Genomic DNA, 58,857 nt, shown 5'->3' with positions numbered 1-58,857 from the left:
CAGGCAGGCGGGCAGGCAAGCAAGCAACGTAAGCTTTTCGATTAGCATTCTTATAAACGTTTTTTTTTTTGCCCATATTTACTTATATTCGAAATTATTCGTTTACGTGTTTTCAGGAAAGAAAAAAGTTCTCACGATTCTTAAGGCTTGAGAGAGCATGCCTGCCGTATATCAAATGCGTTGTTTACACACGTTTCTAAGGCTTAATTTTAATACAAAAGTATTACAGCACACAACACAGAGAGATCTTCTGGTCTGTCTTTATCGTTGTCTTTGTCTTTGTCTTTTCTGTCTGTTTTTGTGCAATTGCAACAATTAAATGCTTAAGTTTTATAAACTTGCTAAGCCAAACGGCTTTATAACTAAGCTACTGAGTTTAGTTAGAGCAAATACAATATGAACAACAACAACAACAAAAACAACAATAATAATGCATTACAAGAGAGAGAAATACACACACACACAATTGCATGAATGTTCCTTCTGGCATGCATGCGTGCATGCATGAATGCAAGCATATATATAGAATATATACATAAGTTAATCATATGCTATAGATAGATAAACACTAAGCAAACACGCTTACTAACTATATTCGACAACATATATATAATGTATATATGTATACAATAAATATTATTTATTATGAGATTGTCTATTTCCTCTCATACACTAGTGCTTGGCACTTGGAAAACTTTTCGATTCAAGTGTTGTTGTTGTTGTTGTTATAGTTACTTTTGTTCCTGATGGCTGACAATTGTCGTTATAGGTGAGAAGTGATTGAAAATTTCGTTTATTTATTTATTTATTTATTTTTTTTTTTTCTTATTTAATTTTCAATATAAACACACACTTTATACTTCCAGTTAGAGAGTTATTTGTTTTTGCTTTTTTCTTCTACTTCTAGTAGTTAGGGTGTTTGTTGTTGCTTTTGATATATTATATGTATATATATATATATATATAGAGCAAATTGTATTGCATTTCTTCTTATCACTTGCACTGCCATAAAATTGGTAAACTTTGTTCGCAAAAACCCGGTTGTTAGCTGTTATTTATAATATTTGTACAATAATATGACTTTTATGGCTTTTTTATTGCCATACATTGTATACAAGAGACATACATTTTTATCGCTTATATTATTGCCACCGGCCAACATCATGCACTGTCAACAACACAGACACAGCAAGTATTGAAAGCAATTTTCTTTACCTTTTCATTTTGAATATGTTGTCGTTGTTGTTGCTTTTGTTACTTTTATTTACCTTTCTTGTTGTTGTCTTATAACATTCGTATTTACTTATTTAATATGACAATGACATTTTCGTATTTTTAAACTTCTTTTCTTTTTGTTTTTCTTCTTCTTCTTCTTTTTCTTCGATATTGACGATGATTTCTGTGCGGTGCTTTCTACGTTCTTTTCAATTTGGGAAATAGGTAAGGTGAAGTAAAGTTCCTGTTAAGATATTAAGATTTTTGAAAGGTTGTCTTTTTGTCTCACTAAAAAAACCGGCTTGTAAATATAAGTACGTATGTTTACATGCCCTGTGGATTAAAATAGAATTATCAATGGGAAGATTCAAGTTTGAGTCATAGTTTTCTGTAGTTTTAAAAAGGCTTAGCTTTACCGCTTCACCAACAGTTTCGGAACGCAACGCACGATAACGATTAATATATGCTAAGGCTAGTTGGCATCAAACTTCTTATCCCGAAATGATTTTTATGGAAGCGTCTTTGGCAAGACTATAAAACTTCAGTTTTCTAATCTACAAGATATATTAGAAAATTAAGGACTTTTGGGACTTCTTTTCCTAAATCACAGAAGGATGTATCGCGTCGTAGAGAGGTTTTAGAGGAGGATAGTGTCAAGGCTGCGGCACCAAAGTATGCAAAAGTAAAGGCGAATGTGGCACGCGATACTCTTATTCCTCTAGTTACTTTTTACGTCCTATACGTTGCTTGTTGAAGCAGCTGTTTCAGTCACTATCTTAAATGTGACTACTCCCGCAACTACATATAACAAAGCCTATGATAAAATAGTATATTCCCTCTGATAGAAATTTTTTTTGATAAATTCCTTACAAGGACTTTATCACAGGAAGGTATGAGTATGAAAAAATGTGGTCTGGGACGAAAATGGTCGAAAGGTTGCGAAAAACCCGAAACAAACTTGCGACATAGCTGTGATGTTACTTAGAACGCAGTCGGAAGGCTAATGGACTCTGTATATACTTCAAGATTATGCTTCATAGAGCAAAGGAATCAGCAACGTTAGTTGCTAATCTCGCAGAATAAGACTCGACTGACGATAGAGAATAGAAGGAATGCTAGATATTGTGCGTAAGTTATTCGTTGTGCGTAAGTTATTCCCTGCAGACGTTGTGCAAGAGACAGAATGGAGGCAAAACTAATATTAAATCAATTCTAATGAAAAAATAGTACAGAATCATACGCATACTTTCATACGCAGAGTAAAATAATTTCTTAAAATTTGCGAAAATACGATTTCTGTAAAGCAATCGCAAAAGTAAAATGGGTTCGTATATATGTACATATATATTTTAACCTACATTTTCGCTTTATACAGCTGTCGTAAATTATTTAATACGCGCTAAATAAACCAGCGCTCGGAAAAAGAAACAACAATTGTACACACACATAGGAATATTCATAACTAATAGTGATTACGTTTTGAAGGCAGTTTGCAAGTAGTAAAGCGGTGGTCTGGAAGCACCGAAACCTTACCCAGTTATTGCGGCAACGAATTGCAAGTTTGTGTAATAAAAAGTATCCCAAGCATATCTACACACGCTAACTGAGGTTAATTACTTAAAATTTAGAACAACTAAAGATAAATACGTAACGGTAGATAATAAAGCATAAAAAGAGGGGAAGCGCAGCATAATAAGATAAGAGATACCAAGAGAAATTGTGCAATGGAAAAACAGCTGAGAACACGGAATTTTAGGAAAATAAACCAATGAAAAAAATAATAATGATAATAATAAGAATAATAAAGAAATAAACAAACATACGCATATACAAGTGCTATTGTGAACGTAGCATACACATGCAATCGGAAGGGGAAGTTTATTATGTGATTGCGCGATCGTGCGCATTATCGATACCGATTGACTGGAATACATAGTTTAGGCCACACCTACCCGTTACAACCATTATGGCATGATTTATGGGAGGAGTTTGAAAGTAACGAGTAGCGAATACAATTTTTGTTTTTTTTTTTTTCGTTTTTTTCACCTCACTTTCTCGTATTCTTTGTTATCAAATATTCTGACACAAATGTGCGTACATGTGTGTGCTACAATTTCGTATGAATATGAAATGAAAAAAAAAAAATTGAAAGAACGGACGGTTGGATATATTAATTGACAGATAGAGTGTCAGTGATTCTATTTCGAATAAGGTTCGTATGCACGATGCAGCATGGCCCCCGTATGAATATTGAAAATTATAAACTACAGTCACAAACAAACGCATACACATGCAGACAATCACATACACGCGAACATTCAACTATTATATCCATTCAGAGCGCATTAATCGAAAGCAAGACTGAAATGAGGAAAAGCAAAGCAAAGAATTCTGTTAGACTCGGTCGGTTAGGCATGTAAACGTACATATATATGTGCGCTTAAGAACACACGCATATAACTTTATATTCATTTAAAAGCATTTCCTTCGTGTTTTTTTTTTGTTTTTTTTTTGTTTTTTTTTTTTTTAGTTTTTTTTTTGATTTATTTGTTTTTTATGTTTATTTTATTTTCTTGTTCGCCTGTACTTGAAGCCATTTTTAATTTGTTTACTTTATTACTACGTGTCGGTCGCTTGATATTTTTCAAATAACTTTCTCCTTCTCTTCTCTTTCGCGTATCTGGCAGCAAGTCTTTCTGCATTTTTCTTTTATTTTATTTTACTCACATTTTATGCGTAGTTCGTTTATATATATATATAGAGATATATATGTTTTTTTTTTTTATGAAATTTTAGTTTATGCTGTTCAGTCCTTTTTTTTCTTTTTTTTTTTTTTTTGTTGTTGCCATTCATTCATTCATCGGTTAAGAGTTGTCTGTCCTCTATCGTATAAACGTTCAGAGATATGTATGCATGTCCTTGCCGCATATGTATGCGACATCATGACACCGGGGACATTGTTATAAGTACTTTACGGTAATGGGGGATTTTCGCTTGAGCATCCTCTAACAAAAATTAATTTAAATCGATATTGTGTAGCTTTTTGCATTTTTTCCTCTTTTTTGCGTTTTCTTGCTTTATTCCTTTTTGCCACATTTCTTCCATTACTCTGGTCCATGGAAACTTTTTCAGCGATTTTTTTCTTCTTCCTCTTCTTCTTCTTCGTGTTCTTGTTCGTCACATTGTACATCGTACATAAGCATTAATTTTTTATTGAAGGATGCATGTTTGGTCGGTTGATTGGCTAAGTAGCGTAGGGGTTCATGCGTTCGTATATTTGTATCGATTGATATTGTTTAAATTTACGACTCATATGTTTCCTTTTTATTCGTAATTCATTAATTAGTCTACGCTCCTCTTACGTACTTTAACTAACTTTTAGCATAAAGTGAAAAAAGAAAATTCAATGCCAACGCAGACGCTAATGTTTGGATGGTCGGTCATCGTTGATCTTAATGTATTCTTAGAATGTTCAAGTATCTAATCTATAAGAGATTTTTACTCCTAAGAAACTTTAATTCAAATATGTTTATTTTACAAGATTTACGCCCCCTGCACCAGTCCACCTCTATTTCAAGTTATAAAATTCAAGAAAAAGAGGAAATTTCAAGCATTTGTAATTAAAACAATTCGGACGACCAAGATGAAGAATTGAAGATGACCATTCAACTCTAGGACACAACAACAACAACAAACTCTGAAAACTGACAACCGTCTCGAGGAAAATCTAAATATTCTGTCGTCAATCATTGCATACATTATTCGCGAGCTTACAATATCGTTTCGAAAGAGAATGTTTCGTAGCTTTGCAAGCATATCGTCGAACAAGGCGTTTTGGCTTTGGCTACACAATTTCAGTGAGAGTCGAGTGTTGCTTGTGCCTTTCATATTGCTAGGTGTTTCACGGGATTTTGAGACGTAGTTTTTTAAAAAATTGTTAGAAGATAAAGAAAAGTTCTTGAGTATCATAGGGGAAATATGTAGTCAATACGTTGGCTGATAGCGTCATCAGATGTTGGAGAGATGGGTACTAATATAGGGAGAGAAAACGTTCAAAAATCGTATGTACGTAGCCGATGAAATTTGGAAAATCACCATTTCTCGATTTATTCGCTTTAAAGAAATCTTTCCTGTGCGATTTGTTTTCCTATTTAACTGGAGTTAAAGATGATTAACGTACTTTTTGCGCAACTTTGTTTTTAATAACTGGATTATTCGAAGGTGCGTTCCCATCTTATTCGTCAGAAAACGCGTGCAAAAGTTAGGATCGTGCCATTGAACAGCGTTTGACGCTAGGCCGAATAACACTCCCTCGTTACGATTTGTTCTTAAATAGAAATTAAGCTTTGCTTCGTAAAGTGTTTCGCTGCGCGACGTAGAAAAGGATGTGATAATGATTACATGATAGGCTATGATAGGTAAGACGAACATTCAAAAGTAGACAAAAAAACCATTCAAGATGAAACGAAGCCTTTGAAATGCCTAAAGACGCCAACGATAAATTAAAGACCTCAGTACAACAACTTCAAAGATAACTAAGTAAATTGAAAGAGCCTCGAAATATGACGAAAATTGGAAAATATCGCGTGATGATCTATAAGAGAAGACGATAACAATAACTTATGTGGATATAGTCTTTAGCAATGTAATTCACGGAGCTATCTCAGATCTGCTATAGATTGCGGTGAATATGAATGTATTGGATATTTGAAAGCAGTCCCCCCCTCCCCCTGCGCATTTCCTTTGAAAAAATCCCTTTATAAATTACGTTTTTTTATTTTTATTTACTTTATTTTCCAATTTCCTTTATGTGTGAATGTAGTTTGAGTGGCCATTTTAAAACCCACAAAAGGATTCGGTAAATCCACTCACAAGGCAAACATAAACATAAACACATACATGACTAAATATGCATTTTTTTTTTATATTCCTTTTTAATAGCAATGGATGGGTTATATTAACTTCTTTGTTGCGCTTGCAGCGTCTCAAGGAATACGAAATTTATTATAAATTTTCTATTTCGAAAGTTTAGATGCATTTGGTTTTGTACTACATTTTCTGGAAATGCGTCGATAAAAATACCTCAAAAAAAGGGTTTTGTTTATTACGAAATTATTTCGAAGACAAATGCCTCGAAACGCTACCCAATTGTCGTTTGTAAAATAAGACCAACATCGAAATTCGAGAACATGTTGACATCATTCTGAAAAGATTAATCGCGCGGCATTTGTTAAGTATACGGAAGACGTGAGGCTTGCTGAAGCTTCTGCAGTCAGTGCCACGACAAAGCCAAGAAAGTAAAGAATACTTTGAAAAAAAAAAGTGAAGAAAATAGCCGTAGCACCTCGTTAAGCAATTAACAACTCGTAGTACCTTTCGTCGGAAGCTATCTTGATCAGAATGGCTTGGTACGTTAGCCAGTGTCTAGTACATTCCCTGAGAAAAAAGAGAAGAAAAAAGAAGGAGAAAAAATGATCATACAAATCGATTTCTAATCGACAGAACTCTAAAAGAAAAAAATGAAAAAAGAGGCCATAAGTAGTAAGAAGAGCTTCTGATGATTGATAAGTCACTCAATAAAGTCCTAGTTTAATATATAACCACAATGACTTTTAAAATAATGGCCGGAGCGTTGTGGAATTTGAACACATTACGTTTGAATAGTGGTACTAAGAATCTAAGAATCAAGTGGATTTGGCAATAGTCAAGTCTTCTTCTCATTAGAAGTTAAACGATCACCAATCATTTAGGCCATTCCTATTAGGCGTACCACTTTGGTGGCCAAAAAAACATGGGTAAAAGGAAAGAGAGATTGAGTGGCCGCAACCTAGTATGTGCGCGTCCAACTGGTAAGTTGGACTAAGCACTCACTGTAACTACGGTCAAGTATGGTCAAACCGCAGCAAAACAAAAACAACAACATACATAGTAAGTAGAAATAAGAATAAAAATGTGAAACATTCCGATAAATCGCAAAAAACTACGTCACTTATTTATATTTATATTTAGCAGATGTTTTCTTGTTTCTATAGGCATCGCCGCGTAATCACATTAATCATTCTATGATAGCAATGCCTAAAATTAATCACTTATCTGGGATGTTCTACAAATATTTCCATATTTCTAATATGCTCCGCATGTTTACCAGTGACATGGATGGATGGACTGCGCTGTTTATACGATTCATTGTCAATTAATGCTGTATTGAGAGATACTTCTAATCATTAGTCATAAAAATAATGAAAAAACGAAGACCTAAAAAAAAAAACAAAAGAAAAAAATGTAAGATCATCGTAAAGCAACTTTAACTGGGCATCGACTCTTTCCAGTTTACAGCTTAAAGGATCTAAGCTTTTCTAGGGTATTGAAGATTCGTGTAACGTAAGTCAAGTATGTGGCTTTCCTATTTCATATAACTGAAGATTATTTGAAAAGACATTTATTTTGAAATTGGCGTTTGATTTCGTTTGTTTGTGTATTTCTTCCTTCTGCTTACGCTCACTTGTTTGAATGTATATACGTATGCATGCATGTTTGTCTAAAGAGCTAAGTGCGGTATTTTCTTCATTTTGGCAACGAATTTATTTTCGCATTTTGACTTTTAAATCCAAATATCCGAACACACATATAAACATATCTATATATATATATATATATAAAGAATATATATACTTTTAGTGGTAAAATGGTTGCGTCTCTGTGTACAAAGAATTGCAAAAAATTAAATTAAAATTTTTATAAACATTTATTCACTTTTGAATTATTATAATGTGAAATGAAATGAATGCAACGTTAGACTGCGATAAAAGCTCAGATATAGGGGTGGCTTCGTATGCTTGTTTTTTTAAATAATCCGTAACAGGACTAGAAGCAAGCAATTGCTTAAGAGATGGAGTTGGTCCGTCCCGTTCTCTTTTCTTATTTCACGCCTGCAGTGACCTTCGGGCGAATAACGTAATTCTTTGATTCGGTCCCATTAAGTGACGCCGAAGGGGACGCCATGAAGTTTGATGTTCTTTCTGCGGATCGCAAAGGGTTGAGAGGCTTTATTTTACGATATAACTTCTTTGCAGAGGACAAACATTTATCCACTTTTTTAAAGACAAAGTGCTCCCGAGAGAAATTCAGGTCAAGAGGCATATTTGCAAAGCCTGCATGAAATGAAGAATTTTGAGATGAATGCAAGGTTACAAACACGCATCTGAAAAATTTTATTTCCATTTTATGCATGGAATTACTAAACGAGATAAGCATAGCAATCTGGAGATCGATCGAAGATGACGTTTTCAGTTGCATTTAATCTCCTGAACATAGATATGAGATCTTACTCCTTGACGGGAAAAATATTCGATAGCTTAGACGTTTAACACAAAAATTCGATTATATATTAGTACTGGAATCAGTTCCTGAAAGATTTTCGTAGATATATTTAATCCTTAGACGAAAGGATGCTATTTATGTACATGTTCCTGTTCTGATACTTTGAATGGTGCTGAGGCAAATGATGTCATTGTCTCATGTCTTGTGAAGCGTTAGCGGAAAGGCTGTTTCCTCAAAAATTAGCAAATTAATGTTCAGACGCAATTTTCTATGCAATAATCAGAAGACGGGTTTGGGTATGGGTTTGGTTTTTTTTTGAAAACTTAATCTAAAATCACTTTCTCCCAATTTCTTCGTTTCTTGCACTAATTTCTCCTTCTAATTAAGGGAATGCTTTACTTTTGTAAGTGTTCTCTTCGAAATGTTAGACATTTTATACATAAGCAAAACAAAAAAAAGTTCAATATCTAATAAAACGCCATCAATTTTGGCGATAATTCGTAAATGAGAATAAAAGCAAAAACAATCAAAACCCATTACTGTTGCATCAAAACAAAAAAAAAAAACGAAGAAAACAAAGAAAAAAACACCAAATAATGCGCTTGAGTGGGTTTTAAATCAAATCCTAGCAAATACCTGGGACCAATTACAAGTAACGCTGTAAACTCTTTTTTATGCCCTATACGAACTCATATTTGTGATCCGCTCGCACACAGCAATCGCAGCAGAGGCAATAACATCAGCAAAAAGAAAAAAAAAGGAAGAGAAGTGAAAATACTAAATTTGAACACTAAATGGAGTCAAAGGGTTAACAACACGCAAAAAGCAAATAGAAAGGACTACATTCCACCCTCAAGCCATACGCGCTAGCAAATAAAATAAAGAAGATAATATTCGGCTTGCACTGAAGCTATAAAGCCCTAACCTATAGTGCGTGTAAGTAGCTTGAACAGTGGTAAAGGCATTTGGAAGGTATTTAAAAAAGTTTTCTACAGAATGCCGCAATAGACAAGAAAGAAAGCAGAATTCTTGCCTAACAAATGCATGGAAAAAGTCTACTACACAGTACAGCCTTGACAGATTCAAAACAATTACGGAAGAGTCTCTTAATTAAAGAATTTAATCTGGCAAGAGAACTCCAACATCAGCTCTTCCGTCGAATGGTTAATTATGGAGTTAATTGCAGAACACTGACTTAAACAGATAGACACCTGGACATGACTAAGCCGGCGCTGCTGTTGCAACTGATTTCGAATGAAAGTACTGCCAGCTGATTTCCAGCTGATTAGAAAACGTCATTCCTCTCACAAGAGTACCACGGAACTGATTGTAAGCCAATCGTATATGCAGGGCGAAGGTCACGTCGTAAAAATTTAACTGAGAGTCTGTCTGGCTGTCATTTTTGTTACAAGGCAATCGCCGAAACTAATATACCTATAAAAAAATGCATTTGGTGTTAGGTAACAGTAAGAAAACATACTAAACCATAGATTGAACACGAACAAGTATAATTTTTTTCGCTACAGGTTTAAAAGCTCGACACAAACAAGGAAAATGATATTACATGCATGCGGTTTATATTCATTTGTTGGACACAAACGTGGCTGTGTATATGCATCGGTATACGTGTACATGAAGGTCCTCGCGCTCACATACGCTAAACACGTTAAAATGTGCCGGAGCAATAGGAAACGTTGTGAGTTTAATGTTGTCTTGTTATTTTACTCTCGTAATTGGGTTGTTGTGCAATTTTATTGCACGGTTGGAATTCAAATAAAGTTTTCCATTTCGCTGATACTTGCTTTTAGAAATAAAATCGACTTTTGAAAGAAAATTCATCCTCCAGAGGAATAACTAAAATCACTTATAAATCTGCAATTAGTTTTCATTGGGGAGATCGTACACCACCACTCCTAAATTATCTGTTAAAGGCCATAAATCGTGTTGGAAAATGGTTTCTACGAATTTCAGCGAATATGAGACCTATTGCCATTTGAAAGCTATCTGAAATCCCAAGCAAAATAAATCTTGATTGCTTTGTCAATTTGCAAAACATATACATACGTTTAGATAAATAGGACGTTCGATGCCAAAGCAAACATGTTTTAGATATTAAGCATAACTTATTTGGGTCCGTTTATCTTTCTCTTAGGAACCAATAATCAAAGGAGAGAGAGAGAGAGAGAGTGAGAGACAGTATGAGAAGTGGCAGAGTGGGAGTGAGAGACAGTATGAGAAGTGGCAGAGTGGGAGTGAGAGACAGTATGAGAAGTGGCAGAGAGGGAGTCGAAGCTCATAGTACTTAAAAAAATCTTTATGCCTTTAACGAGCAGAAATACTCACTGAGTGTGGCTTACTTGGCCTACATGAGATAACGGTCGCTTTTCTTTCTAAAGATTTGATCTTAGAAAGAGCGAGAACATCTTAGACGCAAGAATAACTTTAAAACAATAGGAGAACTTTAAAATGTATCCATCAATAACTTGCACTTGACATACGAAAAACGTATTTGTCAAAGATGATGCCGGCATTGGCCTTCTTTCGCACAACCTATCAGCAGTGTCGGCCAACTGTTTTCCTCCACAGTTTCTCCTTATCTCTCTTCTGGTCACCACTATGCCCACACGTATAAGATATATACCCTATCTCCTGTGTAATGAGATCCAAATATTATTCTGAATAAACACACAAAACAAGTTGAGTCATGCGTTTAATATTAGAAAGGGAAAGAACGGGAAACAAAATGAAAGGGCGCCTAAATACAGTCCTTCTTCCCCACTCTCCTTAAATATTTTGCGGAATTTTTGAAAACATGATTAGTGACTATAGTATATAAGAGTTAAGCTCTATAAAAAAATTTCCTTCACTAGCTATTAGAAGATTTTAAACCTAATGAATATAAAACCAGGAGTGGGATACGGATCCCTTTTTCGAACTAACTGAACGTAATTTTCAAATTTGGCTTGATAAGCCTTCTTATCAAGCCACTATTAACCAGTAGGGAGTTGATGGTGGTCGATGGCGTATGAATTTTTCCGAATATCGAATGTAAAAGTTTATATTTCATATAAAACGATCGAATCATTTTTATATTTCATCTCGGAAGTTAGCGCGATACGGAGTATCATAAGCCGGCTCACGAGTAGCTTCATGCTCCTTCAGAGTATTGGTGAAATAAGGGAAACGTTCTTACATCATTCAATTGAATCAATCAATCTATGATTTTTACATAAGTTGTCGTTCTTTTTTTTTTGCTCTCCTTAATCCGGGTAACATAGAAAATTAAAAGCTACTCATTAAATTATGATTTAGAGAAAAAAAAAAATTCTTTTTACTAAAGCAGAGAATGAATTTTGTTGGAAAACATTTTAAAAATTTAAAGTAATAAAATTATTTGATATGAAGCAATATCGAGAAGATAAAAAAAAAATGTGTTATTTAAGAAAAGAAAATCCACTTTCAACTGGAAAATATGCAACCATCATTACACACACACACACACACGTATAAATGTCTTCGACTTGAAAGCAATAAAAACGGAAAGAGAAACCAGTAAAACAAAAGAAATATGAACTCCATCAAGTGATGTTGTGAATTTTAATAAATTTTATTTTTGCAAACAAACAGACAGACGGAGGGACAGACAGACAGACAGACAGACAGACAGACAGCATCGTACATAAGAACAACAATATAATGCAAAGAATTCGTTAAATGTAAACGGTGGGAGGGTGACTTCAACTGATGGTCGGAAAGTAGGGAGGAAAATAAATGATATATATATACGTATATGCATGTATTTACAGTTTATCTATAAAAGAAAACCAACAAAAAGAAAAAAAAAGGAAAAAAAATGAATATCAAAAATAAAAAGTTATTTATTTATTGGTGCGCATTCAAGCACAAACAATACGATAAACGAATAGAGTATAAGTAGACTTGGTGACTGCGGGGTTGCGCGAGGAGGGATGAAATAGAATAACATTTGTTTTGTTAAACAGAAAAGACAAATGAAAAACGCCTCAAGATAATGATGATGACGATAAACCAGCAGCAGTGTGGCAGCAGCACCATCATCATCATCATCATCATTATTATCGTCAGCATCGGAGTACCAGCTCTACCAACAGCAATAAAAATTTTTTTCCACAATAAATGTATAGAGTGTAGAGTACATAAAATACACAAATAAAGCCCATATGTTTATATATGTATTTATGTGCATTTTATAGATAGTTAGTTAGCTGCCTTTGCGTGTGCGTATGCGTGTGCGTGTGTGCACATATTATAGCCATAGTTATGTAGATGAATGTATATGCAACAACAATAGAGGACACAATATAAGGGAACAATGGAAGCAGCAGCGGTAGCAGCAACAACAGTAATAATAATAATAACAATAATGGGATAACAAAACGCCCTTGACACCCAGTAAAATAGCAACCAAAATGCCAAAAGAGATTAAAGTCACACAAATTTATACATACATAGCGAACACACGAAAGCACTCACAATTATTGCGTGCACACAATTGCAAACAAAGTCAGAGACACGAAGCAAATATCTAATGCATGAACAACCCTTTTTTCTTGCCCCTTGTAATGCATACGCACAAATATTTGTACGCAGACATAATGAAAGAAACAATTTTTATGAATTTAAAATATATATATATATATATATATATATATATATATATATATGTGTAATATATATTTGTACTAAAATAAAAACGTGATATTTTCTTTAAAACAACAAGAAAACAAGATATAATAAATGTTGTTCACTGTAAGCAAAAATTTTCTTAATACAAGAATGGCCGAATTGAAGTATATACGTAAGAATATACATTATAAACATATATATATATATATATATATATATGTGTGTATGTATATACATGCATACATATGTATTCATATGCATGCACTCTCAATCATGCTCACGTATAACCTGTTTTATACAAATAGAACAGAGATAACAGCAGAAGCAAAGAATTTGTGTAGCTTTTCTCTCCTTTGCCGCTAAAGCTAAGCACGTATATTTTTAGGGTTGTACTTGATGTGTGTGGCTGCTTTATGCTTCATTTCCCCGGAGAGAGAGAGAGATTGTGTAAAAATCTCTAAACGAGTGTTGTTTACAGTTGTTTATAAAAGCATATATATATATATATATATAAAATGAAATCTTTCTCTTTTCCTCTACCATGTATAATAGAAAAACTCGTTACTTTTTGGGTATTCTCTATATATCTTATTTACTCTTCATTCTTATCAGAAATATATTTTGGAAATTATTTTTCTTATCAGTAGGGGAAAATGATATATGCTCGCATTGGGAGCTAGAGAGAGAGAAAAAAGAGAAAGAATACAAAGAAATATGTATGCACACACAATATATATAAATGTATACATATTTATATATATATGTGCGTGTACGTATTTTTGTGCTTTAATATTCCGGTATCTCGAAGGAAAAATCTCATTTCTCCGTTTAGTTGTGATTTTTGTTACGTTAACATGTAACTCTCGTTGTATTCGTTGCGTTTGCTTATACAATAAATGCTTTCTATGATTCTATAGATACGGCGTATATCTACAGAATAATACGTAGTACGTATATCAAATACGAGTGTAGATGGTAAAGAAAATCTATATATCTGTAAATATTTCCATTCTAAACTTCCAAGTGACCTCTTTGCGTTGTGCTATAATATAAAGTGCTTTTGAACTCATATCGTTTCGTTTCGTTTGTGTTAGTGTAAGAGAGAACGACGTGTGAAGAGCGAAAGGATGGTATAGAGCCATAAACGCCCTAATTTCACTTTAAATGGCTGACTTCAACTCGTTGTTAATAGTAAGCAACTTTGAAGTCATCATTGCTCTTTATACGAGATACGTATCCGCTTTCCGCTGCTACTTTATTGGCATTCGTCTACCGATACTCGTCTAGCGTTGTCGTTGTATAAAATTTGTTTACCCACCATAGCCGTGTTCGCGCGCGCCAAACTCAATCATTTCGTTACAGAAATATCGCTCGTTTAACCTCCAATTGCCAGTCAATCTTCAACAGTTGATTATTTACCGTCATATCATTCACTGTACGAGCAAAGCAGTCACACTCTCTTCTGATAACCATTGGTAGTATACGTCTAATTATCCATCGGATTAATTCATTAAACCTTTTAAAGCCGTCGCGGATTTTAATTCAAATCGCAGCAACAACAAACAAATATTATAAAACCGCTACATGTGTACGCAAATGGGTAAAAATATATGCACGCATACACATGCATATAAACTGTTATGCAATATATAACAAATAAAAGTGTAAACATTTGAAAACGAAGAAGCAAAAAAAAAAAAAAAGGAAAAACACGTAAAAGTGAAATCACATTAAATCACTAAATCATTGAAAAAAAAAAAGGGAAAATTAAATAATGCACCAAATCCTATATAATCCCATTTAAATACTAATATCAATAGCGATTTGTTTTGTCAGAGTGTGATTAAAATAGATTCTCGTTTGTCCGCGCACACTAAAGAAATATATAAATATATATATATATATATATATATATATATAAAAAACAAAATTATAACCAAAAAAAAGAAATAAAAATAAAAAAAAATAAAATAGATTTCATTAAAAAGTTTAAATAGTTGACATTAACCTAATTTGTATTAAACTGAATGCATTTGATCAACAGCAACGAAAACAACAACAATAGGAAGAGCAACGGAAAAATAAAAACAAAAGTCTCTCGGTTATGTGATTAAGAAATCTCCGGCAGTGATTTATTGCTGTAATACGTGACCGACGGTTATTTTTTTTAAAAAAAAAAGTCCTTAACACAACAATTTGAAACAATAAAAAAAAAATTAAATTTCTAATGTGTATACAATAAAACTCGACGCATTTTGCCGTACTGAAGTGGATTAAAGTTCATATAAAAAAGTAGCACAGAAAGGTGAGGCATTAATAGAATGAGATTTTGAAAAAGATCAAAAAATAAAAATACATATATATGTTCAATCTGAAACTGAAACGCATAACAAGAAGATAGCAACAGACAAGAAGAAACGCAATACTGGATCGACCCAGCGGTATAATGCTAAAAATTGATAGATAATAGACTTGTATAGATCCTTGCTCCTATATATTTTCTTAAGTGACAATTTCAAAAAAATTGATCCCCTTTGCAGTCTTCTTTAGATGGCTTTCTTGAAAACTTGAACGCGAACACATTTAACTTTGCAGTTTCCACATGAGGTGACAAATCACATCCTGTAAGAATCTACAGAATTTGAGAATGACTTTAGAGAATTTGAAAAACTCCCGAGAAACACATAAGTAGAACTTACTAATAACTGCTACGCATAGTAGAGGTGTTATCACGAGATCATTGCTGTGTAGAAGCTCCGTTAAAATCGGCATCGAGCTTGCTTAGCTCAGCAAAGTGTTAGAAGGTGTTTTCGACTGGGCTTGTATAGGAATTATTTTTATTTTTTTAGGAGAAATCTCGTAAAAAAAGTCACTTTGCGTATTTACTCATATTCAAAGAAAAGCGACGGGAGCCAATTGGAATGAAGATCTTATGAAATATCAAATTTATTATATAGTGTGTGATGATGTGATGCAGATTAGGCAGAAAGCAAGGCTCCATTACAAATATATTCAATTTCGATGTTTTTTTTAAATGAATTCTAGTCTTGATCTGCTTAACCAAGAGATACTTAAAGATGTAGAGAACAGTAATAGCGTAAATGCAAAATTCTTTTTTTTTTTGAATAGAGGACGGTATTAGAATAATAACATTTGAGAAGAATGTTAAGCTTACCTTTAAGTATCATATAAGCGAATTATTTTGGACATGACGGCGCCGCAGCTATTCTCTGCAGACTTCTTTAGCTCAAAAACAAAATCGTTGACGACTGTTGGAGTGAAAGAGTGCAATTTCCGATCAAAAAAAAAAAAAAAAAAATATCATTCTTTTATTAATAAAAAATCTTTAAATTTACTTATCGAAAACATCCTACGGAAAATGTTGTTTTGAAGATATAGTAACAAATTCAAATGAAAGAAATGAGAGGCTTGTTTTAGCTGTGCTGCTCTCTTAGGATTTTAGAATATGCTATAGAAACCGTTTATCATAATAAATTTGTTATTATTTTTCTCTATTACTCGGCAACTCAGGGACGATAAAACTGACCTTCCAAATTCAAATATTCCGTCTCTTTCTCTCTTCTTGGAGATTTTATGCTACAACCTGCCCTTTTTCCGGCACGTGTCAAAAGCCTGCTCAACTTTTTTGAATCGGTTCGCGTCGGCTTCAATGCAAATATTGCCCGATTGGGTACCAATATCCTTTATCCTATCTTTAAAACCTAAGAGGTTTTAAAACAAAAGTCATATTGTCATTAAAATTGCGCTCAGCAATGCCAGTCTCTTGTTCAAGATATTTTTGAATTTGCGAGGAAATTCCGAAATATTCAAGGGACAAATTTTTTGCGGATAATAAAACTTTGCAAGCATTTATTAAAGAAATTTGCACTCGTCTACCCGCTTAAAGACAGTGCATAGCTAGCTGAATGCAATCAAAGCAAATTGCGCAGATACTTAAGGTTGGCAATGAATTTGGAAAGTTTATCAATCAAACATCAATATCAGTCCATATTTATGATGTCGTATACATTGACAGAATCAGATACAGAAGTCAATAAATGTTAATCCGGTAAGTAAGTAATCAGCGGAAAGTCTATTAATTAATAAATTTAAAGATTAGGTTGGCCCACAATCATAGTGAACTTTCAAAAAACGTAGAAAGCGATCTAGGGTAAAGTAATTTTTTTGGCAATAAAGCTCAGCATTTTTGAGGCTCAACTAGGGAGAAGTTTTCCGTTTACCCTTGCAATCCTTGTGTTGTTTGATCGTTTTGCTATTAGAACTTTTAAAATCGTTATAACAAAGATAATGGGCGGCTGCCTCCAACCACGTTTTGATTTCAAGAAATCGTGTTGTAATTGAAGTTAAACTAAGCGCTTTCAAAGCCGATCTTTCTGGAATATATTCGTGGCCATATATGTATATGTTCATGCATATATCGAATACGGGTATAAAGAAACATGAATATATTGCACCTATGAATCTGCTTAGCTTAACTCTATTTCTAACACGATGTTTATATACGTAATTATACGATAGGTATTGTATACGCTTTTTCGAATAAACTTTCTTAGCTTAGAATTCTTCTTTTCGTACGCCGCAGTTGTTATTATTAACTTATTAGGTGAAAATATTAATTACCTGCATAGAGTTCACTCACTCTTTCGCTCTCTCTCTCTTTCTTTCTCTTTTAGTCAGCATGGTCGGTAAGAGATATGAAAATCTTATTAGAATTGCGTCTCATTATTCACAACTTTTCTTACTAAAGTGAATCTACCCAAGAGATATATTTGCTTAGCATTTTATGTCCCATAACTATTAACCCTTATCGGCCAACAAATTGCGGATTATAGATTATCGCGACTGATAGCACATAGAGTTTGACTTCTTCAACTTATCCGCAAGGAGCAGATTTTAGGTAGCATATCTCAGACTAATTTAACATATTCGCTATGTCGCTTCACATGTTTTAAATGTGGCATAAGAAATGTAGATGAGATGTCGAAGTGAATTCACTGATATCACTGCTAATGAAGTTTTGCATTCAACTTGAGCTTTTGATTTTGTAGATAAGTTAAGTTAAAGAGATTGCTTGATACGGAATAAGAGCTCAAGATTTTGCAATGGTTTCGATAGTAAAGCGTCTTTTTAGTTTTTTCTCTTTATTTTAATCTTACGGGTGCCAAAATGAAGCAACGGATTAAGAGCAAAAACTAAAGCTCGTCTTTAGCACAAGCTTTTTAACTTCGGTTAACTACTTACTGCAATTGTACGGACCCTTCCTCCGAACGATCTTGGTTGAAGTGGTGTAATTCGATAATGAAAAAAGCTAAAAATCTTGCGCTCCCTTCTATTAACTTGATTAGCGGAAAGTCTAATGCTCTTTGTTAAAATACTTTGCAACCGACGAGAATATAACCGAGGTGAAAAACATCCCCTTAAAACCGTTCAGAACGATTAATTGGCTTATTGGCATAATTAGCTGCAAATTGTATGATTTTGATATGTACGAGTGCACGCTTAAGATTTCAGAGGATAACGAAGACTACTTTAGGTTTAAATAAGTCAACTTTATTATATGATCGACTTTAATATAGTTTCACATGTAGGGTTTCCGTTTTCCGAAAGCTTTCTGCTATTTTTAAGATTCTTTTTAAAATGACAAAGAAATAATAATAAATAAATATATCTTAGCCAAGAGAGTTTAGATTCCATCATTTATATTTCAAAATTTCTGCGCGATAATTTATTGGAATCTGCTGATACATATACTGAACGGTATATGGACCGCAAATGAATACATAAATCGTATAAAATAAATTAATGTTATAAACAGCCTCCTCGCTTGATGACAAGGTGATCACAACATTTGTGGTCTCATAATTTTTCATAAGACAGACGCGACGTTTGTTTTCCAAAATTGTATCATTAGTCGAACTAAAAACATTTCACTTTTCTTATGGATGGCAAAAATGCATTCGAATTTTATTGTTTGAATCTGCATAAACACTTAAAAATTTTATATTTGCATTAATATTTATTTTTCTACACGAAATATTTATTTAATTATTTATTTAATTTTTTTATTTTTTATTTAATTCGTGTTTCGTTAAGAGGCCATAAATAAATGCATTATGCTTGCACTCTCCTAGACAATTTTCGTTTATTAGACTATTCGATTGTGAAAGCACACACATACATAACGCAAACGGCATAAAAATCTCACATCGTCGATCATAAAAACGTTGCTAATAAAATTTTTAATATGCATTTTAATTAAATGGTCATAAAGTGCGATCATAATAAAGTTGTTAGCAGGTTTAAGTGTCTTTCTTCAGTGAGCGCATTATCCCGTTTCGTATGTAAAACGATGACAGGCAAAATGGATCAAGTCAGAAATTTTACAATTTATTGTAAATCATAGCATAGGAACGTGTCGCACTAGCGAGTGCGAATAACCGGAATAGTCCTAAATTGGTATTGTGAGCAATTCGGGATTTTGATGTGATCCAAAAGAGGGTATAAATAAAATTGCTTTAAGAATTTGGAACTTTTCTCAAATACTTACCGCAAGAAGTTTGGTATTGAGGGCTGAAAAAAAAGCAAAGAAAAAACAATTAAAACAAAAATAAACAATAAATATATATATACATAAGAGAAATAAGTAAGCGACTAAACCGACTAAAAAGAGGAAAAAAAAAGGGAATTTTTGCTGGGTGGGCGCAGGTTATTTTTATTTATTTTTTTTTTTTGTTAGAATAAAAGAGGAGATTTATGTGCTTATGTTGTATTTTATGAGTAACAACCAAAAAACCCGGAAAGCAGAGGTGTTCGCTGCTTTTCTTTCATAGGCGTGTCCTTTGACCGGTTTGGGTCATATTAAAATTCTCATCACATTTGCAAACGGGAGAATGTTCACCACAGATAGTGCACAATTGGGCTTACGGACAGATAAGCAAACGAATAGGCGGACATGCTTAGGTGCATACTAAATTTCAAATTTTTCAAGAATTTGTATATTTGACGGGGTTTTCGATACGTCAGGACACTATTTCAATCACTTCTCCCAATCAATACATCTACGTCCTTGTGCTTGGATCCTGTGACAGAATTTTTCCTTAACCCAACAACTGAAATGATTCTTGGCTATCAGCCAGTGTCAAGGTATCAACTGATGTCAGAAATTCTATTGAAATTTTTCGGTTTCTATTTAAACTTATATTTTAATGTAGGTTTGTTTCTGTCTGCCTTTCACTCGGTAGGTTGACAAGAACTAAGTGCGAATACTAACCGTTCATGTCTTGATTCAATGGATAAATCTGTAATCAAATTCCGACAGCTGTCGTTAGTTGCTGGAGTTTTCTACTCGTATATTGCCCTTACAAATATGGCGAGAATATAAAAAGATCATAGAGATGTAAGCGGACTTTATTACGAGCGTTGTAAAAAGCATTGCCAAAATAACTTACACTAGTAAAGACACCTACCTCCACAGTACTAATCGATTGCATTTTCACCAAACGTCCGTCCTCGTTTTGTTCTGCGCAAATTAATGGATAGTCAACACTTACACAGGAGAAGCCTTGCAAAAGTCATATTGTAAGCTTTGGTCCTTTGCACCCCTATTTCGATTATAAGCCGATTTTGTAGCCCTATTTAGTCCTATGTCGTGATAAAGCCGATGTTAGGTCGTGTGATTCCTACAGTTTCGAAGAAATGCATTTGTTTATGATAGAAAAGCATTATGTCGACGTAGCCCAAAGGTCGCCCAAAGAATTTGCGCCGTCGTAAGGCACCCATATAGTGCTATGAGTATAATAGGCTTCTCCTTAAGATTAAGCAACAGTAACATTCCACTTTTGTTACTTCCGTGCGTTTGTATGATTGTATTGTTTACAGATGATTTATATGAAAGTGAATTGAACAGTTAACGTCTCCGAGTTTAGGCACAAGCTTAAGCAGAAACCAAGAGTTTTCTTTGTCAGGAATTAAAAATGATTTTCATAATTTCGCAATGCAAGCCTCTTATGAAATTCCTTTTAGAAATATAATCCATTTGAGTGCTAATTCAATAAAATGTCAATTGTTTGGCGAAAAATACCAAAAAGGAAACGAACTTCAAAATTTATTAACAATTTTGTTAAATGAACAGTGGTTCTCTTATATTGTGATAAGCAATAACGGAATGCACGCATATGTGTGCATGTGTGTATTTGCATTTATATAGAGAAAAAGAGCCATAAAATATCACAGAAATGTAAATACTATTTCATACACATACATACATACACATGCAAACGCATAATCGCTTATACAAGTAGATAACATATGCGTCGTTATTCAGCTCCGGTTGCTGTTATCTGAATAAAAAAAAAAAAACTCAGCTCGTTTATCTTTGATATCATTGTAGAGACTTGTTGTGGTGTGTACAGACAGAGACTAAGAAGAGCCAAGAAACAAAAAAAACTCGCATTTTCAAGAACATTATTATGAATATTAAAATAAAAGTATGCTTTTTTTACATATCATACTACTCAACGCCGTAGGCATGCAGGCAGGCATTAAAGGCACTTTAGAAAATTCAAATATTTGTAAGATTGAAATATGGTGGATGTGTTGGTATTAGGTTTTGCGGTGTCGAGGTTAATCTTATTGTTATTGCATCAAAAGTAAATTTATTTAATAAAATGATATATATATGTATATGCATATAAGGGAAAGAAAAAACAAAGACATTTTATTTGAATCTCACAGAAAAGAAAAAAAAAAAAAAAAACACTGAAGAAAGAAATACGACCGTGATTTTATGTACGTTCATGAATGATTTCGTTATCTAATTTATTATCATTTCTTGTTTCTTTTTTCTTTTTCTATATTGCTATTTACAGCCCTTTGTGTATTTGCACGCACTCGTATACGTTATTAAGTACCAGTTCGTTCAATTGGTGCTGTTGACTTTGTAAACCCCTTAGTGTACGATACCGGCCTCATCACGACGACTACATTATTGCAACATTTCAAGGACGTCGTCACGACGAAGTTCTCCGGCAGAGACCATCATCTGCCGCCCCTCCATCCCCATCATCAACAAGCCACACTGCATCCCCATCATCAGCCGCATCAGGCTGTGGCCCAAGGATTTTCCACCATTTTTCCAACATACTTAGGCATGGATCGCGCCAGCGGCGGTAATGCTGCTGGCGGCGGTCTGGGTATAGTGTCAACATCGGCCACGCATGGCGGGGGCGGTGGAGGGGCTTTAAATGGCCTAGAAGCCATGTCGGCAGAGTCTACTGGATTATGCCTGCAGGATTTAGTCAGCGCCGGAACAGCAGCTGGCGCCGGTTCGGCCGGTTCAGCGGAAAGTGTAACCACTACGAGTACAGCCCTGAGTAGTGGTAGTACCGGCAGTTCGACGGTGAATAGCGGTAGTAATGCCTCGGTGGGGGGCAGTGATCATTTGCACAATCATCATAGTCTCCATGATACTAGTTCATCAGTTAGCATCTCTCCCGCCATATCGAGTCTGATGCCAATTGGCAGCTTAAGTCATTTGCATCATGGCACCGGTCAAGATTTGGTAACCGGTTATAGTCAACATCCTCATCATGGTGTAGTTCCGTCTCACACACCCAAACACGAACCGTTGGAAAAATTGCGCAGTAAGTATTAGCAACAATAATAAATTTCAATTACTTGTGACTTCAAAACAAAAAGAAACTCCCACTCCCACAGCATTATTGCATTACAACATCAAACAAACAAAAGAACTTCGGGACTGACTTTCACCTACATAACCTGCCGATGTAAATGTGACCACATAGGGAATTGGGGATCGCTTTCTTTTATCGCTTCCTAAATTGTTCCTGCAACTTATCCTATTACATAATCAATATTTAAATATATCCTAGAACTCCATTTACTTTGCTTAAGGGAACATACACTTAATCTTTCAGTTTGATCTCAATATATAAATTAATTGAATGAAAGATTGTTGGAATGTTAGGTGATCAAGGTCAATTGCGTTACTAACGTGAAATTCTTGAACTTCCCATGGCAAACTTTCAAGTCTTGAATTTATTGCAATTATTGCGAAATTCATATCGCATGGAAATTATGGTTAGAAGAGCAACACGAAGAACAACAGCAACAATAACAACAACAATCATAACGATAGTATAAACGTCAACAAATTTGAAGATATAAATTATTGTAACATAACAACAGCTGTCGCCATTTCCCATGAATATTTATTTGTCGTAGTAAAGGTTTTTACATAGTGAACGTGAAATTTGTGTAAAACAAACAAATCATGCACGGTGGCGTCGTCTTGCCACGATGAACATAAGTGTTGTTTCATAATTTGCAACCCAGAGTAAGAATTGATATAATATACAAAAAATTCAAATTCTCCGCCAACACACTACTAACGTTGGCAATTAGTCGCGCTAGACTTGCTTTCAAATAAATGTTAAAGACATGTCGTTTATGTAAACATTACCGGCTTTTTTCCCATTTCTCTCTCTCTCTCTCTCTCCACCCATCTCTGCAACGATTCAAACAATTTTGCATGCATCATATTTTTCAAAAATTGTAACAAAATTAAAGGCAGAGTCAGAGTCTCCGAAATTCCAACATAATCATTGTGTAATCATTAAGTAGAACAATTTCAAAAGCCGAGAATTACATACATACATATATACATACATACATAGATACAAATTTTCCTATTTCACTTCATTCATTTCTTTTGCTTTTGTTTTTGTTTTTGTTCCTTTGAATGAATGGAAACGTTCCAGCTAATTGAACATCCCTCTCGCATGAAATTTTTTGTTTGATCGAATCACTCACACAAACAAATATGCATGTGTACGCAAGAAAAACCTATTATGTAATAACTGGCTGTGCTATGTATATATCTTGTTCAATATGATATCATATGATGCTGGCTGCTCTGATGCCCTTGCGTCTACCGTAGCAGTCATGGAACACTAAAGTGTTCGGAAACGGTTTTCAGTAATTTCGCTGTTTGACACTTCAATTATGCAGCAAACAGGGAGTTTTTCCACTTACGCGTCTGTGTGTGTGTGCGTATGTACGTGTAAGTTAAGGAAATTCGATATGCTCTTCTCTTTGCCATCGAAACAACGGCATCAAGTGCAGTCTGTTTTTTTTTTTTTTGACTTGGCGTGTTGTGTTGTTTAACAAATTGTTTTGGGAATTGAAGTGACGCTTCTTTGTCTAAGGGTCACAGAAAGAAGTATACGCATACATACAAATACGATACAAATACACCCTTACACGCTTCTAAAATAATATGCATTGAAGCTTCGCTCTTTGATAGATTATAATCTGATTAAAACGGAAGGAAGCACTTTAACTCTACTTGCTGTTTCATATTGTTATTATTATTATTGTTGTTGTTTTGTGTTATTAATCTATAATCTGTTTTTATATCATCATCATACAATTACAATTAGTGACAAGCTCTTGAAATGTCATACTCTTGGCACAAGATCATAAAAACCAAGTTAACTGAACAGCTTACAACAAGTGGGGAAACTCAATCCGACTAACGCAACTTTTCTTTTCAACTTGGAACTATTTTTTGTAGTGTGGTCGGTCATCAGGCATAGAAGCAAACCAAATGTTTATAATTAATTTGCAAAATGATTTTCGTTTTAAAAGTTTCTGCATCCAAGCAATATATAGGGTAAGTAGTGTCGAATGTCACAACAATGCTTGACTTGGAATTATCTAAGCAATGCTGCTAAGGTTGTGATTGTAATCAAATTTTGTTTTTGGTTATTTTACTCCTTTTCCTCTTTTAAAGTAATTTCCACCAGCAACATTTTTCTTCTTATCGACAGCTTTTTCCTCGATCGTCTTTGCAGTGGGACAACAGAGTAGGAGCTCTACGTCAAGATGACTAACAATCTATAATTATTTCAATAATCACATGTCCAGACCAATTTCCCATCTGAAGGTTAAGGCAAATATTTTTTAGAAAAAAACTGACGAGTCATTTACTCTTCTTTTGACTGATAAGTAGTATAGGTATGCCTTTGTGCTGAAAAATTTCAGTCTACCTTCACTTCCAATAAAACAAATATTTAACATATGAGCACAAATCGTCATTTGTCGTTAAAGATTTCATCATTGTACCGTGCGGTGTATCCCATAAATTTGTATTATTATATTTGAGATTTTCTTTTCAGTTCATTACTTTCCATAGACCGAAGGCGGGAGAGATATGAGATCGCAGAATAAATGCTAGAAATGTTAATCTCATTAATTATTTGTTAAATTGTTCTCTGTCATCGTAATATAGCGAGCGATCTTTATAAACAATTCCATTTGATGTGACTATATTCAGAATGTGGTTGCATTTTAAATATAAACTAACGAGCGAGAAACGCTTCTTTAAGACGACGTTAATTTATTGCTAAAACATAAAATTAGAATCGTTTTATAACGCGTTATATATATATATGAAAGAGTTTTCATAAAACGCTTCTTTCTTTTTAATTATAATTATTTTCTTTAAATTTCGTGCGTATATTGCATGCTACGATAATGAGAGATCATTGAACTACCACCATTCTTGAAACAGATTAATTTGTTCTCAAGGCGTTTGCCTCAGAAATTCGAATATTGAGACATTATGGATGAAGATTTTTTCCAAACACTACTCGTATAGCAACAAAAAGGAGGGAGTTATGCTGGCGATGCAAAAATAAAAGCTGAATACAAAAATGTGTTAAGAGATTCACATAGCTAGGTGATGTGAAGATTCAACACTACGGTGCCATGCATACGCAGTGAAAAGGTTTTACTATCGCTCCAAAGGGAGTAAGGGAGTCAGTTCCAGAATAGTGCGTATGGCATGTGCTTCTTTTTGAAGGGAGTGAGCGGTATCTAACACCGCAAATATTTAATGTTCCCGCAAAGTTTGGGGACTTGGTCTCCCTGCTATGCCAATTTCCATATAAACAGGGAATGCGTTATGACATCCAAAGCGCAAATAACCATAAGGTTCTAATCAACTGATGTAATTATGAGAAAAAAATGGGCGTGGCGTCCCAAAAGTCATGATATGATGGGTTTTCAATATGAAAACATTCGCCGCCATCTAGCAGTAGTCGCACGAAAGTGTTTGCAGTTCGAAGCCAGAACGTCCCATCCTCTTCCCTGTTATCTCTTATTCCTTTCAGCTAGCATGGGTACCAATAGATGTGCTATTGTTTATTTGAATCGTGCTTCTATTCTTCGGTGAGGTCAGCTGCCCATTATGTATGGTTCGTTATATATGACATTTTCAATAATCGACTCTTTCGAAAACATCTGCTTCTGGTTTACAAACGAGCGTTCATATCTTATTCTTTATGATGAGACACGAAACTTGAAAATATTTAAATTATTCTTTAAGATTTGAAAAATATTTTAATATGAAAGTATTATGACTTATGGGAGATTTTTGTAATTTTTCAACGTTTCTTCATGTATAATATGGTTACAAAGCATAATAATAATCATAAAATGAATACCGCATGATAATGGACAATAAATGTCCCCCCACTAAATACAAATATATTAACAAATTTATTAAACATTTTTTCAAATCCTATGGTAATATGAAAGTGGTATTCAACTTGGTATGGCGAGTTTTTCATACTCACCACTTGAAATCGATGTAGATAAAATTTAGTAGCATTTTTAAGGGGCGTGTTTCTTAATTGCTTAGTAATTTTGCATACTCGTCTTTTGGATAATCTTGGGAACTTTGTGTATTATGTTTTAGTAAAATTTTTCTTTTAAATTTTAAGTGAAATTATGTTTGTCTCCTTTGGATGCTTTCTTGTCTTTGCATCCACCAGATATTGATTCAGTAGAATCACTTTAGAAGGAGCTCTTGCTTTTTATTCGTAGACATTTCAGAGAAGCTCCATTCGTCTCCTTGTCAGCTTATGAAACTAGATAGCTACCCTTAACCGTACCTTCTATATGTAGATTTATCCTTAGCCCTTTAGTCCTCCTTAATTAAGTAAATAAATGATGCAATTGACTCGCTGGCTTTATTAGGAGTGATTAACTGCAAGTTGCTTAAAAGTTCTTTTGGAAAATTAGTTTTCATAAAAATTAGTCAGTGTAGATATAATTACAAGCTTTTCAATCTTTTCAAGATCCTTTGCAAAAATCGAAATGCAATTTAAGCTCGAAATCAAATCAATTTGTCATGTTTGTAGCAGTGCGGAGTATTATTACATATACAAATGCATAGGTAAATATGTATTTTTATCAATAAGGAAGTGTAGTGCGCAGTTAATTTAGAAATATTTTTGTGTAAATAACAAAAACAATTAAATATGTGACTGTAGGCGCAATCGTTAAATAAGGAACGCCGTGCACCAATGTGATGATCAACCAAATTAGTATTTAGCGATTTTATTGCACTTGCTGATGTTACTGTGGCCAATGATGTCGATAACGAAGATGATCATAGTGTTGATGATGATGATGATGATGATGGCACTATTGAGTAACACATATGCTAACACAGCTGCTGAAAACATAATTCAAACATGTCGAGAGCCAATAGGCTCAGTGTACGTGGTATTGCCTGGCGTGCGCAGTAATATGTGTGATATTGTTGCCTGAGGGTATTAAAAAAGGCGACATTAACGATTTTTTTTGTACTTCTGAGAAAACAAGACAAAGACAAGACAATTTGTTGAAGTTATGTATCGTGTCGTTTAAAAATAACGCAAAAGGATTAAAAAGCATTAAAAAAAATTCTAATAAAGACACAATGAACTTGAATGTGTTATGAAAAATTAATTCATACAAAAAAGAAATTTCATCTTTTCATAAAACAATTGAAAGCGAATTGAAGCTGAATTTATAAAAAAACGAGAAAAAAAGTCATTAATTTGTTGCATAAAAATTGTTTACAGTTTCACCTTAATAGACCAATAATTGAAATACGAAACATACATTGGTTGGACACGTTGCAAAGCCATTACTTTTCAATATAACCAAAATCACAACGAGCACAGAGCAGCAACGCAAACAATAATAATAATATCAGCATACAGCATACAGCATACAGTATACAGCAAATGGAAGCAACAAATTTTTTATGTAAATACAAATACACGCAAACGACCAACGTATAAACATAAGCTATGCACTTATGGAAAACAAACACCTGAGTGTGAACATTAAAACAACGCGACAACAAAAGTAAATAAAGACCAAACAAAAATATGTGCTTAGCACAAGGATTCATACGCAAATCATATGAAAACAAAAAATTCATACTCACTTGCAAACGCCCAAACGTTACACAGCCACACTCGTTATACATATAAATATATTTTATGCGTTTACTTTCCTAGGATCATAGGTGTATGTTAACATTCTTGTATGTTTGCTTCTGGTACGCTCGATATTCTTTCCCCGCATTACCCCTGCCATTGCATCGATATCGTTCGTGTAACAAAATACACACATACACAAGAAGTACAGGCAGACAAAGAATAATATTTGTGCAAAATTTAATTTTTAATACCTAAGAAAAATGTGTTGCCTCTTTTTTTTTTTTTTTTTTTTTTTTTTTTTTTGATCAAAAAACATAGCAATTCTACAGCACTATTGACAGTTAAATGCATGTACGCCCTAAATCCATCCAATTTTGGCGCTGAAGCATATATAATATCATAAACGATATGTTTTGCTTAGAGTAATGACCACTTTTTAGTATAAAAAATTAAAGTTCAGTACGCATACATAGCAGGTGGGCGTGTCTTTTTGCAGAAACCTTGTAGAAAATTCTCGAATATCGGTTGATATAAATCGATCGAGAATAAATAGGAAAGATTTTTTTCTTCGACTTTATTTATCAACACAGCTTCGCCTCAAGAATGAAGCGATCTGTGCAACGCTGTCACTTTGCTGTAAACGAAAGACGCACAAAGAAACCTACGCACACACCGACTAAACTAATCTAAACTGTCGAAAGTCTGCTTGGTATTCACTTTATCACGAAAATTCCGATTATTTTATTTAGAAGCAGAAGTAAGAGCAAATGTTTTCTCCACGCGAAAGTAAAGAACGATTAATAGCAACGAAAACAAAAGGCTTAACTTTGCCTTAGAGCAAAAATTAATTCCGCAGCTTCTTTGAAAAAAGATAGTTGTTGTTGTTGTTGTTTGGAATCGTGTTTCAAATTCAAAACAAGACGCTTTCAGCATATCAAGTTTCCACTTTTGCTGCTTCACTGCGACATCTTCCTTAGCCAGAGCCGTTTTATTCGAAATGACGAGAAAGAAAGTTTTCCTCGCTTTACATTTGATCATTTAGTGCTTAATATCTCACTCAGTACGTCGGTGAGAAATTTAAATTAAATTTTTTCATATATGGGCGTGTCAACTGCTCGGTTGATTCGATTTGCCGACAGTCTCTTTTCGACTGACGCTAACAGATGTTTAAATCCGTATCTTCCAACGAGTGTGAGTTCAATTACTAGCAACTCGATTACGTCATAGATACGTATTCTTCACTCAATCAAATATTACACTAACACCTGCCCTGAAGTGTAGAGTCTAATACGAGTGTGTTACACTTTGCAAAGCCTCTGCACGATATATGTATGCAGTCTCGGAGGCCTCCACGAACTGCATGCCACTGTTACGACCCGGTCATGACCATTTGTAACGTAGTGACTCAAATCCTTTGTACAAATGTTAAATGAATTCTAAAATAAGTTTCAGACATAACTGAAACCTTAAAAAAGAAAAAAGGATAACGGATAACGGAACTTTGTCGTTTCTCGAATATTGGTTTAGTTGAAGTTTTAACTCTCAGTTGTTTCTAAAGGCCACACGATAACCTGCCAGCAAGATGTGACCCTTGGATACGCTCATGCAATAACCTCAAAGTAAGCAGTTGTGTGCTGTAAAAGTGTATAAATTGCAGAGCTGATGTGCAGTATATTTAAAATGAAATCATTTAAATGTAATACATATACATATATATATATTTATATATTGTATATTTATTTACATGATTGTCATTTGTTTATTGTGACACTTAAACACATACATGTACATACAATTGATATAATTTTTGTTGTTTGTGACATATCGCTGCAATGAACCCATAAATATTTTCGTTCGCTTTTTAATCAGAGAAGAGAGAAAAAGCAGATAATCACCATAATGGCTGTCTTCTGCTTCTTTGTCTGTCCAACATCGTAAACAGCATCAATACTTAACAAATTGCAGTTCATTCCATTCCGCATATCTATAAACAACAACAAATGAGCATCGCTCGCAATCGTTATATGGCATGAGAACAAGAGGAAAATGTGCGCTAACACAAGTCCGACCGTACGAGACCATATATCACAGAAACTGCTCTGGTTTTTTTTTCAAACAAAAAACAACCAAAAGAAAAAAGGCAAAAATAAATTATAATGTCATTATGGTCCACAACATGTATCATGTGGTTGACAAAATGACGCGCACACACATCTCCGTTACGTATGTGTATAAAAGCATGTGAGAGCTATCGTAGTAGATTTGTGGCTTCTGCTTGCTTGTGCCACACTGTCTTGCCAAAGTTCTCCAATAATGTGATTTTACCGTTAAGAGATTATCTTAACGTTAATGTTAAATAAACTGAGATTGGTCAATTTAGTCGAGGGCCGAAAGAGAACAAAACGCACAGACACAGAGACAGACAGGCAGAGCTACTTTAGAGAAGAATGAGCGAGCCTTGTGATGTAAAATCGTAATAAATGATACGTTGTGTCAGTTGAATGAGTTGCGTTGCGTTTGCTTACGAAAAAAATGCGAAAAATAAGTTGACTTGGGAAGAAAGTGCGGCTCAGTGAAAAAGACTTTGATAATCTACATGGTTGTGCACACACACACACACACACACATATATGCACAAACATGCTCTGGATTTTAGAAAGGAAAAAATAAAAGAATAAAATGGTTTCTCTCCAACTGGGGGACAAAGAAAATTTCTCTTATATTTTTATTTACAATAATTTCTTTATCTTCTTGCTCCACTTCACTGATTGCTCGTAAATGTTATCACAAATGCTAAAATTAATGAGCTTTTGCAGATGCTTTTTTCTTTCTCCATCTCGTCTTTTCTCTCTTCTCCACGTTTACGTTACGTCTATCTAACAAATCCTAGCCAAACAATTTAGTTTCTATTACTTGTTATTATTACAGTGATTTTGTTTTCTTTTCCTTTCTTTTGTAATTTTTTCCTCATCAGATAATTTGCTTGGCTTGGCATCTACTACTCTCGTTCCCGTTTATCTTCCCTAAGCATCCTTTTCTCTAATGTCGGTTCTTTTTTTTGCTTTCTCAAATAGCTTTAGCTCATTATTTTGTCATGTCATTTAGTTGGAAAGCATGTATGTGCTTCATGTCTCTTTTCTTATTCATAAAGAGGATTCATTCATTCAGTCCATTTTGTCACTGCGTACATGTGTACATGTATTCCACCCTTTTCCTAAATAATCGCAATTACATTCTGATGGGATTGGATGCGTTTAGATTTGTTTTTCTCTTCTTTGGTTAAAGGGAATTAACTACGTTTTGTTTGTTTGTACTTTCTCAGAGTCTCAGGGTGTACAGTCAGTGTCTTTATATATAATAATATTTGTAGCTTGTTATTCCATAATAGTTAAATAATGAATTTCTCAAACGCTTCATATACATGGGCGAGTTAAGGTTAATAAAATTATTTCATGGTGCGAATCTGATAATCTAATCGAAAATAAAATTAAATTATTCTCTTTTAAGATGAATTTATTTTACAGACTCTCGATTTTATTTACTTGGACGGGAGCCTAATATTGATATCGGGCGTTTGTATTGCACGTCAAGCCTATTAAGTGAAAATGTTCGTTTGTCTAACCATTCTTTTAGTCCGTGGTTCAATTGTCAAAAAAGTGCTACAAAGCGGAAAATGCTTCGGACCTAGTCTCTTAGTTTAACACCGCTGGCGAAAAATGAACTGAAAGTTTTAATACATTTTGGTTAATATCGTACCCTTCAGCTTCTACGAGGAAAAGATATGTTTTCATCTTCCTCCCCTCCCAGGCTACAGTAAATGAAGAAAATCAGGCAACAATCTGGAGGATAATCATATATGGAATATCTAGCTTTCACTAACGACGCGCCCTTAGGAAAGCTAAGGTTGAGCTACATGACTATTGCCCTAATTTTAGGAACAAATTAATTAGTAGGGGGTTCTCTAAATGCCATAAACGTCGATAGACGTGATTTAACATTTCTGCCCTTTGCAGTTACGATAATTTTTCGTTTTAGGCGGCAGAATACTCTACTTTGAAACTTCTATTGCGTATAATCCTTTTGCGATATTGTTGTTTGCTCTTTTCGATGAAACAGCGAAAGCTAGGAATTAACACCTTTTATATATGCTGATGTCCACCTTCTTAAATAGAGATAAGAAGAGCAGGTGAGCAGGTTACATACATCTTAAGCTTGACGCAAACCTAATATTAATAACAAAATATTTAGCTAAATGTAGACATCAGAGTTAAACGATTAAATCGATTTGCATCTTGGATTGTCTGTCTGTCTTTGGAAAGTATTTGTGGCGAGTTTAGATAAAGAATATCTAATATCCTGTAAATTACGCTTTGCTGTATATTGAGCGTATGACGTCTACGTCCTCGTCCTCGTACTGAAATCCAAACCCATGTGTGGATAATATACTAAAAAAATAATCAGCTTGTGAGTTATAGGTAACAAAATTTTGTCTATTCTGGACGTGGATAAATGCAGGTGCCAGACACAAGGCACACCCCAAGGGCGAAGAGACAGACGGACAGACGGAGATGATAAATTCGATTAAGAATGCGACAAGAAAATCTACTACACTAGTATTACTACTACTACTGCTACTACTAATGTGTTAACTGAACAGCGCAGAGCTTATGACTATTTGGACGTAGTAGAATCTCTATTACTTTGTAACCATTTCACACGTGCTATTAATGTTTAGTTACTGTGCAAATACGTAAAATGAAATTCTGTGAATAAACATTTCTCTTCAGATAAAACTCTTATTTGATTTTCATAACGAGCATTACTCTAAAGACTAGCAAAACATTTTTATTTAAATATTATTAACCTAGAAAATGTTATCGTACAAAACAAAGTTTATGATGTTTGCGTATGTTTTGTTTATGAAATATGTTTACCTAGAAAACTGTGTATGCTTTCATATTTTATATACGTTCATGACATTACCTAAACAGGTAAATAAGAGAGAAGAAACACTCCCGTCCACCTGTATAGCCTTAGTAAACGCGATAGAAAGTCAACTTTGACAAAAATTGACAAAAATGAAAAGTCGACGTTAATATCTTTCCATGAAAGAGAAAATGCTTTACGGAAAAGTTGTTTCAAACCACTAAGATATCTTCGGACTATACTACGGAGAATGAGAGTGTGGAGTATAAGGATTATAACATATAACGGGTCTGCAACATCTAATTGTAATAATAAAATAAATTCTGTCAAAGTTGGTATAGTAGTATAATGTATACGATCACTGCCGCATAGCCGAGTAGTCGGTGTTTACCGGTTCAAATTTCAGCTCGATTTGGCCACAGTTGGATGTAACTAAATTGTGAGTGCTCAGCCGGAAAAGCCATAGCGCTTCGGGCATAGATCCCGCCGAGTGTGGCCGTTGCCTACCTCTTTCTCTCGTTCCCCACTTCTCTTTTACCTTTACCCTACATTTTAATTTAGAAGAGATTTAAAAGGTAAACGAAAAACTCTCCACTTTTCCCAAAACTTTATGGAACGTCTACTGAAAAAATGTAATTCTCTTCGGCATATTTGTCAGATCGCTTTGTTTCCTTTAAATTTTATTACTAACATTCTTATCAAGTTTTCTTGAAGGACAAAGTATATACTATAGTTTCCTTACTAAGGGACGCTCCTCATCAAACTTCATTTTCAACATTTCCCTTGAAGTGTGTAACTTTTCGTTGGTAAACCATATATTGAAAACGTGCGCACATAAAAGAGTCCGATTTGCCGTCGCAAAGATGCACCGCGACTGTCGTCGTCATGTCATCGTCAGGGCTTCCAGATAAATTTGCTCAACATTTTCTAAACAAGTAATGCCGTAAGAACGTCATGAAATGTATTTTGCAGACCAAATTTTTTTACAAGGCCTTGGATTATTTGGAGCTGCGATCGATTACAATCATCATGTATTGACCTTAGCGCACATGAAATAGTCGCGGCATGTTGAAAGTAAGTATGTTGTACCTGTAGGCTTTGAGCTCTTGATCAACCAAAAGACGCTGGGACAGAGTCAAGCCATGCAAACGAAAAACAAGTCTCCCCTATTTACAAATTCAAACATGCTTACATTTGTGTAGCCGAGATATAGGGTTAAAAAAGATTGAACTAAAAATATTCTTTAAAAGAACTACAAATTTACTAACACATTTGAGAAGAAGAACTCGCGCCCACTTCACTCAACTCAACACCTTGAACATTTCGGCGCCTGTATGTTCTCATGTAATCGCTCTAAAGCGAACGCAAGTTTATCAGCAGCTCACAATGAGTTTAGATATTCAAACGGTTGTGATATTAATAGCTTTACGGCCACCTTGCTTAAGTAAGTTAATTGAAAAACTTCCTGCTACAATTTAAATAATGAAAAAATAATATATATTTTTTTCATTTTTAACATTTTACATGCTAATGTACTCCTCCCTCCAACGCCTGACAGGAAATATGAATTGTTATTGTCAAACTAGCAGATTATTAGGCATTAAATGGCATTAGGCTAATAGACGGCAGACGTTTCGACGGCAGCATAGAAAAAAAAAAAAAAAAAAAAAAACTAACGCCCATTTTTTCTTTTTACAAAATATGCATTGAAAAAAGAGAAGAGAAACCTTCCCCCCGATGTGTGCCTTCAAATTAAAGGACAAACAACACAAGTCATACAAAAAAAAAGTTGCATGAGAAAGTCAATTGCTGCACACACAGGCGCATATATACATATATATATATATACATAGATAAGACAGAGGGGTGCGAAAATGTTAGTGACATCAAAACTATTAATCATCAAATAAATGAAAATGAAAAGAAGAAAAAATTGCAAAAATAAAACAAACAATTTTTGATTTTTCCTTCTCACATGAATGGCATGACGTTGCAATTGTAAACGAAAAAGAAATAAATTTCTTTGCCATGGCTAAGGAGCAGAGACGTTACGAAAACGATACCTATTGAAAATCTTTTCAAATCAGAAAAAAAAAAAACAGAAAAGGACACAAAGTAAACACTCAGAGATAGTCCTCTGTTGTGACGGTTTGTCAGATTCATTCATAAAAATCACATAAAACTCATGAGCCTCATGTATCGAGATATTTGGATTCATGCGATGCCTTCAATTGCTTGACACACGACACCTCTCCCGGGTATGTGTGTATGAAAAAAAAGCGAGGTTACTAAGTAAACAAACAGAGACCATTATCTCCGCAGTAAAAAAAAGTGGTGAACCTTTCCTTTGTTTCAAATTAAGAAAAACCAATAAATTTTTATTCCGTTCAGCTACCGACGTTGTAGTGCAATATATTACTTTGGCGCGTTGGTGTCAGGGCGGCAAGGTAATTGCGGTCGAGATCTTTACCGCAAATCCATTCTACAGCAAACCAAAGTGTAAACAAAACATTTTGAAACCATCAAATGACCAGCATTCGACAGTAAATCTTTTAAGAGTAACACGCTATAGAGTTCTCTGCCTGCCCTCCTCCTAAGCGAAAACCTGCCAGATGTAAGTTTTTCCAACAATCACTTTTTCTACCTATCCGTGCGGATAAATGTGCGTACACAGATTTAGTTTTCTTCTCAACTAGTTTTTCCATTTAACATTTTGACAGTTGCGTTCGGCACATATATGCCTTAACGATCGCAAAGCTAATGATGATTTTGCAAAACATTTATAGAAAAACAGAAGACAAATTGCAAAAATGCAAAAAAAAAGGAGAAGAGTAAAGGTTCAAAGATTGGTTTTATTCCATTCATTTTTCGTTCATATGTTTCTTTTGTTTTGGTCATAAATATTAATTTCAGTCCCGTTCGTTCAATACTTATTTTGACAGCATCTAAAAATGTTATCATTCGTGCGGAGAATCGTTAATGTTTTCCTTCAGGAATTTTTTTTTTTTTTTTTTTTTGTCACATTAATCCCTTGCGAAAGGGTTGAATGCCCCGCTCGCTATCGATTGTGTTCATTTATTCCATTTATTCCAATACATATTTCAATTTCACACTACATTTGCGGTTAAATATTTTGATAGATTGGTACGAAAAAAGGTTAACATTAACCTCATATTTGCAATTTAATCAAAGTTAACTAAAAAAAAATTACAATCGTCTTGGGGCTAATCCCAACCACTTATCACCGCATAGATGTCCTAATAGGTCTATCAAACTTGTTTTGTTTAGCTGAATGAATTCGAAAGTTGCTATGACAAATAAACAGACGAGGCATTCTAAACTGACTGAATGTTTCAAGCCCAACAACAATTTTAAATACTTTTGGTGGCTGCATAGGCAAAGTCATAGCTGACCATTAAGATATCAAACATATTTAACACAATTTTTACTTTTTCCCTTTGTCGGGGAAAAATTGTCTTGAGAAGCAAGCGATGCCAGTGATAAATGGCGAGACATTTAATGCGCGCATAGCTATGCTAAAGAAATTTCAGTTTTATCTACTGGTTCAGTTAGTCAGAAGACAAGAACACATGGAGAGACATAAGACGGACAGACGGACAGAAATGCTTAAATCGATACAAGGTCTTTGGCCTTTGAAGAGGACGAAAAATGGAAAGTGATATTCAAGTGGTAGTAGTAATGTTCAGTAGGTCAGAGAGTTGTAGTCAAGTTCTGAAGATTTAGTCTTTACTTGCAAATGGCCCTTAAGTGCTTCACGATAGCTTCACGTTCACCAAAGATTACAATCATAGTATGACTTCAAGATTTTGATTGTAAAACTTCATGTCTTGTGGAAGTCCTTTACTTAAAAATGTGGCTAATTTTTACTTTTCAACTAAATGTCCTGTAGTAGAAACACCAATTATATCAATAAACAACAAACTTAATATTCATTATAGAGACTAGGAAAACTGACCAACTCTAACATGATGTTAGCATAAATTTTACTTTTCATTTAAATTGATTGCAAGTCAGTTAATCATCCAGCTACAGAATGGAAGGAATTTTAAATAGAATTCTCATTGAAATTTATCCTTTCTTAGAAATATTATGTCAACATGTTGTGTGCAAAATAAAATAAGACAAAAATTCATATTCGCTTGGAGCGGGTCCTCAGATACCCTCCCTCTCAAGACAAAGGATGAGTGGGTGACGAATCGGCGAATATATGCATCGACAAAAACCTAGGAAACAGCAACAAACTTAATGTAGGTAAACAGCTGAGTAGATGGATGGACAGATTGACGAACAAATAGAAGAGCAAACACACATTGTGCTAATCAACAATATGTTTGCTTTTGTAGAGTCTTTGTTGCTGTATTTCTGTTACAAACGAATTAACAAACTCGGCATGCTTTTACACTTCGAATAGAAGCCATCCGTTTTCACTAAATTATTGTAGAAGCAATTTGTATATTTTTTTTTTCCACAAAAACAATTAGAAGATGTTAAAATCTATGTAAAACAAAACCACAGATATCCCTATAAGTGGTGCATGGAAAATATGAAATGAAAGAAACGTGAACGGAATGGGAAGGAAAATGTAGGCCAAGATGACATTAATGATGACAAAAGACAACCTGTAGGGTATCATATAAAGTAATGTATGCACAAATGTATAGAAAAGGTACATATGGATGTGCACATCTCACACGGAGACAATTTGTACTCAGTACATATTTTAAAGAAATATTTGGAGTTTTCCCTCTCCTTAGCTAATGTTACGCGCGTAATGAAAACGTCGACATGTGGAAAAGACATAAATTACAAAGCAAACAGAAAAAAAAAAAAAAGAAAAGGAAAAGAAAAGAAAAGAAAACGAAATTGAACAAAAACAAAGTCATATAAAATGAACACCAGTTGTGTGAGAAAATTCTCATAAGCAGTAAATTTACAAAAGGAAAAGGCGAGCAGAAAAGGTTTGTTCTTCTTCTTAAAAAGAAGAGGAGAAATAATTTCAAAAAAATTTAAGAATCATTTACAAGTTTTTCAGCTTAAACGCTTGTTACTTAAAAAACTTTACATTTAATTAACTTAATAAACAATACACTTGACCGTACTAAACCGACTGAACCTTATGTAGGAGGAAGCATCTTAAAAGCCATTTTCTTAGTTACTCATGGCAGCAATAACAATGCAATAACAAAAAGAAAAATGTAAAAACATACGAAGCAACTCGCCCAACTTCACTGACGTTTCAAAGCTTCCTCGCTATCGGGAATGCGAAAGTGCCTGCTATAACTATACAAAGGCCTGGCTGGGGATATAAATAGACTACTGAATTTTCTATATTGAAAATGGAGCGATAGAATATAACTGTTAGCCATTATAATCACAGAAAACGAGCGCATAAATGCTCATAAATCCTTTTATGAGCCTTTTAATAGCATTTTAAGTAGCTTCACGTTTACAACAACGGGTTACATATGTCTGGTTCGCTTTGCAGCTCTGCTGAAAAACATGCTTACTCAGCTCATAATAGTAATGTAAAAGTATACTATGTACACATACATGCAGACACACATACCCACACATATATGTATATATAGATAGAAAGAAACTTGCAAGTCTATTGTTATAATATATTACAGTTCTTTACTGTCAGTTAAAAAAAAAAAAATTAATATAAATTTTTTAAATTTCTTTTAAGATTTAAGAAAATCTTATTTTTAAAACATTAATTTGTTGTAAATTGTCTTCTGTTGCGCTGGTTTATTCTTTTCAGTTTGGGCCGAAACTGATTTTCGAGATAGCCATAGCTCCATGGCTGCGGTCGCTAATGGTTTGGAAAACACGCATTTAAATAACTTTCAAACATCAACAACATCAACAACCTCGTTAGCAAACCGCAATCGGGACCGTAAAGATGGTAAGTTAAACAGAACAATCTAAGAAAAGCCACATACTTGTGTAAAAGTTATAGGGCAAGCCTCCTATCTCAGTTAATATGACGACTTGGAAACCGGACAGACAGACGAGAATTCACGCTTTGTCTTTTGCTGCAGATGAGTGCCGACATTTGCAAAGTTGATTCGGGGGTTTTTAGCAAGCCTAAGCACAGAGAAAGTGTACTGGGCCTTACCATTTGATCACTGGGGCCTTATTGTGTATATCTTTAACTTGAAAGTTCAATTAACTGACATGTCATGTACCCAAACAAAGAATCCGTCGTAATAGAAGCAAGCGAAATAGCTTTAATTACGATGTTTCGGTGTGGCTCTGATTAGTTATCTTTTAAGATATCACTACGATAGCCCATAGCCTGATACGAGACTTAGATTTATTACGAATCATTGAATGGCTAAAATTCAGGCTCTGATTACTGGCTCACTGGCTTAATTCGCCACCGGAGGTCGAGTACATTACATCGACTTTAGAAAGATAACAACTATGGTGTTCTTAAACAAACATTAGATCGCAAATGCTGGCGTGTTGAAAGCATAACTGATCTTTGTAATTTTGAACTAGGGAAGTCTTTGCTAGAATTTGTATTCAGAAAAAGTCCGAGATGATTTTCAACCCATATATGCCGTCTTAACGCTTGCGTCAATTTGAAGTGTAAGGAAAGCATTGTCAGGGCAACCGAACGATGTTTAGGTCTAAAGAAAGGCTAAGCCTAGAATAGCGAAGCGATAAATTTGTGTTTCCCATGACTGATTTGAAAGCTGAAAAACTCGCTTATGATATGAGTGCAATGGCATCATCATCAGCAAAATACTTTTCAGGCTCGCTTTTTAAGTAAACTTTTCATATCCTAATAGAGAGAGACGACTGCCGTCAAACTCGGTTTCCATGCGCTACAAATGTTCCAAGTCCACCCTCTTTGGATGGTGTGTTCAATAAAAGCTGTTTCTATATTTTTTTTAACATGAAAAGGAAAAACTCCTGTAATTTGATCGCAAGCGCATTAGCAATAATGCTCCACATTTCTTTCATATATATGTGCATCGTATTTTAATCAGTGCTTTCCTTAGCAACTATTGGATCCAATAATATGCGCCCAAAGTCTCGCTGCTTGTAATTTCGAGAATTTCATCTGAGATGAAGGAGTTTTGAACGTGCTAGAGATGTTTGTCGGTTTGGTAGTGGTTCCGCTTATAATGCTTATGGTTTTTATTTCAGTTGTTCATAAGAGTTTGCTGCGGTCCGTTCTTAACGTAATCAACAATGGAAGCAAACTACGAAAGCAATCAATGATCGATCGTTTCATTTATTTTCATATGTTTTTGTTTTGGTTCTATATATTTTGGACTTTAACTCGGAAGAAGAACACCCTACACGGTGTACACTATAAAAAGAAGAATAAGCTTTGCCTTCTTTTTAATTAATTGCTCTGCTGCTGTGAACCCGAGTATTCGCGTAAAGCGATTTTGTTTGATTTTCTCAGATTCTTTAAAGATCTGAAGAAAAGCACAATTGTTATGACTTTCATTTGTTTCAAATGACACAACAAAGTTAATATGCATATAATTCTACTTTAGCTCTCTCGTGTTTGATAACAGATTAGAAGAGTTTCACGGCGGCTAGATTAAAGAAATTCATTTATTTTGACGAGGAAAACATTACAATTTTTTTTTTTTAGAAAACATTTGTAATAACTACGCAATGTCTGTGTGTACATGTGCTGCAAAGTTGGCGTCGTCAAGCCTCAATCTCTGTATAGATAAGCGTAATATATAACATAAATGTAATAATACGTTCTACATATAAGCGAGACATTAGTTAGGTAGCAATTACGCTCATTACTCGAATTTATCGCTTTATTGTTTCCACAAACACGATTAAAAATTACTCAACTAATGAAGTTCTCTTCAAATCGCTTCCTGATTAAAGAGCTAAAGTTAGACAGAGTTATTAAAATTTAATGTAAACTTCCTGACGACATTGTCATGCAATTCAACAAACAATATTGGACTGATGCGAGAGATTTCTTTAGGCCAACACTAGAGCTACAATTAAATTGATATCAGCCGGTAGAGGGGTTTAGAAGATGACGAAAAGGTCAAATTATTCACTAGACTCTTTGATGTTGATTAAGGTTTTCAATAAAGAAAATGCGAGGTAATGGAATTAAGATCACTTTGATGACTCACAATGACATCGTGTAGGAACTTGCGACTTTTCAGTGACATCCCATTGTGGTATTGAGTTTCTTCTGAGTATGACTGTGATATTCCCAAGCTGTAAAATTGCTTAGTTTAAAAGAAGATGGCCTCCGCATGGACTGATAGGTAGTCCATGCCGGGCCTTTACGCGAGAGATTCAGAGCCGTGTATTTAGGGCAGGATTTAGGGATAGGGAAGGTTAGCAAACATCAATCGTTGACGAGAAGCGTAGTAAATTCATTTACGTGCTTAAGAAATTGACCAAAATTGAATGAGTTGAACGCGTAGAAGAGATTATATTGATCGATTGATTTTCTGATTACTTCTCAATAATTTTTGGTTTAAGCGAATTATTTAGAAAAACGCTTTTCAATCTAATTCACAGGCAATCGTACCGTTAATGAGACAACGATTAAAACGGAAAACATATCCAATTCTGGTCATGATGAGCCGATGACGACAGCAGCGGATGAACCTAAAAATGATAAGAAGAATAAACGTCAACGACGCCAAAGAACACACTTCACATCGCAACAACTGCAAGAGCTGGAACATACGTTCAGTCGTAATCGTTATCCTGATATGTCGACGCGTGAAGAGATTGCCATGTGGACGAATCTAACTGAGGCCAGAGTTAGGGTAAGTATCTGTACATAAGCGAACGCGTTTGTTTGCAATGTTTGTGTGCGCGCATTTAAACTCTTCAAATACTTTTAAGCTTTGTTGGACTCCATTTATAAAATCCACCAAAAAAATTAAAAAAAAAAAACGAATTTGCTTTAATCTGAAATTCTGACTTTAACTGAAATTTATATTTATGTGTACGAACGTCTGGCGTACTCATAAATTTTGCGTGTTTATTTTCCCAATATTCTCCCTTTTGTGGTGTTTTCATTTTTTGTTTTCATTTTGTTTGCCATCACTAAGCTTAAGCTTCCATTGTCGTTGTTCTTGTTGTTGCTGTTGCTGTTGTTATTGTTATTTGTGTTGCTGTTACCATTGGTTGTTGTGGTTTATTTGTGGTCTCAACATTTTACAAAAATTTATATTACCATTGTCTCTGGCTGGCTGACTGTGCAGATATAACTACTATTGCCCTCTAGTGTGGCGGAATACGTACATACAGACATACACACACATATATATATATATATATATATATATATATATATATATAAATATGCACACGCAACATTTGTTTGGTATGGTGTAAATTTGTTGTTGTTCTCGCTAAATCTCCCAACGAAATTTTTTCGCGCATTGCAGTCGGCACTTAAGCTGGTAAGCGCGGTAACGACATATTGTTGCACCATTTTGTAAATTTGCCATAAATTTCAACACCATGTTCATGTTTTCAGTATTTTGCTTGTTGTTGCTATTATTGTTGTTCTTGTTGTTGTTGATGTTGTTTCCTTTTCACAATCTCACATACAACATGCGCATTTTCCTCCGTTAAAACATTATGGAGGATGCGCTGGTCAGCCAGCATAATAAACTTTTCTTTTGGGAAATTTTAAAATAACTGCACTGATGCCTGCAATAATTGAAACTATTTATGATAAGTTTCAGTTTAATGCCTTAAATTTTATTACAGTGAGAACTCGGACATAAGCATACATACCGGGCAACAAAAAGTCTTAAATTAATTCACTGATTTAAGTCATCAAATGAATGCTTGATAATAAGCAAGTTTTCCAAGAATTGGGATAGAAAGCATAACACAGAACAGGCTGAACGGTTACTGAATAGATTTTGCAAAAGTCACCATGAAATATGTACATACACCGACAAATAAGCATGAAAGTTCAAGCGGGAGGTTTATTAGTCGTCAACGAGGTCAACATAGATCTTATCAGAATAAAATCCCTTGTTTTCCTAATAAAACCAATCATTCGACATACGTTCACAAGCTGATGGCCAAAATGAGGAGGGATAAGGCGTAAGCTAGAGAGTCGTCCTACAGCACAATTTCAGTAATGAAGGAACAGTTATGCAACGATAGCGGCAAAAAAGCGATGTCTGCACACTTTGGACCGATATTCAGCAGGGCTTGGTGACAGAATGGCAGCAGCGACGGGAAAGCGACTCGAAAAGAAGGCGAACGTAAGACAATGGGTGGGAAGGAAACACGGGAAGTTATTTTCTTCAAATCCAATTTTTCCCTGGTCGTGGAAATTTTTGGACTTATCTATGCCGTTTCAACTTACGAGAAGATAACGCATGCGATCTCTGCTAAGGCACAAGCGACGCCGGACATTTGTCCGGCTTAGGCATGTTTGAAAAATACGCCAAATAACTTGCTAGCGGTCATGATAATGGAAACCGAAACTGGAAGAAAAGGCGCCAGTTTTTGCAAGACGTGCTTCAGTATAAAGGCCCACGAGGACGATAAGCGTCCATCTCGAGTTACGGTGCAAGTGATTCCGTGATGGCATTGACCACAACATAGCGCAGTGCGCTGCCACTACGTCCGTTAAGAAAAAAAAGAAGAAAAGAGGATGGTCGCGTTGGTGGTACGCTTGCGGGCTCAGACTAGCTGGCCGCGATTCTTATCTACTTGGCTTTGCGGCAGTTTTCGATGCTTGCCTTTTGGCAATTTCTACGATGAGTCGAGGAAACGTGCAATTCATTGAGTATATCATAAAGTAGCACAAACTTTTCAAATATAGATAATACACTCCTAATGATGGTCATGCGAAGCTACATGGCCAACTACCTGATCATGATTAAATCCTTTATATAATTATAATCTAGAAATCGGGCCAGAGAAACGAAAGAAAGCATTTAAGATAGTATAAAAAACATTTCCTAATATTTTTACCGTGAACTGTCCAATTCCAATAACTCAAAGCTTCCGCTAATTTTTGAAACCCGTTGGTTTGTAAGAGTTTTTTGGTTTTCCATAGAAGTTTGCGTCTTTCTGCTAAAACTTGAAGTTTAAAGCATTCTTCAGCTTACTCAAGTTGTTTCAACAATGCGGCACTCTTCTAGACATCTCCAGGCGGGAACATGCTATCCAACTAATCCATGGAGGTTTTTTAAACTAAACAAGAACCTTTGCAGCTTCTACAATAATCCTCGAAATCCAATGTTTTCCTTTACGCTTTTCAATCTCAAATCTACACAAATACCTGTTTTCACGTCTGTACTGATATCTAGCCAGTAATAGTTTCAATGATATACTCATATAAAACGATGACGATACCACCTTTGACAAAGACCCACTTTTGCCTTAAAGAATTTTTTTTTTTTTGTTTAAACGATAAAATATCAATAACAACAAAAAAGTCAATAAAAATAGAAAAGTTTATTAGTCGATTTATGATTAGTAAATAATAAAAAGAATAGGTGGCGCCTAGCGGCAAACAATACATTAAAGGAAATCATAGCAATACTGAGAGAACATGTAACTCTTCTCTCCGTAAATGTTATCAATGTATGGCTTTATTAAAATTAGAAAAATATATGAAAAGAGTAACAAAAAGCGATACTAAAAATAACCCATAAATATATCCAAAGTATTTATAGTTTAATAGGTACTTTGAACACTCTTTCAGTGAGTACCAATGGAAACTTTACGCTTTTCTTCCCAGCACTCTTCACTCATTTGATTCGGCTATGGCATAAAAGTCAGATCATTTTGTTAATACGCATTTAATTATTCATCTTGAAGCGTTCTAGATGCGTAACAATTGAGAAAAATCCATGAAATTTAATTTAATTAGTCATTCGGCATAGATTTACAAATTCTATGATAAACCTTTAATACCATCTCGGATTGCGTTAATTCATTAATCAGAGAGAAAGTGACAAACGGTTGTCAATATAAAGCGAAAATGATCGATGACATTTAATACGATCACCAATGTACATACATACATTTGTGTGTATATTTAGACGCCTGCCTTACTGCTGACGCACACACACACACAATAGTCAGGCAGACAGGCAGCTTGCAAAATGATAAAAAACAGTCTCGCCATTCATAACATTGAACGTCTCATGAACGAGTCGCAGAGGCGGATAATGTTTTGATATTATCAATCAATTTATAAATTATAAAAAAATTAACAAAGCGCACACACATGTAAAAAATTTTGATTTCTTTTTTTTTAATGAGTAATTAAGAGGTTGCTTTTTACCTTCATTATATATATATTTTTCTTTTTGTATATCCCCAGACGAAAGGTATAGTTATACTAGTTTCCTTAAAATATCCTCCATATATACATATATATGTACTATCTTATCCCGACTGAAAATGACAATAATTAACGGGGTTGAGTCCGACGGTTATTTTCCAGCTGAGCATCGTGTATGCTCATAGTTTGACAAACGCACTGAGTCACATGGGTATCGATGGGTGTTGATGAAAATGCATAAATTAAAGTTCGAATAGTTGCGCATATGTTGCTTACACATCACTTCTAACGGCTGCTAACAAATCTCAAAGGAATACTCCAGCAAAGACCAGTTGGATTAGATGATGATGTCGGCGTAATGTGAGGCGCCTTGAGACGTTCTTTGAAAAACTGATTGTATTACATCCCTCCATACTTGGTTTGCAAGTAGAGAAATATCCGAAGTAGAGATTATCTGGGTGAAAAATGCGATGAATGTCCAAGAATCACATAATTGTTTTCCGTTGGGTTCATTGCAGCTGATCTATGACACAACCGTGGCATCCGTTTTCAGTATTTCTCATGGTTCGCATTATTCCTTTCTACGCAGAGATGCATTTCCCGCACACTTCCTCCGCCACCTCTCTACACTTCCCTCACGATTGCTTGTCCCCCAACCGGTTTTCTTTCTTTGCCATTGATAAGTTAGGTATGTTTGAAATAATACTCTTCATGCAAGCAAACAGACTTTGGCCGCTCTACCGATTGTCTTTTCGTTGCTGGTCCTGTTTAAGAACAGATTTCTTTGTGCACAGAAGTCCATCGCCAGTCCATCAAAGCCTTAAGGGTTGTCAAGCTTAAAGTAGTTCTCTCTAAACTTCAAAACACACTTTCAAAGTTCTTTTAATCCGCTGTTTAACCCGCAAATCTGGGAAGCATCGCAAATGATGCTCAGGACGCTTTCTTATTTATTTGCTCATATATACATAAAAATTCGGCTAAATTGGCCAGGTGGACAACCCGTAACAATTATTACCAAAGAAGAAAAAATATTGAATTCTTAAATTGAAGTGATCGATCCGCCATTAAATATCCTACACAATCCTAAAATAGTTATCATATAACGACTTCTCCAATTACATCTTTACTTGGGAAATGTTCAAAGCCAAAGGGAAGTCAAAATACCCCAGTGTACCAAGATATCTCTGCGGCCTCTTGGTTGATCACAATAACAAACACATAGACAAACATTAGATGGACAGATGGACAGACAAACTTAAATGGATGTAAGAGAAGGTGCGTCTAGCTTAACCCCTTCTGGCTGTCTGTCCGCACACTGTATAAATTAAAGTAAAATATAATTAAAGAAAATTAAATAATAAAATGAATAAAATGATTGAAATAGTCCTCTAATGTATACTACAAAAAAAGTACACAAAGCACGCACGTTAACAACCTAATATTAGTTTGCATTACATTTCCAAGTAAAGTAGATATGCAAAGCGAAAAAAAAAAAAAAATAAAACACATTTGAAAGTCATGAAAATGTAATTAGGAGAAAAAGTTACATTTTCTGCGGTATAAACAACTTTGACATTCGTTTAAAGTTTTATTATGGAAAGTTTCTTTCCCGAAAATGTCACCTGATGACAAATTCATTGAAGATTGTAATTTCATGGATTTTTAATGCAAATTTCGAGGCAATTTGTATAGCAATGCATATGCTCAAATTTTCGTTTCATTCAAATTTTCCTGATTCTTTCGAAACAATAAAAATGCACTTGGCTTTACCGTTGTCTACCGTACACAACCATAGGCACAATCGCATCTCATATCTACCACTGCCAGCACCACCATCTTCCATCTATATAAACGAGATAGGAAAGTAGACCACAAAATCTAATATTATACAGAAGAAGTAAGTTGCTGGCAGCAGTAACAACAACAACAACAACAACAAGAAAAAACAGTAAACATTATTTAAATGTTGAGAAATTATGTCAATTTTAACATGTGTTGCGAGAAATATTTTCAGATCACGTTGCACACCAATGCTCCCATAAAGTGCAAAACAAAGTAGAAAAAAAAAGAAGCAACAAAATAAAAACATATTTTACACCTAATGATGCAACATTTACAATATTTAAAAGGCAAAATCGCATAAATCTGTAGACGTTGTTCTCCCTTCCCCCAATTCCTCCTTCGCCTTCTATTCTACATCGTATTAGAATTTATATAGCATTTAATAGCCCTTCCGCTCTCGATTACCCTTCTGCTCATCCCTTCTAGCAGTCTTCTCTTCTAGCGGTGTTGCGCAATCATAAAATTGGTGGTTTGCAAATGTTTGTAAAGCCATCTAATATAAATGCTAAACAATTTCGTATAATTTGTCACCAAGTTGCCGCTATTCATGTATCTACTGTGTACGCGCGAAATATTCGAAGCGTTTAACTGAGGGGTCGCCGCTGGTCGTGCGTTTTTGATGAAAAAATTACCCTTAGGCTTCCGTTTCATAGGAAAAGTTACTTATAATTTAATGAATTAGAAACCACATGGAAATTAATGACGATAAAGGGGGATGTTTTCTTTCAAACAAACAACCGAACGGAATTACTTTGGAATATGCGCGCATTAAATGTCCGGCTAACTATCTCTCATTCTTTCCCTCTTTCCCTATCTCTCTCTCTCTCTCTAATAAAGTCAAAAGATTTCCTATTATTGTAAATGAAAGACACACACATAACATTTAACACAATTCCAATAAGCAGAGGATTATCCTGTGCAAACAATGCTTTGTCTTTTTTATTTGATTTTAGGTAATTTTTCACTTTTAAGGCAATAATGTACAACAAGAATGAATTCTTATTCTCTTTCGAAAATAAATAAATAGAGCATGAAACATTACGCAAGAGAGGTAAATAAAACATTTATGTTTTGAGTTAATCTTTTTAGCGGTCCCTTGATGATTTCTTTTTAATGTTAATTTGTAAAAAAATGCTTACTACGAAGAGAAGAAAACCATTAACGTTCGTTTAAAAAATTCCAACCAAGGCATTTAAAAAAAACGCATTAAAGGTAAAACTCAATGATTCCATGGTCAGACGGGTGCTAATGGAGTTACAATATTTTGCATAAGACGTAAGACCGCGTCGGTTGATCGCTCGATCCATCACGATTTAATTTGAGAGTAATTTTTGCTAGGAATTGGAAATCATACCTTTTGGGCGTGCGCCTTAGTCAAACATATTTTAGTTGTTACCGGAGATCAGGGGGGAGCCGCCTTCTATCTCAATTTTCCCTTTCATACGAACAGCCGGACGGACGGATGGACTTGCAAAGCGAAACATGAATAAGAAATATGTGTTCCACCTCATACGGTCTCTGTTTCTGGATGTCACAAGCTCATATGCCTGCTACATCAGTACAAGCAAACACATTACAGTCCGACAAGCACGAACTTTAAATACCCTTCTATTCTTGACCTATCTTTGCCATAAAATACCAATAATTACACATTGTTACCATATAGAGACTTATATTTCGTGAGAGCCCCTATACAGGAATTGGTGTTAGAGGTGGATTCCCAACTTGGTAAATTTAGTTTTCCTGCCTTGAATCTTTTATTCTTCAACCATTTTCATAATGGAATATCAGAAATTGAGAGACAGGGCAGACAGGCAGATAGATGGAAACAAACTCAAATCGATTCAGATATGATTCAGCGACTGATCTATCTCAAGTCCTTCTCGGCCTTATATGCATCCACCAAAAGTGCTGTGCATTGCCATACACTTATCGAAAATGATTATAGTTGTAATGATTTCGTAAATCTTCGCCTACTTCCGGCGAAGTGATCTGAATGCAGTGACTAAGGTAAAGTGCCAAGGCAATCTTAAAATTCCCCAGGACTGTCTATTACTCGATTAAAGTTGTAATGATTTCGTTAACTTGGCTTAACATTCCTGCCAATTTCTAGCGCGTAATCATCATGAGGCACGATTTGCCCAGAAACAAAAGCTGCCTAAAAAGCATACTTCATTCTTACCCTTACAGTGCAAGATCAGGTCAAAAGTATTTTTATATATTATTACATGCACACATATATAAATATATGTGTAACGCCAACACCTCGATCAATTAACCCCGTTTCTTTACTATAACATTTATTTAATTTACTAACACAAAGTATTTTTTTACGTTTGCTTTAGAATCGTTTTCATTAAATCAATTTCCAGAACATAAAATTTTATAAGCAGATTTTTTTTTATTTTAGTGTAAAATCAAAAAATGAAGAAAAAAAAAAAATAATCGATAGTTTTTTTTATTTCGGCACACAAACGTGCAGCTACATAAAAATTTAAACACTGCTTTTGTCTACGCGTGATTGTCCGGGTTTTGGGTGACAGCATTTACGACAGGTGTCGCCAATTGTCTGTAAAGCGCATACATATTTATAGCTTTGAACGTTTGGACGAAAGAACAAATGCAAACTGAAGGATATACCGAAGCCATTAAAAGCTCGTTGTGTGTACATTAAAAAAAAAAAAAAGACACACACACACACGCGCACACAAACTCGTACATAAAAAGATACAAAGTGAGAATGGGCAGATGTGTGTGCTTGTGTGTCGATTTTGTTAGTTCGACCAGTAAATGGTGTGTTGGCTTTTTTAAAAGTCCATAAAATCAGCCATTAATGGTTGTCGCGGGAGTTACACGTAACTTTGGTCGAATTAGAATGTTCGTCGGTGAAAAAGAAAGGGAAAAAAACAATGGCTTGGCTGGATTGTGCTCACAATCTAATCTACATACGGGCATTTAAGGATTAACCCAACTACGAGTTAATAGGACTGCAAAATTCACTGCGTGCAAAATCAAGTAAAACAAAAAAAAAAAAAAAAGAAACAAAATATGTATTAGAAATTACTTTCAATTATTTTAAAGGAAAAACAGTAAAGGCAGTTAAGAGCAAGCGAATTTCGCTCGTCGTTAATAAAGCAATGCTTAAGTTGCACTTTGCAAAATAAAAAGAAAAAAAAAGGAACTGGAAATGGTATTGAGGGAAAAGACCCACTATTGATTACCCCACAGCCCGTTGCATAACACAATTTCTGATTGTAAAGAAAAATTTTATTTTTATTGCCATAAGAAGGTTTACTTTTCATAAGAAACTTACTAAGGAGTTGGATCTGTTGCAAACTGAGTACAGCACGATCACTACTTTGGATCAACCAACTTTGCCAAAAATCACTTACACAATTATGCTTATTTCTTATAAGAACGTTTTTATGGCAGAGACTTAAAAATTATCTCATACCGTCTTAATTTTTATACCCTGATATATTTATTTTCCAAGAACCTTGGCAACACCCAGCAGGAAGCTTCTGTTGCTCCATTTTCTAGCTACAAGCTACATATTCTAAATCAACCTCAAATTTTGATTTGACTCGAGCATCTCTGCCTGTCCATCTGTCTAATGCCTGTAGTCCTGGCCGCAAAAATGGAGATACCGACTTATACTTTGGCATAAACAGTGGAAGCTCTTGCATGCACGTGGAAAATGGGTCAAATCGATTGAAGGACTTGGCGCGCGAACTGAGAACGCCTAACATGTAAAATTGAAAGCCACATAATTTATAGAATAATGGAAAATTGTCCCGAATTTTGATAAATAAACTTTATATATGGTCTAGCAGCTATTGAAGTCTACAAGCCAGATATATATTTCATCGAAAAGATCAAAATATTATATGTAAAGTTCATCGATTTCATTAGAGTTCCTTAGCTAAGAATGTTTATTTTCTCTGCTGATGTGTACGTGTTTTTTCTATCGGTATACACATGTGTATGTGTGTGCGTTTGTGTGTACAATTTTATCGTCATTAGCACCACCGCCAATCACTATATGATACGAGACCTATGGTGAGAGAAATATTATTCTCTGACTCTCCCATATCTGCAACCCGTTTAAGTATTGTAATGTATCGTGCGCTTCGTTCATGCTTACATTTGCATTGAATTTAAATTTTTTATACAAAAGAATTCTCAGTTGGTTTGTGTATTTTTAAATATAAGTAATTGCTTGCTAGCAGTTGAAAGCATACTTACCTGGCGTAGGGGTTACCGTGATCACGAAGGCGGTTCCCCCGGAGTGAGGCTTGGCCATTGCACTTTCGGTTGAGTTGACCTCCGCGATTATTCCTAATGCGAATAACTCGTGCGTGTAATTTTTGATAGCCGGGAATGGCGTTCGCGCCGTCCCGACATTAAATAATAAATATTGAATGAACCAAGCAAACTTTAAGCAAATAAGAGTTAAGTGCCGTGCATTATTTTTAATAAAATATTATTAACGAAAAATAGTTCTGCTAATTTTCTTTTCTACAACAAAATTTTATCTGATCGTAGGTCGTAGGTTACAAAGAAACTTTTTTCTCCGGATTGGTTTTTTCGTAGTAAATGGAAATAGTTTTTATAGAAACTGTTCAATCAAATGCGTGCGCTGGTTGTAAATTCTAATCCGCAAAAAAAAATTCGGAGAAGAATTAAAAATTCCAGAGCAATTCTATCGTTTACAAAATACGGCCTTAGAATCTCCGCATGTTTTTTTTGAACCGATCACTGAAGGAAGCGGGTCAATGCATTTATTCCTCGAAACTTTTACGAAACCTGGAAGGAAGCTTATAGAATACTCCCATTAAGTGTGTCGGTATCATGAATCTTGGTTGTATTCATCTGGTCTTCGGTGTCGCCTTTAAATTTAGGAAAGATTTGGCAAAATCTTCCACGCAGGCTAGTATTGAAAACGGGCTAAATGTGTTCACGGACATTCTAACAGTATGCCGAAAAGGGATAATATTCTCGATTTATGTGTTTTTTCCGCATTACTCACAACCTGCAGTAGCGATAAAGATTTTCAAAGGTATCACCTGAACCCTGCTGAATTTGAATTCGTTTTGCTTCGGTAGGACGCAAAAAAGGAGTAGAAAAGTGCATACCTACATACGCATCGCACTATTTCCCACTGATCTTTTTGCTTCGCTGACCTCCATGTGTCTAATGTAATTAAACTGGCTGTGTGAGGTAACCGTAAAATGATAATTTTACACTTAAAATCTGAACAGACACGGCTTGCTTGTTGGGGCTGTAAAAAACGTGTATAATTGTAGGGTAATTTTTTTCAAAGTGCGGCGTCAAGTAAATGAAAGCAAATAACATGTCAGCAAGTGCAGGGATGAAATTTATCAGCGCGACCGGTGTATCGCCACGGTTTGCTGTAAGGCAAACAAGCAATAAGGTTCAAATTAAACGCTCGGAAATCTCGGAAACTTATGACTTATTATCCAAAGTAAATTTATAAAGAATTTTTAGTGTACACAACAAGCGCAGCTAAACGATAACATGCGCCGACACGTACGGTTAATTAAAATTCTAATTGAGAACAAGGGATAATAAAGACTGAACGATGAAGAGAAGTCGTTCCGTTTTATGGCGAAGAACTCTTTTTTTTTTTTTTATTTCTAACAAATATTTACTTTATGGGAAAATTCCGAAATCATTAAATCAGTTAAAGCGAGTAAATCATTAGAAGACAATTAAGATACCAGCGTTCGTCCTCACTAGCGAACATCAATGCATATCGAATTCGGAATTTTTCATAGTACGCCAACGTAGTTCGAGGATAGAGGAAGACATTTGCTTTGCCACTTTTTTCGTAACCGTCCTTTAGTTGATGCGAAATCTCTACGAAAATCTTTATTTAACAATTAGTGTCCAACAACAAATATCAGATCTTTGCACATAAAAAAATTGTTAATTTTTTTCCTTTGTCATCAATCAAACCCTAACCCTAAAGTAACATTTTTCTTCGCAAATGATGAAAAAAAAAACCTCCACTATCCCTACAAAGTCTCAATGTCTCTGGGGTATTGAAAAACGAAAACACAGCAAAATAAAATTCAATTTTTTTTCTCCTTATCCGGCTTACATGCCTGATGAAGCATTACCTAAAAATTAAAAAAAAAAAACAAAAACACCTCATTGTTGTTTTTGTTTTCTTTGCATCCCAGTTTATCATCATCATCGTTTGCTTTCATCGAAACCAATTAAGAGTTTTTTTACGACTTGAGTCAACTTTGATAGTCAGTCGGTTGCACGTGAAGCGAGTTATGCTTCTGTTTTTTTATATTTTATTTTCTACTTACATTACACTATCACTCCTGAAGAGACTCATCAATTTGCAATTTTATATCGACATAAAGATTCATTGTCTGTCGTCCGCATACTAATCCAGTTGGCAACTTCATTTTGGTGTCAGCAAATGATACGTGAAAATGACAATTGACGAGATCGATGACAATGACAAAATTTATTAGATTTTTTTTTTATATTTTTTTTGCTTGCTCTTATCAACTACGCTAATGTGCTTAGAAGTGGCTTCAATACTCTAGAATTAAAAGTTTAAAAGTATGCTTGATAAACGGGATGGCAGGAAACAAGTATGTCGAGTATAAAAGTATTATTAGAGACCATGGACCACGTGTTGTGAGACAAGAATGGAAGAAAGAACAATAATTTAGAATACATATGTTTCTGTAGTTTGTGCCAAGGCGTTGCGTTTAAAACACATTCCCATCTAGCATGCTTTTGTCTAAGGTACGCTACTTTGCTGCTTTCCTATCCAAAGATGCTGAAGATCCGAATTCACCTAGAGAGAGCGCTCTCGAAATCATTTTGTATAATCGTTTTAGAGAACAGAAGAATACATTTTTCCTATCAAGACAATGATCGAATGATGCCCCTGGAGCTTTTTATGTCTGATCGTATGTTTACGAAATTTTTTCGAAGAAGATAAAGTTGACGAGAATATAGCGAACATAGTCAGATAATGTTTCCATGATGATAATGGTCCATCAAAGATAAACTGTACCCGCAGAACTAATTGCTTAGCATTAAAACTGAAAGAGCAAAACAAATCAAAACACTGTAGTCGGACAGGGTCAACTGCACAATACTCTACACTGCATCTCTCAACACACTCACTTTTATGGTTTTTATACAAAAACCGAGCCTCATTATCAAGTCAATGCAGAAACATGTTTGTATAAGAGAGACTTGCCAACCCGAACCGACTTAATCCAAATTTGTTAACGTTTTTACCAACAATAAGATTTTACTGCCATAAAAAAGCACTTTACATAAAATGATCCGCTGCAACTGGAGTTACGTTAACCAATCGCAACGCAGCAAATTCACAGATAAAATTACCGCTTCGGACTAATGAATGAAATATGTCGTCGTATAGACTTATTTTATTATTAATAAGAAGATTTATAGGTTAGAGGGGAATGTTGCGTTATTTGTTTTCTTTCATAAAAAAAGACCATGTCAAAAATAGGGTATCATTTGGGAAGTGATGGTAAGAATGGTCCTTTAAATCCACTCTTAATAACCTTCGCCTTTCGGTCAAAATCAAACACCAAACATCATCGAAATGTTGCAGAAATTGCGGACTGCGGATTGAAAACAAAAACAAATGAGCAGACATCGAGCAGACGAACAGACAGACAAGAAATGATTCGGAACCGATCAAATATAATAAGAGCATGATAAGAGCAGTGTCTCTCACATACTTTTGAATGCTCCTTACATTCCAACAAACTCAATGTGCCCCATACCTTGAAAGGCTGTAGAGTGTAAATGTTTCATATGACATTTGACTCTTAATGCGTTATGTGTGTAATGACTATTTATTTATATCGATCGAGATTGAAAATCGTCTACAGTATACATACAAAACCTATGGTACGGCCGCAATGCAATGTAAAATGTTTTCAGTTAGCGGTTATGTAAGGCTTTCTCCCGACGTGAACTTTCAGTGAATTTTCAAGCCATATCCAGCAAGAAAAGAAAAATATAAAATTTTTTCTGTGGCTATGCTCTTACATTTATTTACTTTCCCGAAAAGAAACAAATAAATAAAGAAGGAAAAATTGCCACTTTTTTGTGAAATATTACCTGAAACGAAAATAATTTTTCTTTTTCTCTCTTCCTCTATTGCACTTCCATCGTCTGTGTATGCATTTTCAGGGTTTCTCAGTTGCTTTGCTTTGTAAATAAATATTTTGATTTATTTTCTACTTCGTACACACATACACACACACACACACCCATACACTCATGCATATAAGTACAACAAATAACGTTATATTTATTATGAAATGGAGTCTTTGCTCTTTTTCTTTACGTTTTATTTGTGGGGGTGGCTTAACGTTCATTTAGGGTTACAAACACACAAACACACATAAACACACAAACACACACACACACCCACCCATAATTTATATATAAATACATAAATTTATTTATATATATTTGCACTACCACGCTACAGATATATATACATAATCAAAGTTATACGAACTGATGTGTTGTGTACCCTGTGTATGTGTACAAAAAGTGAATGACTATTAAAACGAAATGAAATAACAACAAGAACAAAAATAACAAATGAAAATGTTTTTCAAGTCTATACCGGAAGAGTTGTGTCCTTAAATTCATGTTCGCATACAAACGCATGTTAATACATATATATATGTATATACATGTGCATAAATATTTATGTATACGTAATTTTTATCTAATAATTATCAAATATGTGTGCGTATGTGTGTGCACATGCGTATTTTACGCCAGTTCCCCTTTCTGTCTCTTGCTTTTTTTTTTTTTCTTTGTTTTCTTTATCTTTCTTACGTACATGCACATAATATATACTTTACTCGATTGTGTGTATATAGGCTCGAGATGTGGGACATAGGGTAACGTTCTTTATATTAAGAGCTTTTGTAATAATTTAAAATAAAAACCAACGACACGACAGAGGAAGCAAACAAAAACGAAAAACTGAATCGCGCATAAACGCAGTGTAATAACATATATATATACACATGCATATACATTTAAAATGAAGCGGCCATAATAACTAACGGAAAGCACAGTGAGCAAAAAAGGAAGCAAAAAAAAAAAAAAAAAAAAAATGAAAAAAAAAACTTGTACAAATGTTTTCCTTTTATATTTAATAGTCAGATGAGCGGATGGTGGAGGAGGTTAGCCAAAGTAAGTTAGTGAAAAACAAATAAATTTTCATTTTAAAATCTACAAAACAAAGTGAAAGGAATGGAAAGGAAAATCGTATGCTTTTAAAGTAATTTAAGAAAATTGATTAAATAAAATGAATTAAAAAATGAAATAAGAGAAAAAATATAATAAACAAAAATAAATTAAAATGATAAAAAAAAGTAAAATAATTTAAAAGCAATGGGGATAATGAGGATAACGACACCTCATTATGCAATTAATAATTGGGTCATCGTTTTTCACTATTTTGAATTAAAAATCCAAGAATCAGATAGAGATAGGACTTCTTTATTTTTAATATAATTGATGAGGGAAGCAGATTTACGTTTAGTGGGCCTAGTAGTAAAAAGAGATGGGACGGGACGATTTGTTGTTAGTGGAGCCAGTATTGACGATTTTATATAATCTTTCAATTTTTTATTATATCTTTATAGGTGTGGTTTAAAAATCGTCGCGCCAAATGGCGTAAACGTGAACGTAACGCCATGAATGCAGCGGTAGCTGCAGCTGATTTTAAATCCGGTTTTGGTACACAATTCATGCAACCGTTTGCGGATGATTCCCTATACTCATCGTATACGTATAATAATTGGACTAAAGTACCCTCCCCGCTCGGCACTAAGCCTTTCCCCTGGCCAGTGAATCCTCTTGGTTCGATGGTGACAACTAATCATCATCAGAATTCGGTAAATTGTTTTAATACGGGTGCTAGCGGTGTAGCCGTAAGCATGAACAACTCTATGCTGCCCGGTACGATGGGCAGTACTTTGACCAATTCAAATGTCGGAGCCGCCCCTTGTCCGTATACTGCACCTGCCAATCCGTATATGTATCGCGCTGCAGCTGAACCCTGTATGACGTCGAGCATGTCATCGAGTATTGCTACCCTACGTTTAAAGGCTAAACAGCATACAACCGGCTTCGCTAGCCCATATTCGGCGCCCTCGCCAGTATCGCGCTCCAATTCGGCTGGCCTCTCGGCCTGTCAATACACCGGTGTGACTGATGTTGTTTGAGAAAACGCCCTGGGGGCTCTGCTCAATCAGCACCAGCATCATCTACATCATTTCTCCGGTGGCGGTGGCAGTAACAGCAGTTCGTCCAATAGCGGCAATCTCAACACAAATCTGCATAATTTCCATAATAATAACAATCATGTGTTACTAAATAATAATTTACTCATGAACCATCACGATAATGCAACCGATACCAAGTCGCCCCTTAACAGTCACCAACACGTGGACATAGGTGACGGTGCAAATGGTTCGAATGGCTTAATGGGCTCCAATGGCAATACCGAAGGAGGAGAGGATAACGACGAAGATGTTATTGATTAAATTTGCTTCCTCTTAAACCAATAATAAATTAAATAAATAAAAACAGTTACAATAAAAAAAAAAAAAAACAACAAAAAAAAAAGAAAAGAAAAGGAAATGGAAAATAATTAATTAGTCATCTAAGTTTTGATTGCCACACCAATCCACACCAAATAATAAAAAGATAAATTATATATATATATATACATATATATATATATATATATATATATATACAATCCTAAGAACTTTCATTGTTAATGTAAAATAATAATATCGGAGGAAAGAGAAGGAACAAGAAATAGTAAGTTTTTATTAAATAAAAATTGTATAATTAGAACGCAAAGATAAAACGAAAAACTATTATATAAAGAAATGTCACCAAAAAATTATAACAAAAAGTTATGAAAAGTATTTAATCCTTGGTTTTTTTTTTAGTTTTTACGATTATTATTTATATGTTAAAATTTACCGAAAACTGAAATATAATTTTATACGCTTGTAAATATATATATTACTATAGGAGTAAATTGAACCAAAAAAAAGGAAAAGAAAAAAAAAACGTGAACCAAAAATCATTTAAATAAAAAGATATTTACATTAATTTTGTTTCAAATTATTGCATCTGCCATCGCTGACCAGGGACAAAGGCGCTTCATGTAAAGACAGAAGT

General features: G+C 34.6%; 1 protein-coding gene and 1 non-coding gene across 3 annotated transcripts; both read left to right on the top strand.

Moving 5' to 3' along the window:
• Positions 1-15,123: 15,123 nt before the first annotated feature.
• LOC119634309 (pituitary homeobox homolog Ptx1) lies at positions 15,124-57,950 on the top strand. 2 transcript variants are annotated; one of them, XM_038028361.1, is made up of 5 exons: positions 15,124-15,505; positions 22,089-22,862; positions 39,232-39,375; positions 41,997-42,250; positions 57,303-57,950. In XM_038028361.1, the coding sequence occupies exons 2-5, from the start codon at positions 22,370-22,372 to the stop codon at positions 57,882-57,884; spliced, it is 1,473 nt and encodes a 490-aa protein (XP_037884289.1). In that variant the 5' UTR covers positions 15,124-15,505; positions 22,089-22,369; the 3' UTR covers positions 57,885-57,950. The 2 variants fall into 2 exon arrangements, with proteins under 2 accessions (XP_037884289.1, XP_037884288.1); XM_038028360.1 differs by having other exon boundaries at positions 39,217-39,375.
• Positions 51,833-51,997, top strand: LOC119635223. The gene has a single exon (XR_005247039.1). It is a non-coding gene; the product is annotated as a U1 spliceosomal RNA (small nuclear RNA).
• Positions 57,951-58,857: the final 907 nt, after the last annotated feature.

The sequence above is a fragment of the Glossina fuscipes genome, unplaced genomic scaffold (genome assembly GCF_014805625.2).
Source record: "Glossina fuscipes isolate IAEA_lab_2018 unplaced genomic scaffold, Yale_Gfus_2 3, whole genome shotgun sequence".
Taxonomy (NCBI): domain Eukaryota; kingdom Metazoa; phylum Arthropoda; class Insecta; order Diptera; family Glossinidae; genus Glossina; species Glossina fuscipes.
This window is presented reverse-complemented; position numbering and strand designations above follow the sequence as displayed.

Coding starts and splice junctions, on each gene's coding strand:
- LOC119634309 (XM_038028360.1), top strand. CDS start 22,370: ATGGATCGCGCCAGCGGCGGTAATGCTGCTGGCGGCGGTCTGGGTATA. Junction 22,863..39,216: donor ACCGTTGGAAAAATTGCGCA/GTAAGTATTAGC, acceptor TCTGTTGCGCTG/GTTTATTCTTTTCAGTTTGG. Junction 42,251..57,302: donor TAACTGAGGCCAGAGTTAGG/GTAAGTATCTGT, acceptor ATATCTTTATAG/GTGTGGTTTAAAAATCGTCG.